This window comes from Syzygium oleosum, unplaced genomic scaffold (genome assembly GCF_021117445.2).
Source record: "Syzygium oleosum isolate NSW1041296 unplaced genomic scaffold, Sole_v2.1 Sole_v2.08, whole genome shotgun sequence".
Lineage (NCBI taxonomy): Eukaryota > Viridiplantae > Streptophyta > Magnoliopsida > Myrtales > Myrtaceae > Syzygium > Syzygium oleosum.
This window is the reverse complement of record NW_026607492.1, coordinates 7,707,932-7,775,248: the sequence shown is the minus strand read 5'-3', so window position 1 is coordinate 7,775,248 and position 67,317 is coordinate 7,707,932. Positions and strand designations below refer to the sequence as shown.

The following is a 67,317-nucleotide window of genomic DNA, read 5'->3' as shown; positions in this document are numbered from 1 at the left end:
TCTTATTCTGACTATTTTTTTGGCCAAAACACTACTCTTGCAATTGATTAGGGTGCATTACGTTACATTATGAGTGAAATAAAAACTTCCCATTTCAGAAACTTTTATCTTAGAAATTTTCCTTTGGAACTATTCACTACTATAGTTACATATGTGATCTTTTCCTCTTTTTTTTCTTGGCAACCTGCGTGAAATATTTAAGGATGTCCTTTTTTAATTGAAAGAAAATTGTAAGAATATATAAGAAGTATATAGACTTTATAGCGAAGCAAATTGAAGTAGAGCAAAGCCTAGAATATTGCAAAACAAAGCCAAATCTTGAAAACAATGAGGATCAACAGGGCTAAGCACGCGTTCATTCCACAAGAACGGACCTCAAGCAAAAAAATTGGCAACCGATCACTGGATCTCTTATCTTTGTCAATGATTAGCATGCGTTGGAAATCCCTTCTCTAGTAACTATAATGTTGTCAATTGGTAGTGCACGCCTAGGTTCGGCTTCCTTCACACCATCGCTATACGGAAACAACCAAAACAGGTTATATGAACACAGATATAACATTTGAGAGAGCAAATCTTCATGATTCAAAGAGACGCCGAGCTTCTGCGATCACCATTGAAGATGGAGGCAGAGAACTTATACACGGACAAAGCACTGGGGCATCGAACACCCGAAAACATATTTATTAAACTTTCAAATCTAGATCGAGAGAGCAAAGCTCCCGGATTTAGGATTATGTCGAGAGAGTTCAAACTTTTAGATCTATAACTCGATCAGGAAAAGAGAGCTCTCGATGTAGATCGAGAGAGAAGAAAAAACAAGAAAAGAATAAATAAAAAACACACATAATCAACAAGAGAGAGGGAGGAGGAAGGTGAGACTAACTCAAACCCTACCCCTATGGCAGAAGGTTGAAGAAGACGATGGAGAGAGAAAGAGAGAGGGAAGCGGGAGAGACTTCAAATTACAAAATTTGATGAAATTTAGCTTCTCGGAATCTCTATTTCCTTTGTTTTAGCTTTAACAAAAGAGGAGCATCATTGTATTACGAGTAATGTGGTTTATCAAAGCATCCACTTTTTTTTGGGGAGTCTGTCCTACGCTAACTGTAACATCCACGATTCTGGCCATGAGAAATAGCTATGGAACTGGTGTGCCGATAGTGGGGGAAATCGGCCATGAACCAATCCAAGGATCGGTCATGGACCGATCAACCTGATCGGAAGGGTAACCAAGGGATCAACCACGGCCTGATCAAAGGATCGGTCCTGGAATGATTGAGGGATCAACAGTGAACCAACCTAATGACCACGCAAGTGACCCAAGCTATTCGGCCATGGTTCGGCTGCTAGACCATAAGGGTTGGTCGTGAGACGATCACATACCACAGAGGATCGATGGACGATCATGGATCAATCCCGCGCGGTCCTATTCCGATCGCGGGGTATTCCGCACGGTCATGTACCAACCGCAGAGGGCTATGGATCGATCCATGCAACCGTGTCAGTCACGAAATGATCGATCCCACACAACTACATGACAACCGAGAGTCGGCCACGGACCGAGTATACTTGGCCATGGACCAATCATGAACTGGCCATGGGTCACGGACCAGTCATGGATCAGTCACGGAATTGGTTTGGCGATCTTGCCGATTAGGCCATGTGCCAAGTTGTGAGCCAGGCCTTGTGTCAGGCCATGAGCCGGCCATATGCCCGGACTTGGACCCTGCCGTAAGGCCATGAGCTAGCACAAGCACCGACCATGTGCCTGACCAGCTCATGGACCCTACTGTTAGGCCGCAAACCAGGACAGGCACGGGCCATGCACCCAGTAAGCCCGGCCCTGCGCTCGGCCAGTGCCGGCCACGAAGCCCACGCAATGGGCCACCAACTTAGCCAATCTAGGCAAGTTTGGCCATGTCCCACCACATCCGATGGTGACTCAGCTACGAACCTCGATTTTATTGGCACGGTTGATCGTGGATGGACATAAGAAACTCATACCCGATCATGTTAGCGTTTCCATTGGCCTAATTCTCGTGTTTGCCACATTCTTGAAAATGGACATAATATAAGACTCTTGAACATTGGCTATTAATGCAAGGGATGAATCATCATCTTAGGTGGCCTTATGAATATTTGGTAATGATAGCCAAAGATTTGGCTTGGAGAGCAAGCTAGGCAAGAAACGTGTGACAAAATCCAAACCCCATCATGACCATATCTTGAGCATTTAATGAAGGTGTGAGTTGTCCACTTAAGTGGCAAGGTAAGATATGTTAATGATGGCAAAAAGATTTGGCTTGAAGAAGAAGCAAGTGATTAATGGCTTAGGTGGCCTTAGGAAGATTTAGTTATGATGGCCCAAGATTTGGCTTAGAGAGAAAGTTAGTGACTCATGACCAAGTGTACCAATTAGAAATGCACACATTGGCTTCATAATTTCCCTAAGAGCTTAGGCATGCCACACTATTCCATTAGGCATGTCACCTCTTCTTGTTAGGCTTGTTACTCATCCAATAGGCTAGCCAACTCATTCTAGTAGGCATGCCACTTCAAGGAAATCAATTGGACCATTTGGACAAGCAATGATGAAGTTGAGGCCTATAAATAGAAAGAGCACCTCTTTCAATTCCACACCTTGGGCTCACTACCTCATCTTCCTCTCCCGTGCGCGCCACCTCCTCCTTTTAGGCCATTTCTTGGCAAGCCCTCTCTAGTTCATTTCTAGGTAAATGAAACTACTAACTCTTAGCAAGGGCGATATGCTGTATTGTTGAATTTGGACGTGTGCTCACCCGTACTAAATCATGTGTATGATGTTCTTTTCTATGGTTTGCTTATGTGGCATGTTTGAATATGTTCACGCCCCGGGACAAGATCGAGGTTCGCTCAGCTTGGAATCATCGCTAAGGCAAGATAAACCAAGCCGCAAGGCCTTAGTCGGCATTGAGGCATGCCGGTTCCAAGTCTTGCTCGGTGTGGGGATCGGCGCTAGGCGTTCGGTTCAAGCCACGAACTAAGGATTGTTCTCGGCATACCATGTAGTGAGGGTCATGACACACACACAGACTCGTTTGAGCACGCCCACGGATATTGTGTATGTATTGGCTAAGAAAAAAAGATAAGAATCCAGCTTACATGAATGTTTGTTGTGTGGTCACATAAAGGAAATAGCCATCGCCAATGGATTTTGGTGACGTTGCCCAATAGATTCCGGATACCCAGCTTAAGGAAACCCCTAAAAGTATGGGAAGTCCCTAAGAGTATGGGTTGCCCGATGAATTCCGGATGCCCAGCCTAAGACTGGAAGCCCCTAAAAGTATGAGAAGAACCATGTGAGACGATTAATGAACCTTTGATGCATGTTGATGTGTGTTATTAAGTTTATTGATAAGCTGAAAGTAAATCGTGCCTTGACGGTAAGCCGAAATTGATCACATGCATATAGTCGAGGTACAGCAATAGTGTTGCTATTGATCTGCCATCGATACCGTGGTGCGAGTGATGTTCGCATGCTAGGTTCGACGATGAGACGTCTTCCTAACTCAGAATTAGTGATTTTACTTACTGAATCTCCGACTCACTCCATTGTCTTTCAGACTTGTAGGTATGGACGTCTCACCTCTTCTTCGTCATGGTATACCGATTTTGGAGTTACAGCCTTGCTAGAGGAGATAGGTATGCCTTGGCCTACGTCTTTGGATAGAATGATAATGTAAGCAAGAAGTGCTTGTAGAAAAAAAAAAGGCTTGTAAATGTACTGAAGCAATATGAAAGTAGTGTGTCCTGTATAGTGTTTTCCTGGCTGCTTGTTAGTTGTGTTGTCTAGGAGTTGGTTTGTACACGTTTCCGAATGTGCATGATTAACGAGATAAAAGAAACAGGACGGCGACGAGTTTGAGACGTCGTAATAATAACCCCCGACGGCCGCGGGGTCGTAACACTAACTCTCAACTCACTCTCAGACTTTTGCTCTACTTCTTTGCAAAACGTGGAAGTTAAAACCCACATTTGAAACTAAACGTCCCCACATCTAAACCTCCGAGAAAGTGAGGAATCGAACTTCTCACCTCTCCTTCCCAGGTGGAAAGGGGGAAGGGTGGCTACTGGGGAGCATCCACTTTATTGACCTTCAATTGTTAAACTTTTATTTATTTGCTTAATATTAATATCTGACTAAACTATGGGAGGTTCCCTCTTTTTTGGGCTTTCTTGATATATAGATAACATACGAGTTGATAAAGTTGACAAGGCGCGAGCACTTGCATTGATCCCTTGGTGCCCGATCTTTGAATTTTTTTTTTTTTCACAAAGTTGAGGTTACTAGAATGATGATATTTATTTGGCACGATTGATAATATTTACAAGAAAGATCAAATAGAGAACAATAAAGTTCAGGGCCACTCCATCTAAATGTTGGTTTGTAATGGTTGCTTAAAATTTCTTGTCGTTAAATCAAGTTCATCAACTAGAATATATATACAGCTTTAACGGTAAAAGAAATTATGCCGTAGCAGCGGCCGATGCAAGCCGCACACTCCCATAATCCGTCTTCTCCATGCGTGTTCAAAAGTACTGCATCGTATGATCAAACAGAAATATCCAAATGCACACGTAATTTTTTTTTCAATCATAATGCGATACCCATCATTGCAACAACTAAGAACATCAATTTTGGAATATGTAAGTGGTCAAATCATATAACCGAAAGAAATTAAGCGAAAAAAAAAATGGACATTCATACCTCGTCGCCAAACATTTCCCGAAAGCATGAGTGCAACCACACCATCTCTTATAATTTTGGTTCAGAGGTCAGATCACGCTTACTCACTTCGTTCACCACTTTGAGAATGAGAAGAATGTCAGCTCTTGATCACGATTTAGGAACTCAGGTCTGTTTCATTCTTTGCTTTGGCTTACATGAGCAAGAACCCGCAGTAACTCCTCAACGCTGTTCATATGGTTGCTCGTGAGAAGTCCGTAGAACTTACGCAAAAGAAAAGGAGAAATGTACTCATTTTTTCACTAAGGAGAAAAGTACTTGAAGCCCTCGAATAAGTGCAGCCAAATTGCTTCTAGGCTCATGCACCACCTGAAAGAAGACCTTCCTATATTGATCTTAAGGATCCTATCCCCAAATCCAACCCAGACTAAACTGGAACCTTCCCAAGGCTGCAATTCGCCAGGAAGCGTGATGACCTATTCCAATATGGCCAGCACGATGTAGTCAGTACTATTATTTAAGTTTTGATCTTGTACAACATCCATATAATTCATGTCAAAGGGCCACATACTTAGATTCGACATGAGTTCGTAACTTATCGTCAAAGATCAACAGAATATAGCCGACTCTTGACGATTTGATGCAGGTGTAATATATTCAGTCCAGTCGAAATGTCTTCATCCAGTGACTTTTATCTCGTGAAATAAGCAAACACAGAATAACACAAATATGTATGAAGAAACTCACTTAACTAAGAGCCAACCTTGAGAAGCTTTTTCCTATAATATGGGAACTACCTGTTGGATCAAAAGGTCATAAGGACTGAGTTAATTGAAATGAGTAGTGTACTCTGTAACTATGAATTCTTCCGGAGATATATACACAAAGTTGCCCCTTATTCTGGCTTAAAATGACTGGAAAATTAGGTGTACAAAGCCTCAGTGAAATCTTTCAAGAGACGGTCATCTTGTCGCCCCCCAAAGGCTGGTCACCCTCCTACCAGTACCCGGCTTTGCTTTGTAAGCAGTGAGTGGCTAAGTCCACTTTAAAATCGACAGCATGTATTCAGCTCTAAAGATCCTTCATATCCATCTAATCCAATGCTTAACCATAATGGGATCTGCTTTCCCATCATAAGTGGATAGGTTAACCTTTCTAAAATCGGGCAAAGATGCATTAGCTGTCAATCTCTGAATGGGCAACTCTACTACTTAATTCTTTACAACGATCCGATAAGCTGGTCGAGCGCATCCCTTGCCTCCTGCGACTCAGGAATTAGATCATGATGATCCTCTCATCTCCTTGTCAAAGCCACACCTCAAAAATCTAGACACATCTCTAGTGTTAGAGGTAATGACCCATTTGCCATTATTAAATTTACAAAGCAAAGCAAGTATCTCTAAGTCAAAAGCCATGATCATTGGATCCAAAATGAAACTTACACCTTGGTATCTAACAAAGAATGACGCCTTCAAAAATAACACACAACCTCACAATGTCCCATAATGTAAATCAAAAAGGGTCATAAACTCTTATACCAAAAAATATCACACTCCATCTCCACAGTAGGTCTATGGAATGACATAGCGGTCTGCCTACCCAATGAACACAGCCTCACACATAATTAACATAAACCTGTTCTCAAAATGTATATACGACAAGCTGATTACAAAAGACGGAAATCTAAAGTCCACTAAAAAGAATATATACATTTTATCAACTAAAAAAGAAAACTCAAATATCAAACTGCACATTTTTGGTGACTAACCACACTAAACTCAACATAAGTAATTGTACAAACATATGTACAACTATCTCAAAAAGTACCAAAATCAACTACCGAAAAGTCTCCCGCTAACATGACTCTCATCCTACTTGTCGGTAATTATAAAAATCTGAATAAGAATTGAAATAATTTGTATGAGCAAACCACCACCTGTTGAGTAGTCTTTTCTGAGCAGATCAAGCACTACAATGCACATTTATAAATAGTGCCAGAAATATATCTATCCAAATCTAGTAATAATATACTTACAAGATCAAACAGGAGTTATATCACTTCAACATAGCTTTATACATATCAGAAATAACTATTCAATCAACAACATCAAAGCAAACATCAATGGTCCAGTTCATTAATCATTCTAGTGCTCAATATCAAACTATGACCTCGCTTAAAGCCTCGTCACAAAGCCTACCAAGATCCCCATTGGCATAGGTCTCCACCTATATTAGCCAGTGGCTCAGCCCAAACAGGACGTCCTGAGAATAGCATGCATACTCACAATTCCTCAATGGGTTTAGATAATAGCACCAATGAGCACAAAACGGTCAACTCATCCTCCAATCATAACCAATTCAAAAACCATTTCATAAATCAGGCGCACAAAATAATACATATTAATCGTTCACTATTCACTCCATAAAGTAGAATGCATTTTATATTCTCAAACCATTCTAGAACATGTATTTGCAGCCTAGACTCTCGAATCTTTTGCTTCATATAAACTATTTCAAGAAATGCTTCACTATGTCATTTCAAATCACCAAAAGGGTTGTAAATGTCCAATCCAGCTTCATGCAACAAACATACGCTGGACATCACTCTTTCTTTCTAATAAACATCATTCTACGATGCCTCTTTCAAAGCTTACAACATATTTATTACCTATAGTTTTTAAAACATGAGTTTCCAAATCATAAAGAGATAAGCACCACTTACATGACAATCCCTAAAGCTACCTCAACCAAAAATCCAATCAAGTGAGAAATAATTATCAAATCAAGTAGAAAACAACCTTAATGACTTGATTAAATTAAGCTTATTTAATAACAACACGATTATGACGCGCCTTCCAAAACTCGCTGAAAACGGAGCAAGTCTGGTGAGTGACAGTTTGCACACCGAGACCAAAATGGCTAGATCAAAATATAACAACATCCGTTTCAAGTGGGTGCGGGGTCATTGGAAAGCTAACTTGGTATAATGAAAAAGAGACCTCACCTCCGACTCAAATACGGACAGAGGGGAGTGAAAACTAGCGCCAAAGTCTGATTCCAATAGAGCAAAACATACTTCAAAATTGCACTCTGATCAAACCGTAATCGCAAATCAACTTCTTTAAAATCTAGAGATCCACGACACCCTAAAGTTTCTTTACAACATGATTTCATAGCTCAGAATCGCAACTAACTTGCAAAATTCCAGCATTAATAGCTCCTCTTGATTGAGTATGACAAAGTTTCAAATTCTTACCAAGTGCTTCAAAATGGCGTAAATTTGACACTTGAAGATCGTCCTAGCACCTCTGAATTCCCTGACTCCTCTCTTTCTCTCTCTGTTTCACGGTTCTTCCCCCTTCATCTTTTTCTGTTTTTTGCCGACCCCTCTCTCTGTGTTCCTTTTTATTTTCTTAGACCAGCTGTGACAACAAATAGATGGGTTAGGGATGCAAGCTTCAAGGGTTTAAGTAGGGCATTGGGCTTGGGTATCTGAGGCCTGTCTTTTCTTTTCTTTTTGTTTAAAACAGGCCCATTTGTTACATCCCTCACAAAAGTACCTTTGAGTGAATAGATACAGCAGAATATTTAGAAAACCTCAGTGTATATTGGAAATGATGAAGTTGTGAGTCCTCTGCAACAAATTGAAACACCCAATGTTACTGACCTGCAAGATCTTCAGAAGCACAGTACTCAACATAAGGGAAAAATTACGAACTTCCTTTTTCAGCCACTTACATAAAAAGTGTTTTGTTGGTGTTATTCCCTTCCATTGCAAGTGCTGGAGTGGGTAAATGTATCAGTAAATGCATCTCATTCTTGCCATCCTCAAAGAGTAACTCACAAAAAAATGATGCCTTCAATCTCTTATGTCAACTTCCCCTCACCCACTCTTCCCATACATCCTTTGTTAAAACATAGTTCCTGGAATTCTGTTAGACTGCCACAGAAATATATGCAGTTCAGATGCCTCTAGCATCTATCTCAGCCGTCATATGTCTTGACATGCTTCATGCAAAATTTCAGACACTACTGACATATGCTTACATGTAGAAATTTCATATATAATTAAGATCGAAATAGTCAGGAAGAAAGCTTACCGTCTCAGAAGAACTTTAGGATTATAAGGAAACAAATTTTTCTGATGGAGATTTTCCACTGAATATTTTAAGGACAGCAAACATAGTTTAGCTTTGTCGAATGGCTTTCCTCTAGTTCCTTGGAGTTTATGCCCATGTCTGAAGTTTCCAGTGCTATACGGCTCCAGACGAAAGTTTACCTTCTGGCGGAAAATTTTTCTTTCCGTAATTGACGACCATTTCTTTGCACTCCACACATATGAAAATTGTAAAAATGCTTCCCATGATTCAGAGATCAGTCGCAGGCACCTTCAAAGAAAAAGAAATACAAAGAGAACAGAGTCAAGCAAGGCTAAAGGAGAAAATGGATACCCATGGTTCAAACATACCTGGATTTCCTATTTTAGCAACACAAGAGAAATGGAAAACTGAAAACTATTTCCAAGAAAGTGCATACCGTAGAAGATATTCTGCACAACTGATTCCCATGTCCTTAGATATGAGGTAATCAAGAAGCACCTGATGATCATATTTTATCTGCAGATGCAAAAGTCAAAAAGTTTAGGGCTTACAATGATACAAAACAAAAAACATGAAAAGGGTTTTGGTCGAGGAGAATCTACGAAACATACCTCTGCAAGAAATGAATGGAATAAGTTTAAAGGGTTAAAAAGGTTTGAAAGGTGAATAAGAATATTTTCCTGTGAGTCTGGGATTCTCCCTTTTACTTCATCAAACCTGCAAGCAGCCCGAGAAGTTATAAAAAGAATCACATAATTCACTGATCTAATAAGAATATAGAAGTAGCAAATTTTAGAATATTTCAGCTCACTTTTCAGATCCAGGTATCGGAATGCTAAGCACTTCTAAGAGCACTTTGAATAACAGGTCATCCTAATGTTAAATAGAGAACAAGTCAGTGCCCTCCTTCAAATCATTTCCACAGAACATTGATAGCTAACAAACTAAGCCTTAATCCAATCTCACTGAATACAAAATTATTACAATGCCATGTAATTAGAGTGTAATATAAGCATAAGGAATAAAAGAACAGCAACATAGAAAGAAATAATTAATGCCTCAACGGATGGTACTTTAATTTAAAGAAATACATAGAGCTTTGTCATGGTTAAATACTTCATTACCCCCACATGAGTTCACCCTCTGTTTGCAAGTATTCAACATTCTAATTTCAAATATGCAACTCTAAACTGCCAACTGGTAACAACCAAATTAGCACCACATTAGGTTATAGAAGATGAAAAACATTTTGAAGCATAATACACTATAAGCTTGTAGAAACTACAGAGCAAATAATCAGATCAGCAAAGACATGGACAATATCTTCTGTACTGACACCTCCTTACCTCACCCTTTTTTCCCACTTCCTTTTTCATTTCTAATTTTGGTAAGAGCGACTCCTCAATCTTAAGCGTGCATTTCTTCTCCATGAAAATTTTCCCTCTCTGTTCTCTCAATTCATTAGTGAAAATTATCATGAAGATTAAAGCCTCTAAAGGCGTGTAATTAAGCAATATACTGCAACAGTTTACTGTGTTTTTTCATTATCATCTCACCAAAGTATCTTTGCTCATATTTGTACAGCTCCGTCACCCAAATAACAGTACACGTATAGTAGACGTAAGCCTCGCTCCAAAGAAGAAGCTTGATCTTATTTTAACATTTAGACCACACTCAGAAACAGCCACTCTATAGTACAGGAAAAAAAATTTCTACCTTTGGTCCTTAAAGCAGAAATGCCAGACCTTAAAGCAGAAATGCCAGAAAACACCCTACCCTTCCCCAAATGCTCCTGTCACCTAAATGGTACATGTATAGTAGACATGAACCTTGCTCTAAAGAGTAAGCTTGCTCAAATTTTAACATTTCAACACTTTTGGAAACAGCAACTCTATAATGCGGGCAAAAGAATTCTACCTTGGTTCCTTAAGAGTGGCAATGCCAAGAAAACACCCTACCCTTCCCCAAACTCACAACTTGCCACCCTTGATTTCTTGCTAATGTATTATCTTGCTCTGTAGGGATCGAAAAGGGAAAAAGGGGAAAAGGGAAAGCATGACAAGTGTAATTGCTAAATCTCCAGAAGAAGCAACCCTCATGAAACTTTTAACATTAAAAAACGCAATCCTCATAGAACTTTCAACTGCAAGAATCAAGAAATGCAAACCTCCTGGGCATATAGCTGAATGAAGGATGAACCAAAATGCATGCACTTCTCCATGTATAATTCACTGTCACCATGGGTATCGTGCTGAAGATTCTGACTGAGCCACTTATAAAGCTCTCCTAAAACTTTCTTATGACTGCAATATTCTGGATGTGAACTTAAACATGGTTTTGCAGATAGGCATTCGCATTGCTGGTCACCCTCCTCTTCATTGAAAATCAAACTCAAAGAACACTTGATGAAAAGGTAGATAGCCTGCCTCTTTAAGTGGTATAGATTAGTACCTTGAATGTTCTCCTCAAACATGCTTCCTGAAAAGGGAGAGCCTTCTAAACTATCTTCTCTGACAGGCTCAAGCATACTTATTTGTTCTGACATAAGATCTTGAAAGTATTTATGCAGAAGCCGCAACCATAGGAAGAGAACAGAGCTCTCCAGGCCCTGGCCACTGAGCCTAGTCATCAGCATCTGCAATTACTAATATCTGAGCACAAAGAATGTTCCCAAATAACAAGTTGAATTGACACAACAGTAAAGGAAACTTAGATGGATCATACCAACAGCTTATGTCTGAAGTATAAAGAGATGCGAGCATCATCATGTTCTTCTTCCTTGCCAAGACAACATAGGAACAAACTGGGAACAAGTTTGGCAATGGAGAAAAGAAGTTGATGCCCATTCACAGAACCACCTTGAACCTTTTTATGATCGACTTGCTCCACCACTGAACTCAGTAACTGAGTAAAATATCCAAGAAATATGAACTTCGGCATTTGCAGACCCAGGTGAGCACACTTTTGACCCACATTAGCATCATCCAATAGATTCCAAGGTATATGTGAAATAAAGGAATTCAGAGAATTTAAGTACGAATCAACTAGCTGATCCTCAAAATCTTGCTTCAAATATTTCCAAATGCAGCGCAAGACCCGAAAAATTCCAGCCACAGTGGACCAGTTGGCCTTTTGCAGCTTCGATTTGATGGCGCGACTACAACTTTCTGAAACACCATATAAGTCTTCATGTACCCTTGTTCTGGTAACGGAAGAACACGGGTGAATGTTTCCTATTGACAATTCAGCATAAACAAACAACAAATGCACAAAGGGGCCCCATCCTTTTCCCTGCAGATAAAGAAGAGCTAATGCTAAGAGCCCTTAGAACAATAAAGCTGGCACACTTAACTGATCTAACTTTGACGGTAACAAACAAGAACCTACATAGGCAGACAGAAGCTCGGAAATTGCCGAAAGGACATTGCTCGTCAAATGCTGAACATGTTGACTGTGAACCATTAGAAAACACATCTGCGATGAGAACGCAGAGGAAACCAGTCAAACAAAGTATAGCAGACCTATAAAAATGTATGCCAGGTATCAGTAGCAAGAGACAGAAATCCAAAGAGGGCAGCATGGCTAAAACAATACATAAGCCTTACGATATCCTGCACCGGCAGTGCTTTAGACCAAACGAGATCACATGTTACATTTTGGTTCCTCAAAAGGACTAGTATTTGTTGATTGCTTAAGAAAACCTTCGTCCGCTAACATCTGGAACCAGATTAAATTTCAATATGTTATATAAATAAAGGCCGTGTTTTTCGCTTTATCATGCCATTTCCATCACATTTATGAGTTACGACAGAAATAGAGATTAAACAGACTACAAGAATAGCGGGAATTAAATGAACATCCATCAGTTTCATTCCAAAGGAAATTTTGCACTCATTACAATAGAACAACTTACCAAATCACCAACAATCTTGGCCAAAAAGATTCGTTCCTCGGAGTTGAGAGCAAATTCACCTGAATCCGCACTCTGCGAAACCGGGTTTTCCTCCGCGTCCTGTAAAGTGACAAGGACAGCAATCGGGTCACCAAACTATCCACAAACGCACACACAACACAGAGACAGAGACAGAGGCAGAGACAGAAACCGACGCTATCAGAGGACCCATCGGTCTCTTCACTGGTCCAGAGCCGAATTTCTCTGAAAACCTAAAACGACAAACCCAATCAGCACTCGCCGTAACCTTGTAACCATGTCCGCGCACGTTGACAAAGTCGAACCGGCCTTTATGCGAACACAAAACGCGAACAGGGAAGCGAAACACGCACCTTGGAGAGAGCGATCAACAGGTTCTTCTCCTCCTCTTTGCTCACGGAGCCAACTTCGATTACCTGCACAGAGGACAACCGCGCGCGCGCGCGCATGCATCGAAATTCTTGACATCGCGAGACCAATCGACGGCGACGAGAGGATGTCGGGCCGACGCGTCGAAGTGGAAGGGAAGTCGGGGTGAATCGAGTGACGAGAGACTCACGGCGCACGGTCGGAGATGGAGGTCGATCAGGCCGGAGATGTGAGAGAGCCGAGAGCCGCCGGACATTTCGCCGGCCGCCGGGGAACGGAGGCCTCTTTGAAGCCGCGACGGCGAGGATAGCTAAGCCTCCAACGTATCTCCCGAAGTTGAACTTGGGGTGAAGACCTCCCCGAACGTTTTGTTCCGTCGGCTCCTCCTCTTCTCTCCTCCCGCTTTCTTCTCTTTCGTTTTTCTCTGTCCCTATTCTTTTTCCTATTTCATGTAAATTATTTATACGAATGATATACTTTTTAATAAATAACGTTAATATCACAAAAAACCTCAAACCGGTACATCTGTAATAAACTTACCTAAAACTAATTTTTTGACCTTAAAAAATCCTCAAACAGGTACACCCGTGATAATCTCACCCTCCGTTAATTTCCCGTTAAATTTTACAGTCAAATTGATAAGTTAGATGACACGTGACAATTGACGGGTGTGTCAGTTTAGAGTTTTACCCTCTGTTTGTCACAAATTTACCAGTTTGTAATTTTTTGTGGTATTAATCCATTGTCACAGATGTACCAGTTTAGGATTTTTTATAGTTAAAAAATTAGTTTTTGGTATTTTTGTCACAGGTGTACTAATTTGAGATTTTTTGTTGTCAAAAAATGAATTTGGGATAAATTTACCACATACGTACCTGTTTGGAGATTTTCGTGGTATAAACCCTAATAAATAATATATGACCAAAAAAATAATATACATTGTTAAATTTTTCACATTAATTATGGATCGTTTTGATTAAAATAATTCATATTTCATAATTGTTAAAAGAATCACAATCTCATGAACTTAATTCTACTTATTTATGTTATTGTATTCGTATTATTCACTTAGTACCACAAATTTTTATTCTACTTTAATTTTAAATTAAGTAGGTAATAAATTATTATATTTTATATGGTATAATAATCTTAATTTTAGCATATTGCTTGTATTAGCAAATATATAATTTTAAATAAATAAACGTGAGGGATCGACAGGATGGGGCAAGATTAATAGCGACCTCGCCAATTGCCACGTGAGGCATTTTCCACGGGGAAAGTTTGCCGTTGATCGAGGTGGTGTACCGCGGGGTGTGGATTCCTTGTGCCCCATGTCAATCTTTAATCAGGAAATACAACTGCATGGATGCCGATTCCACAATCTAAAATAAAATAGCGCTTGTGAATGACTCATGCTAATAGCATTAAATGCCCCTAAAATTTAAAGGGTCCAAAATAATCCTAGCTAAGCCCTCGTTAATGGTAAGATTGATAAAAGATAAAAAAAAAATGTACGTTCAATATAAATTAACGGGAGAAGAATAGCAGAAGTACCAAAAGTTATATACGGCGCTCACTTTAGTGCCAAAAGTTTCTGCCGGCTCACTTAAGTGCTAAATCGGAGGAAAAACGATCACTTAAGTGCCAACGGCAAGATATTCCGACCAAAATTAATACTTGGCTTTTTAATTAAATCTTGTAAATGACCTGCCAATTTTTTTAAAAAATAAAGTCCACGTGGACTTCAAAAATGACGTCGCATTACCTACGTGGTTTGGACGTCCAATGTGACGTCGTTTCCCCCTGGTTAATTAAACGACGTCGCACGATGAAGGATGAAAATAGGGCTCGTCTGGTCGCTCGTCTAGTCATCGTTCAAGCAAAGGAAGTTCTCGTTGTAGTCACTTGATCGGTCGCCGTCGTTGCTGTGCTCCTTCGCGCGTCGTCACTTGCTCCATCGCCGTCGTCGTTGGCCGCCGCTCGCGTGTCGTCTTTTACCCTCAGTCATTTAGGTTTGTCATATTCTCTCCATGGCTCAATTGGATGGAAAAATTAGGGCTCCGAGAGCACAATTAAGGCTCGGGGGGAGGGATAAATTAGGCATGACAGTAGTAGAGAAGGAATTGTGAAATAGTGATTGTGGGGACCTCAAGTTCTCATTGTAGGGACACCGGTGCTAACTATGTTGTTTCGTTTCCACGAAACGACAACAACTGAAGTTATTTTATTTCGACAATGGCAATTTGTTTAATCATTTAGTTGCGGTTATGGGATCCTCCATATGAACTTATTGGCTTCTGTGCGTTGTGGTTTCGAAAGCTAATTATTTTGTTTTCTTTCAGTTCAGCATGGACATGGGGGACAATGTTGTCACCATCATTATTTGCTATGGTGGGGAATTTGTCATTGGCACCGAGGAATAGGAATATGCCGGTAGAAATGAAGGTACCATCTTTTTTTATGTAAGGAGGCCATCATATATTGAATTCAAGAGGGACATAGTGCATTATTTACGATGCAAAGTACATAAATTGCATTATTGTGTTCCTCGGAAAAGATTGAAGGACGGCTTGAGATTCTTCCGTGATGATAATGGTGTTAAGGACATTATTTACCATTATCTTCGTGACGAGGAAGCTAAAGTCTATGTTGAGTATTACAGTGACAGTGAAGATGATGAAGATGATGAGAGCAACAAAATAGGAGAAGTTGGAGAATGTACTCAGGTTAGGGACGAAGGGCAACAGCTGAGGCTGGAGACGAAGGCAAGTTATATAGAGAGAGTTGAGCAAACTGGGAGATGTCCCCAAGCTTCTAGTGAAGACATACATGATGAAGAATTGATCGGATTAAATTGGGAAGTTGCGCAATCTAATAAATCGGATGATGAAGTTTTGGTAAATATAAATTTCCTAAGTGATGAGGATGACGATGAAGAACTTACACAGTCGAGGCAAAAGCAGAGAGACTTTGTGAGAAATAAATTTGCATCATTTAGAGAATCGCATGAACCACAACCAGTAAATAGGAACGAAGAAGCTCTAGTTGATGGTAATCAGACTGAATATGAACAGAGTGGTGGTGAAGATGAGAGTGGTAGCTCCGAGAATAAGCTTGAAGATGATGAAGTACCTGTCCGTAGAAGGAAAAGTAAGTATCCTTCCTATGATTCGACTGCTGTATATTCTGTTTTGTCCGTAGGAATGAAATTTGACAATGCGAAACTGTTTAAAGAAACTATTGTCAAGAACTCCATTACTGAACAAAGAAGTGTCGAATTTATTAGAAATACGAAAGAATTTATGAGAGCTAAGTGTTCGCAATCAAATTGTTCATGGAAGATCTATTGTGTACTGAATAGGAAAAGCGGGTCATTCTAGATTAGGTTATTGTAAGAGGAACATAATTGTTCCATTATATTTGACAATAAAATAGTAACAAGTGTATGATTGTCGAAGTACTTCTTCAATACTATCAAGGCGATGCCACAGATTAAGAGTCCTCAGTTGAAGCAATTGGTGAAGGAGCAAGGAAGGGTTAATGTATCAAGGAATCAGTGCAAAAGAGCCAAACAGAAAGTGATGAGTACACTGATGGGTCGGTACAAGGAAGAATATGGCCAAGTTTGGGATTATGCTTGCGAATGTATGCTTCAAAACCCACCCAGCAGAGTATATGTAGTGGTTATTGAGAGGCCATTGCCTAACTGTGGGACTAAGTTCGATAGGTTTTATATTTGCTTTGATGCATGCAAATGGAAAATTTTGGCTGGTTGTAGAAAAGTTGTAGGATTGGATGGATGTTTCTTGAAGGGTTTATGCAAGGGAGAGTTGTTTGCTGCCGTTGGGAGAGATGCCAATAATCAAATATTTTCAATAGCTTGGGTTGTTGTCAAGGTAGAGAGCAAGGACACTTGGTCCTAGTTTCTAAAAAATATAATGGCTGACATCGAGATAACCAATGGGAAAGGTTGGACATTCATGAGCGACCAACAAAAGGTAATGTCATTTTAAATTGTTGCCTTTTTAATATTAATCGCATATTTTTTCTTGCAAGTATTTTTTTTGTTTGAATTATTGTAGGGACTTGTTCCTGCATTAACTGAGTTTATGCCATATGCTGAACATAGAATGTGTGCGAGGCACATATATACAAACTGGGCGAAGAATTATAAAGGGGATAAGCTGCAGAAGCAATTTTGGCATGTAGCAAAGAGCACAAACATGGCTGACTTTAGAAAAGCCAAATAGGGGTTGTTTTAGTTGTCAAATGAAAGTTTTTAAGAACTGTTCCAAACAGAACCTAAGCATTGGTATGAGGCCTTCTTCAGCAAAAATTTAAGTGCGATATCATTGATAACAACCTCAACGAAGCTTTCAGTGGCAAAGTACTAGAGGTTAGGTACAAACCCATCATTAGCATGCTTGAAGACATACGAGTTATGGTCATGACTAGGCTACAAAAACAAAGAGATAAGGCTACACAATGAACTAAACAATGTAGTCCTAGGATTGTAAAGAGATTGGATGAGAACATAGTTGCTAATAGATTCTGTCATCCAATTTGGATTGGAGATAATGGATATGAGATCATGAACAATGCTGATAAGTATGTCGTCTATCTAGAGAGGCGAAAGTGTTCATGTCGAGCTTGATAACTAACTGGAATTCCTTGTGCACATGCCATTTGTGCCATCCAGTTGAAGCAACACAACCCAGAGGATTACCTAGATGATTGGTGCAAGAAAAGCACATATCTTGCTTCGTACCAATTCATGATGTAGCCTATCAGAAGTAGCAAATTCTAGGAGCCAACAAATCATGAAATCCTTAAACCTTTGCTACTAAAGAAGCAAATTGGAAGACCCGAAAAGAGACGAAGAATGTAGGAGGGAGAGATCTCAACTCAGAGGATGAGCAGGACTGATGCAAAGATGAGGTGCTCCTATTGCCAAAAGGAAGGGTACAATAAAAAGGGTTGTACATTGAAGAAACAGCACCAACAATAACAACAACAACAACCATATGTAGAGGCTGATGCAGGACCAACCCAAGGGCTAATTGAAGGGCCTGCTGTAGAGCCAGATGTGGGGGCTGATGTAGGGCCAGCTCAAGAGGCTGATGCAGGGCCAGCTAGAGGGCAAACTAAAGGGTCAGTGCAAAAGCCAACCACTGAGTCGACTGTTGAACAGACGAGGAGAAAATATCTTGTAAGCTGTACAATTTGGTGTTTATGTTATTTTTTGGGCTAAAGTTTAACTTTGATATGTCTTTATTAGGTGAGAAGAAGACCAACTACAAAAGTTGCTGAAAGTGAGGCGCCACTATGAACAAGAGGGGCTCTTAGAAAAAGGCTAAGATAATATGATTATTGTCTTTTTACATACGAGTGTACTGAAATGACTATTTTGAATGTAAGTTTTGTAGGATTCCTACATTTTTTTATTTATAATATTTTTTTATATTGACAATATGGTTATATTGTTGAAGCTTGGGAGAAGTTCGGAAGTGCTTATCTCTCAAGGTGGCCCAACTCAAGAGTCAACTGTTGCACCCAAAATAAGAACCCAAGTGGCAGGAAGAAAGACAAGGGGGACGGCGCCAAAGACCATTGCTTCAAAGAAGAAGACATTGGGTACAGCTCCAAAATAGCCACCAACATGGAACCCAACACCAGTTGCATCTCAACCAACTGATCCTGGCACCAATAATGACCTTACTGAGAGCTCTCATCAAATGACACGACCTACAAAGAAAATGGCAGCTGCTAAGAAAAAGGTAAATGAGACAGGAAAGCTAGTTGAAGAACCTACACGTCTAGTTAGAAATAGTGCAAGGATCATGAATCAAGCCAAACGTCCATTTAAAGGAAAAGGAACTGGGGTTTGTGCATATTGACTGATGGGAGGGTGCTTAATATGACAGTTTTTTTTTTGTTGAGAGGTTGTGCATATTGACTCATGGTATTGACATTGTACAGCGTTGAGTAAGTTGAATGTTTTTGTTTGGTGGAAAGCCATTCCATGGATGTGAATGTTTTAGTTGGTTATTCATATTGACCAAATGTAAAAACTAAGTTTAATGTCAATGGACCAATGTTTATTATGTCTATACTTTTAAAATTTCCATATTTTGTTATTGGTTGTGCTAGTTGTGCTGCTGGTGTGCTAATTCTACTTGATGTTCTAGTTGTGCTAATTGTGCTTGGCTGGTGGAGGTGATGGTGGTGGTGCACTGGTGGTGGTGATACTTGGCTGCTACAGGTCTTGGTGAATGTGTTTAGAGTGCTTGGCTAATGCAGGGCTTAGTGGAGGTATTACTGGTGCTTGGCTAATGCAAAGCTTGGTGCTAGTGGTATTTGGTGGCTAGTGTAAAGCTTGCACCAACAATTATATGTGCTGGTGCGAGGTGCAAGCTGCTGGTGCGCTAGTCCATCAGCTATGTGTAAGTGCAGCACATAGGCATCTTATGCTTGCACTAGCTATGTGTTGGTGCAAGCACAAGATGTACATAGGCGTCTTGTGCTTGCACCAATACATAGTTGGTGGAGCAAGCACACCAGCTATGTGCTTGTTGCTGGTGCCGTACCAAAGAAACGAACATATCAACAACCAGCACTTAAGTGATCACTTTTTAACAATAACTGACACTTAAGTGATCACTTTTCACCACGATTGGCACTTAAGTTATCACTTTTCACAACAATTGGCACTTAAGTGATCAGTTTCAGCAAAACTTGACACTCAAATGATCGCTATTTACAACATATGACACTGAAATAATGACTTGTGAACTTGGTACCACTTCTTCATTTGAAAAGTGTTTGCAGTAACAATTGCAGCAAACCAGCATCCAATTACCAGCAAACAATATAGCAAACAATTACCAGCAATACTAGCAAACCATTGCAGCAATCCAAACATCTCAAGCAAAACTAAGCAAATAAGAATTGAGAATATACAACTAAGCAAGAGAACTTGTAAATGCTCGCAACCAATGAATTTTGACCTTCCATTTCCACCATAGATTGCAACAAACTTTTGTTCTATACAAAAATAAGCTAATACAATTATACTTATAAATTATCCAATACAAGTACATATCCCACTCATCTTCAACTATAGTACACTGAAAAACTTCTTCTCTTCACTCGCTTTACATTTTGACCATAAAAATAGGCTACACAACATAATAATAACACAATCAATACTCGATAACACTTCCTTTCAATTTTCATCCTTAAAACTTTTTTTTTCAAATGATTGGTCAGAGATATTAAAGCCTTCATTTCAACTTGCATTGAGTCCACATCCTCCAATTCATCCATTAATGTAGGTAGAGGTTGATATCGTCCTTCAAGTAGCTCCAAAATCACCTTTGTCGCTCGACCGGAGAATTTCGCATCAATTCATTTGAAATTTTGCACTGCGAGCCTTCTCTATACCTAGCGCAACCATTAAATCTTCTTACGGGATTCAACCGAGTCCAATATCTTATTGGACTCGGTAACCCGCAAAAATAGTAACATTCATCCTCTTGTTCGCTTCGTTGAAACAAATTTGAGTCGTTGCCGAAGCTACTACTCTCCATTTGCAAGATTGAGCTCGTAACTTTTGGGGTGAATCTAAATAGGGTTTCAATTGGGTGTTCAATAGCCTATTAGGGTTGCAAATTGGGGGATTCTCTTTCAATTTGGGGATTTATGGTTCTTATTTGGGGAAAAGAGTACTAAACGGCGTCGTTTTAGGGATTAGATACTGACTAGACTTTCCGACGAGCCACGTCGGCTTAAGAAACTACTAAAAAAAGGCCACGTCAGATTTCCGGCCAAACATATCGGAGTTGAAACTGAAATTATCGTTTTTCAAAAAATTTGGCATTGAAGTGATCCAAAAGAAATTTTTTGCACTAAAGTGAGCACCGTACACAACTTTTGGCACTTCCGACGTTCTTCTCCCATAAATTAACCAATCTAATTGTTTTTATAAACCTTTCCCGAACTATTGTTTTTTTTTATTTTTATTAACAAATCAGAGAAGTTTACATGCTTGTTGCTTTTTATGAGAATCATCTAAGTTTCGAGTTTTTTAGTAAATTTAACGAGCAAGATTCTAAAACAAAATAATATTAATCAACTAATTTATTTACAATATCTCTCGAGAGTTCAATCAGAAATAATTCCTTGTAGTATACAATTTTTTAATTCAAAATTTTCTGAAGGGAATTCTTTGGTTAAAGCTGTGAACTGTTTATGATTTTAATTATACTCGAAATATGTAAATTGACAAAGATCATTAAGAAGGTTCAAACCCATTACACAAAATTCTACATAATATCCGACTTGAGCACTTTAGTAAGTAGAGGAGAGGAAAATAAAGTTTGTGTAAAAATGAACTCGAAATAAAATATGGTTGTTTTGATTAATATGGACGGTCTTATATTTTGATGACAATACGTGATTTTCGCATTTTTAATAAACAGCAACTTTCGCACTTTTTACACTTGTAATTTCGATTAATTAGCTCCCTTAAAGATTATCAACTCAACAAATCAGCGAGTGTCATCCGTTATTGCTCAAAGTCGCGACTTGCCTTCTGGTAGTTGGTAGTTATCTTCGCCGGCCGGAGCCGGCCGTGAGGCTATTGGTCCCGGTCGCTTATGCCGCCGTTATGCGAGCCACTCCTCCAAAAATGCGCTTCCGCGGCCACCCTCGAGGTTGCGCGTCGGCTCCACGCTCTCGTCCTCACGACCCACGCCGTCTCTCCGTACGTGAACAACAATCTTCTCTCCATGTACGCTCGTTGCGGGTCATTGGACAGGGCACGGGAAGTGTTCGACAGAATGCCTCAGAGAAACGTAGTTTCGTACAATGCGCTTATCTCGGTTTATTCTCGGGTGCCCGATCGGGCGTTATCGGCAGTGGGGTTGTTCGCCCGACTGGGTGATGAGGGGTTAAGGCCTAATGGGCTGACTTTCACCAGCTTGTTTCAGGCTTACTCTTTGCTCGAAGATCGGTTCACGAGTTCTTTGCTTCACAGTCATGTCGTGAAATGTGGATTTGCGGATAATATCTGTGTTCAGACGGCTATTCTTGGCGTGTACTCTAGTTGCGGGGATCTGGAATCTGCAGGGAATGTCTTCCGGTGTATAGCCGATAAAGATGCTGTTGCGTGGAACTCGATGATTTTCGGGAGTTTGAAGAACGATAGAATCAGGGATGGACTCCGCATATTCAGTGAGATGCTTGCATCTGGTGTTTCTCCGACTCAGTTCACGTATTCAATTGTCCTGAATGCTTGCGCAAAGTTGGAACATCATACCTTTGGACGGATCATCCATGGCCGAGCAGTCGTCTCTGGCATCACCTTTGATCTGCCTATGGAGAATGCCCTGCTTGACATGTATCTCAACTGTGGTGACATCAGTAGTGCACAGACTATTTTTGATAGAGTGCAGAATCCAGACATTGTTTCTTGGAACTCATTGATTTCTGGGTATACAGAAAATGGTCATGGAGAAGTTGCCATAGAGATCTTTATACAGTTACGGAGACATTCGTTTCCTAAACCGGATGAATACACTCTCGCAGCTGCAGTTTCTGCAACAGGAACATTCTTAGTCAATGACTGTGGGAAGGCTCTTCATGGTCAAGTCATCAAAGTGGGATTTGAAAGTAGCTTCTATGTTGGAACTACGCTAATCTCCATGTACTTTACAAATGGAGAAAATGGGTATGCTCATAATGTTTTCCACTCATTACCGGAAAAGGATGTGGTTATCTGGACAGAGATGATCACAGCTCATTCTAAAATGGCAGATTCAGAGACTGCAATAAAATATTTCTATGAAATGTACGAGGAAGGACATAAGACTGATAGTTTTGCTTTAAGTGGAGCTTTGAGCGCATGTGCTGATCTTACAGTTCTCAAACAAGGAGAGATGATACATTGCTTGGCTGTAAAATCGGGATCTGATGTCGACATGGCTGTCTGTGGTGGTCTAGTTGACATGTATGCTAAAAATGGAAACCTTCAAGCTGCTGAGTTAATATATTCTGATGTTTCCAACCCTGATTTGAAATGCTATAACTCGATGCTCGGAGGATATGGCTACCACGGGTTGGCAGAGAAGGCGTTGGAACTTTTTGATGAAATTCTTATGTCCGGTCTACTTCCAGATCAAGTGACCTTCTTATCAGCACTCTCTGCTTGCAACCATAGTTGCTTGGTCAATGAAGGAAAGATCTTATGGAATTGTATGAGAAACTTTAATCTTAGTCCAGGCTCTAAGCATTACTCATGCATGGTCAGTTTGCTGAGCCGAGCAGGATTCCTGGAAGAGGCAGAGGAAATGATTAACAAATCACCATTCTATGATGACCATTTAGAATTGTGGAGAACCTTGCTTAGTTCATCTGTAAATTATCAGAATTTGCGCATGGGAATTCGTGCCGCTGAGCATGTTCTGAGTTTGGACATGGAAGACATTGCAACTCACATCTTGCTCTCCAATCTTTACGCGGCCGCAGGGAAGTGGGATGTTGTTGCGGAAACAAGACGTAAGATGAGAGGGCTCATGATGGATAAAGATCCAGGACTAAGTTGGATTGAATCCCAGGATACAATGAATGTGTTCTCTTCTGGTGACCAGTTACATCCTACTATAAGCAAAATCGGGTCTGAACTTAACAGCCTAATTGGAAACATGAAAAGATCAGAAGCTGATGAGTTTAATTCAATCATATGTGGTATCTAGAATGAGGAGTCCAGATTTAATAGTTCTTTTCCAGTTGAACTCGGTCATCAGCGTCAAAACAGCACATGGTGATCTCATCACATATCTGTGCAGGCATTGGCAACCTCCGGTGGACACTGAGACACCAGAAGGAGAGCAGACAGTTGCTCTAGAAGGAGAGCACATAGCTGCTTCCCTGGCAGAGCCGGTAGATTCTTCATCTGTTCTAGTTAACTCTCCATCCTCAGATTCTTCTACGTCTGAGCTTGACTTACCTATTGCTCACACAAAAGGTAGACATTCCACTGCTAATACTCAGCCAATCTGTACTTCTCTGAGTTATAGTCATATATCTTCTCCCTACATGGTATTCATCTCTTCCTTGGATTCTGTTTTAATCCCTAAATCTGTCAGAGAAGCATTGTCTCATCTTGGCTGGGAAGCAGCAATGAAGGAGGAATACCATGTCGCAAGAAGATACATTCTGCACATGATCACGGTGTAACATTCGGCCCTTCTGCCTTCTCCAATGCCCAGTAGAAAGAGTCAACTATGGCATCAAATAGGTCACTGTAGCCAAGATTTTTATTTCAGATCACGACTCCGGAGGCACTGTACAGAGCATAATCTGGCCTGACTGCTCTTGGATCAGCACCATACCCAATATAAGGGTACACACTACAGAGAGAGGGTAACTGTTGGCTAGTAAGAATTGGAATACAGGTCCTTAAAAAGGATCAGAATTAGCTGCAAATTGAGCAACTGGGCTGAATGTTGTCTGGACAGACAGCGGAACGGTAGTAACGGGTAGTGAATAATTGTTAGCTTCTAGCGCTGCTTCAAGACCCTAAATGGCAGGCAGCACAAACTGAGGTATATCACCAATAATTGGCTTGTTGCCAAAGCACAGATAAGCAATGTTGACGCAATGTGCATAAAATGTGATTACTCCCTTAGCAAAGACATCAGGGTAAGTCTTGTCTCAAACTAGGCAGATACCTCCAAGTTCCCGATTCCCAGCACCACTGGGATTCTGGTGTTTTATTTTACAGTAAGAGCACGAAGTTTTTTAATGTTCTTCGACTCATACCATGGACTGGTTTTGGGTTGGGGAGGTTGTCTCTGTGAAAATTAATGACAACCGATGACACCTTGACTCTCTGCATAAAGTAGAATTAGTGAAACAGATGTGAGATGTCTTGATCAGAAGATAAGGAAAAATTCTTTCAATAGGGAAAGACGACAGCTTACCTATGACCATAGAAACAGAATCAAAACTGAGATGAAGTATGAGACAGAGACAATTCTTATGCAGAATCTATGGCTGTTTCAAATGATAAGACAAGGAACCAACTGAAGACTCTGATGAGTATTGACAGTCCGAAGCTCTGAGATTGAAGCTATCATCTTCCTAGTGTCTCCTACAGTGCAACTCTATTTTTTTGGTTGGACAAGTTTGTACAGACTGGCATTTTATTTGTAAACTGTACCGACAGAAATTTTTCTAGCTCCCCTTGTTTTGTCACAATTTTTTTTTTTTAACCGAGGTGTCCGGACCAGCTTGCGCGCATCTCGACTATTCCTCAGGGGAGACTAGCACAGCAACCCACCGCCATGGCCCCCCACTTAAATCACAAGTGCTTAGCTGGGGAATCGAACCTGGGACCAGTGCGCCTAACCACACAATCCCAAGTACGCCCTAACCAACTAAGCTACCCATGGGTGGGTCTTTCTTCACAATTTCATATCCCGCTAATCTAAGAAAACATTCTTAGGATTTCATTGTCCCAAATCATTGATTTCCTATAAACAACTTAAACAGCTGGTTTATTAATAATCGAATGGAGTCATTACCCACCATGTGAATTTGATTGATGATTGCAATTCGAAAAGAAAAAAAGGAATTCAACCGAGGAAGACTCGAAAATTCGTTTGGCTTTTGTCAGCTTTACCCATTTCTTTTAGAGTGGATAATGTATGTATATATATCACAAAGAAGGTTGCATATATATTTACTTATCAACAAGAAACAGAATGCAAAATTCCCAAGGCTTGTACAGAAATAGTAGATCTACAGCTCCATGATACAAGAAACGGTAATTGCTCACATGGCCACACAAATTACGTTGCAGACTTTATAAAGAAGTCAATCAAAGATCTCGAAGCTGTCTGAGATTCATAGGAGAGATGTATGTAGTGTCTCCATCGACCAATTGTTTTGCCAGTATGAGATTGGACGCCTCGCTCGGGTGATAAGGATCCCTGAAGACATGTTTGGATCGATCGCTACATAGGCTTGATACTGGACCACACGGTATGATCCCAGCAAATTGGCCACCATTCCCGCAGCAAGCTGTACTGGCTGTTGTAAAACCTGCATTACCAAACATGTACTCAGGAACAGTCAGAAATTAGGAAATCAATGAGAAGATTCCAATATATTTTAGCGTTTAACAGTATGATATCCGCCTCAGCTTGGGCTCGAAAGAGACACATGCGGCTCTAACTTCAAATCAAAATGACACGGTATTAAAATGATGGTTCACGATTATACCAGATTTCCGGATGCACTGAAAATGTGATATTTCAAAGTAAGTCTCGTGTATCAATAGTACCATAGGATATCATTGATTAGCATTAATTTAGGTAGCCAAGCAGTATATTTTTTTCCTGAGCTTTTCATTGATCCACGGGTTGTAGATATAATTAGTACACAAGTCATCTTGCCCGAATCGTAAGTCCATATTTAAGCACGAGTAATAAGTTTATCCTGCTATGACTTGAGTGGCGAGCGCTCCGTGAGACTCGATTGAATAGAAATGAAACTCCGAAAGCTAAAAACCCACGACAAACATAGCCAAAGAAAAAAGATGACAGGATATTTTGTTCTTGATCAAAAATTAACTCCTTTTGATAAACAAGGTTGCAGTTGTACCGAACCTCGCAAGTAAAAGAAGATGGACTTATAATGAACTTTACCGTATTTGTCATAGTCTGTGATGAGTTCCATCACAAGATCATAGACATTCGCGTTGACGAAAGTGGCTTCTCGAAGATTTTCGTTGAGTTCAGTGAGCAGATCCTGCAACCTGCTATTGTACTGATGTGCCAGTTGATTGGCCAAGTCGACGCATTGATCCGAGCTTAATTGGTTTATGGTTTTTTGATAAGGTATACATCCAATTGGACCCACGTTTCCTAATACAAACTTCCGAGCATCCAATTGATAGAGTCTCTGCATCAAATCATGACAACTATAACTGCATGAAAAAATTGTACTGCAATAGATTCGATCGAATTAGAGTTAGACCCAACGATTTTGCCAGCTGGGTTGAGTGAATCTCACATGAGTAAACATAACCTAGGAATGAAGATTATTAATCTAATCCATGGTTTTAATAGACTAATTCGAACTTTCATCCCCTTTTAGAATTTCAAACATTGGTCAAAATCATTTGGGTACCGTAAGTTGATTCCTCAAGTGATTGATCATGTTGTTGATGAAAGCGTCGGGGGTTTGAGAAGCCCGGGCACCGATAGAGAGGACCGGAAGCAGGTAATTGTTCAGGAAATCATTAGCCCCAATTGTGATTGAGAAGATTGATTTCTTCATCAAGTAGTCTCTTGCTTGTGATGGTCCCAAGAGCTTATCCAACTGCTTCCTTGTGATGTTGAAGTAGTCAACTTGGATATCCAAGCTCAGCCTATTTATCTGCAAAACATATAGTAATCTCCCTAGCTTTTGATGGCCCATGCATGTGCATGCAAAATAATTAAAACGAAACGTGTATGTGACAGCATATTGTCAATTATGTTTGGGTGCTTACAAAGATACTTCCAGTTGCATTCAGAATCCCTCCTCCCCCAGATGCATAATTGACTCCATTCAATATAGCTTTGCCAGTTGAGTTTGGAGCCAAAAATGGGACAGCATAGTTAGGTTGCCCCAGTTCTTCCCCTGAAAATAGATAATAAATAAATATCATGAATATTGTGAAGTAAAAAATAATAGCCTAAAAAACCCATCAATGCACACCCCAAGAAAAAAAAATCACAAAAAGCTAGAGAAATTAACTAAGCAGACAAGAAATTCACATACCCACAATGTCACCAATGGTTCTTCCATTAGTGTATCTGCCAGTGGGATTCCCTCCAGATGCTCTGAAATCAATCCCATTTGGGGGAATGTTAGCCTTGGACAATGTCTGTAAATAACTGTTGTTTCCAGCATCAACCAAGGAATCACCAAAGATGAAAGAAGCACTAAGGCCAGTATCATTTTGAGCCCTCACGTGAATCAACAAAAGCACCAAAGCCACCAACACAATGGGTTGTTTGACCATGTCTCCTATTCAATCTAGCAAAAGATCCATAAGAATCAAGAGCTCTAAAAGCACACAACCTTTGCTATTAGCGCAAAGCACTCTTGAGAGTATATATATAAGGGTCCTCCTTCCACAATGGGGTTTAAAAAAATAATAATGATTAGGTGATTTACTTGGGAGTTTGGTGTTGTTTGTTTAATCTTCAATTTGGTTGGTTATAAGGGGGAGTAATGAGGTAGTTGATCGGCTTTAGTGACATTTTCCAAACGTGTCATGAGGGTAGAGATTTTGCCTTTGCAATAGGCAAGCAAGCGACCTCATGGGTCAAAGCCAAAGGATCATTGCCATGATATGAAAACCTTAAATTAGAGATTTGGAACATTCTGGGAGCTGCTTATGGATGGTGTTTGGTTCTGGAGAAGAAGTTGGAAGCAGTTGTGCACAAATTAGCATTGCAATGCACACTGGTCACCTCCCCTAGTAGAGAGCAATTAGAGCCATACAAGTAAAGTATGCATGTGAGGCAATATTAAATTTGTGCAACGATAACACGATATTGTCGGCTGAAAAAGTATATATTAAGAAAAGAAGTTATTCAAATGTGTGGAGTGGAGTGATTTCCACATCCACCGAGATGCCGAAAACATACCAAATTTGAGGCATACATTTAACTGGTGGTATCGTATAGATGCATCAATTGGTCATGTAGAAGAAACCAAGTCGTGAGGATAAGAAGTTAAGAGGCTGGACGATCCTTGTTTTTCTAATTTTCTGGCAAATTATCTAGATTGTAACAATGGTGCCACCTACATACCACATTTGTAGCAAACTAAAGCCAGATCAACAACGGCTTATGAAACGATCGAGACCACCATGAAAACAATTAACCCTTCGTTTAGCTGACTCCAAAATGGATTAGGAAACCCATGTTTTCTTGCTTGTTTGAATTTACATAAGGCAGTGACACAACCCCATTTGGACTTTCTTTATGCAGGCCAGAGTTCCACGCACTACAATTCAGATCGGATTTCGTTCATAGGCTCAAACTCGGGACATATTCTCCATAAGTTGATTAAAAGTTTCTAAAACATTTGAATCGGCATGATTTGAGCGCCTATGATAGAAATTGGCATTTGTGAGAGTGTATTCCTACCACATCAATGTCTACTTTGGATATTGAACCATTTGGGGCATTTTTGGATCTCTAAATCCACTATTTCCATACCTAAGTAGGCCACTTTTTTCTCGTGTCCGGTCCATTTTTCTTAGTATGTTGGCACCAATCTGCAATTTCCAATCCAATTTTGATTTATTTCATCATTTTAGACCTGGTTTGATTAATTTTAAAGTTTCAAGCACACAGATATAGCCTTTTGCTCTCTTCTCATGCAACTTCGCCTCAGGAAGCAAGTTCTATGAGAGTATTCCGTCGTGTCTTTTGCAACTCCCGTTGCATGAGTTTCCATACTCGAATCTCTTTGCTTTCGCTGCATATCACGTAATGACATCAATCCGGCTTGGACTTGGGACGGCTCTACCACAGAGTACAAATGACCCCTAACCACGATTTTGCCTTGGTTTGAGCCCAATTTGGCCCGATGGGTCTAAGTTGTGACCTAACGATAGTTCAGCTGGTGAGAGAGTACTTCTGATATCACTCCCATGATGAGCCACGATCAATGATTAAAGAGAGATGATGTGATGAGTCGCTCTCTCTCTAATGGATGCAAGCAAGAGGAATGTTTGATATCATATGAGAGAGAGAGAGAGAGAGAGAGAGAGAGAGAGAGAGAGAGAGAGAGAGAGAGAGAGAGATTTCGGCCAATTTTAGAGGTTTGTAATTTGTATAGCTAGGAGTCTAGCAGAATCAAATGGGTGCCAATTTGAGGGCTCTTGGACTAGTATCAAAAGAGCCTTGTCTACTTCACCTATTGACATGACAAATGTGTTCTTCTTAGTACTGGAGAGATTCATCCTTGGATCTAGATTCATGGACTCTATGCCCTCCTAGTCAGAGAGATCACGTGAGACTTACGTATCGGACCTACATGATCAACAGTCATTTTGAACCTGATCCATCTGGAGTCGAGTCTAAACCAGAATTTGTCCTCGTACGAAATGGTTCCAATGAATGCCATGCATCTTTCTATCTTTTTTCTAAGCAACATCAACTATGCACACATCGCGTGCTTCAAAATCAACCTGTATAAAGGCAATTTCACATAAACCGCATGTCTAATCAAAATCCATAATTAATTATCATCATAACAATAATAATTAGGTCATTTATAACAAGATTATACTACAATTATTATTAGAAATTAAAGGTATCATATTTATTTTTATTATTTATATATGAAGTGTAATCAAATTAAGTGTAGTTATTAATATAGTATTACGATCATACATGTTCTGATTAAGATAATAGAAAAAAAAAACTATAATGTAACTACACCGATGATAATTAATATTATGATATAATTGTTCAATAAGAACAATCATTAGACATTATATTGTCAATTTTATTATTATTCAATGGAAAATTAGTGATTATACTATATTTACTATTAGAAATTATAGAACGAAAATTATTATATAAATTATGATATCTATGATAACAAAAGAACTTAGACTTTGACCGTCTATCATCAAATGGTATTATGGAAATTCTTTACTATTCCTAGCTTATTCTCAAAAGCATTAAGTGAATCAAACAAGAGTATAGTCTTGAAATAACCATTCCATTCCACAAACGGGAAAATTGCCCAAAAAGTCATAAATCTATTGTACTTTTATCAATTCAGTCCTAAACATTTTAATTGTATTAATTGAGTTCTAAACATTTTTCACGTTTTGCCAATTGAGTCCATTTGGCCAATTTCGACTAGAAATCACTAACATGGATGTTGGTTGTTCTACATTACACGGCCGGCGCTAACGGGACAATTTTTAATAATATTTTAATATTTTTATTACTTTTTTATTTTTCCTTTTTTTTCTTTTCTTCTGTTTTCCATCTTTACTTTTTCCTATTTTTCCTTTTATCTTCTTTTCTTTTCTTTCTTTTTTCTTTTTTGCCTTTCCCAGGCCTCGTCGGGCAAGGGTAGCCCTTTGCTTGAGTTTGATGACCTCCGCCGGCTATCAACGAGGCTTGGCGATGGCCGGCAGAGGCAAAAAATAAAAAGAAAAAAAGAAAAGAAAAGAAGAGAAAAAGGAGAAAAAGAAAAAAAAGTAAAGAAGGAAAAGAGAATAAAAGAAAAAAAGCGAAAGATTAAAAATTTTAAAATATTATTAAAAATTATCTACATCAGCGCCAAGAAAAAAAAAGAAAAGATTAAAAATTTTAAAATATTATTAAAAATTATCCACATCAGCGCCGGTCATGTCATGTAGGATGACCGGCGTCCATGTCAACAATTTAAGGCCAAAATTGGCCAGATGAACTCAATTGACACAATTAAAATGTTTATAACTTAATCAATAGGTTTAAAATTTTTTGAACAATTTTCCCTTCTACAAACCAAACTGAAAAAAGTAGTTATTATATTCTTATTCCTTCTCTATAGGAGAAGCTCGATACTTTTTGCCTTAGGAGATCACTAAGAGAGAGCCTAAGTTCAGGTATCTTTCTGCATCAAGATATAAAGTTATGCCACCGGGCCTGCCCGGAAATTACGTCCAACTTCATCCACCAAATATCGGAACAAACCATTAGCTCTAATACCAATTTGTTAGAAGCATGCAGAGACCATTAGCTCTAATATCAATTTCTTAGGAGCATGCAGGAGACTGATACCAATTTGTTAGGAGCGTGCAAGAGAAGCCCAATACCTTTTAGCCGAGGAGATCACCATGAGGGAGCTTAAGTCTAAGCATGTTGTTAACATATCCAGTTGGGCCTATCTTCACTCAAAAGCTTAAACCAATGAATTATAGGTCAACTAAAAAATATTAATTGCTTTATACCTCACCAATTGTTCGATATGAGATTTTTTTTAACACAACTCACACATACACCCTAACACCATGGAATGCTTATTTTCCTTTCCGCAAAGCAAACGTACCATTAAGACTTTACACAAGCACCAAACTCCCGAAAAGATTTCAATAAACGAGCTTTATCAAAAAAAAAGTTCTAGTCCAATAAGCACTAACTTTTCACGAATTAATGGTTTTCGGAGAGATTATAGAACTACGACATGATAAATATAGACGCAGGAGACGAGGCCCTGAATGATCGCTTGATAAAAGAAAGGGACAGCAAAGTGAATGCATGATTACAAAGGGATAAATGCTTTCACTTTGCACCTTTATAGGAAAGGTCGCATTCCCTCTTTTAACGAACTTACTGCTATTTGTCTCCTAAGTAGAAAAGCTTATTATTGTTATTATTATTATTATTATTATTATTATTTTCTGATATGAAGTTTCTTCGGGTTTTAGATGCAAAGAGTGCGCGTGTTCTGAACGTATTATTGTTAATGATTTAGTCCACCTACATATAAATTAGGGTTAATACCATGAAAAATCCCAAACTGGTACAGCTGTGATAAATTTATCCCAAACTAATTTTTTAACCACGAAAAATCGCAAATTGTTACACCTGTGACAAATTTACCCTTCGTTAGATTTTACCGTTAATTTGCTGAGTTTGATGACACGTAAGAGTTAATGGGCATACCAGTTTGGAGTTTTACCTATCCGTTTATCACAAGTTTACCAATTTGCGATTTTTCGTTGTATTAATCCAATTTTACAGAAGGAAAATTTGTCATAAGTGTATAAGTTTATGGTTTTTTGTTGTCAAAAAATTAGTTTTGGGTAAATCTGTCACAGGTGTACTAATTTGGGGTTTTTTGTGGTAAAAAAATTAATTTAGAGTAAATAAGTCACAATTATACCAATTTGGGATTTTTCGTTGTATTAACCTTATAAATTATCCACATAATTATGTTCCCTATCAAACTAGACGAGGAACAAGTCGATATGACTTCATTATCATGCACGAGAACAAGAACCGGACATGTTAATTCCTCAAGGAATATTCGGAAAAACATAAAAATAAATAGACATTAATGTGGACTCATCATCCACCTATATATTCGTTGGACATGATAAGGGCAAGAAGAATTTCATATATAGACGACTTGGCCGCTGACTTTTCCCATCAATAATTTCAGAATTTTTTCCAAAGCTTGGATTGGAGGAGGCTCATCCAAAAACCCTCCCAAAAAAAGTATTAATAAATTTTAACTTATTTTTTAAAAAAATATCAAGCACAAGACATTATCATAACGTCACCACAACATCGATATATGCAACATGTTAGTGCAGCAGCATCTTTAGTGCCTTTTCACCACCTTTCAACAAGGCTTTTTTGGAGCTTTGTATATATGTTTGGTTCAACAAATTTTATCAAAAGTCTCGTTCGTCTTTCCACCCACCTTCTCGGGGTTTGCAACACGAACTCTCGCTAATTTGCAAATTGAAAGGAAAGGGAGGGAGGGAGGGAGGGGGTAAAGGAATCCAAAGGGTCGTGTCTTTTGACCTAGCTAGTGAAAAATTGGCAAACTACATATATAAAAATATATATATTTAAAATCTCGATTTTCGAGATTCAAAGCTCCTTGAAAATATATCGACTTGATTGATATCAAGAGTTTTGCCGGAATATAAATGTCAACGAGAGTTACCATCGTCATTTGCGAGTTTCACACACTTTGATATGACTAATAAAGGGAATTAATGAAGTCTCAAATTCAAATCTTAAACTATTAATGAACATTGTCAAATACGACTTTTAAAGATATGGGTCGACCTTCAATTTTTCTGGGTTGGAAGCAAGACTAAAAAATTAGGGCAAGTTGTCTTTTGTTGATTAGCCAGGTGGAGGACTAAGATAATATTTTTAATTAATTTTTGTAGGGAGTGGACAAATTGGGTGATGGGGAAAGCTTTGCCAATTGAATTAAGGCAACCGAGTTTGGCTCTTTGGCCTTTTTTTTAGTGCTCAAGAACAAGGTAGAACTAATTAATGATGGAGAAAGCTTTCCTAATTATTATTAATTAGTAAATCATGTTGGGGTCTTGGCTACTTCTAAGGTTTAAACACCTCAAAACAGTTGCTTTCGGTCGATGATTTGTGGCCTCCTATATAATTAAATCTTTCGATGGTGACATTATGGCTATCATTATGTTGTGTGTTCATCTACTTGGGCCACTAATCATTTTCAACTTCCGTATATGAAATGAACACGATCGAAGCTTAATCAGCTTTTGACACCACACGCTCGTACCGAAAGGAATCAAAGTTATTAACTCGAGTTCCAACTCTCAACGAAAGGAAGACTTCGTAATCAACATGAGAGTCGGCCCGAGTTAACATCCTGCCAATGCCTTATTTGACTAGTTGCTCTATTCTATTTGTTTTTAAGTTTAAACGGTCAACCAACAGGTTTTTAAACTTATCTTTGGTGTCTTAAGTCTGTGTCTAAAGTTTTCACAGTCGACCAAATATGATCTTTCCTTTGAAAATCTAGCGGCCTTATCTAATGTGAACGACGATGTCGTTAATTCGGACAACCAGCATCCACTTAGAATCCATAGAATCCATCTCTCTCTCTCTCTCTCTCTCTCTCTCTCTCTCTCTCTCTCTCTCTCTCTCTCTCTCCAAACAAGATAGAAGTCTCATACTATTATCGCCCCTATAGGTGATGAACGGGCAAGCACCCCACTTGATCCGCTCAGAGGCTAAGAGATGTGCACAAAGAGGTGGGTTCATACGGTGTTCTTGTAAGAGAAAGTCCAGCCCGCTCAACTTTGGTTCTGGCTGAGACTCTAACTCGTACGTTTCGAAGTAAATTTCATGTCATAGGCAGGTTTGGAGGTTACATTAAGCCTACCTTTTGCACTGGCCTAGTGATCCTCTCTAACCGCTACCAATGGCCACCAGACTTGAACGCCACCCATTGCCTTGGCCATGGTATCCGTTGAGTTCGAACACCATTAACCCCCCCCCCCCCCCCTTCTCCTCTCTCGATCTCTCGATTTGAGGCGCAAATTCAAATTTGAGGTCGTCGCTACCTCATATCGATAGTGACAACTGCCAATATAAGATTGGGACGACCTCAATTTTGAGGTTGAGCATGAGAGAGGTAGGGACGGCCTCAATTCTAAGGTTGAGAGAGAGAGAGAGAGAGGGGGGGGGGGGGGCGGCGGGGGGGCGGGGCGCGTTGTGTGAGGGTGGCGCGGGGTGGGTTTATGTGGAGAGGTATGGAGGTCATGGTGCTACGGTTGCTAGAATCTGGTGTCGATGGTGATAAAGGCAATGATGGACAATGACGATAATGGTAGAGATAGTCGGCGGCAGCTGAGAAAGAACGAACAAGAAGAAGAACAAAGGAAAAAATTGTAAAAAAGGAAAAATGGATAACATTTGCGGAATTGGTTAAAAGGACTTGAGATGGCGGTCCTTGTCATATTTTGATACAGTCACCGCTTACGTGGCAATCCACGTAAATCAAGTGATCTACCATGCAGTTAATGAAAGGATCACAATATCATTTTTTGGTACGATCACCGCTTACACGATAATCCACGTTAATCACTATTGGGGCTAACAATACAACCTAGAAGAGGGTGAATAGGTTATTTGAGAACTATGAAAAATATTTGCGGAATATAACAAATTCAATTCCAAACATTAGCAAAAACAGTTTGTATAAATCAGATGCGTACTGTTGTTTGACAAATCGTGATAATAAAGATCAGGTAATGTTGATATTGAAGATATAAAGATTTGCAAGCAGATATATAGTGATTCGGCTTTATTCCCAAGCCTACATCACTCTTCAGACTAACAGCCGCAATACGGGCTAGATTGCACTAATAATCTGCTCAACAAGTTATAATTGACGAGTGCTGATCCTTTACAAATGATATATCACACTATCATGACTCAGCTACTGCACTTACTTTTGTACACTTGATCTTTCACGCGATTATTATATGGCAAAATTATCACAGTGAAGATCTTTCGGGAGAACGAAAAAATATCAACAAGAAAAGTAGCTCAGAGCAAATATTCGGATTCTACATTGTGCTCTTCAACATTTTGCCATAGAAGGTCTTCACTTAAATAGACATCTTCAATCTTCCTGTTGGAGATGCTTGAAAAGATCAACTAGCCGTTAGAGATCCGTTGGTGCGGTTGTCCAAAGATGGTGTTACCCATACAGCCCTTTATTCTGAACATTTGCAGGCTACCTGGAAATAGGTCTTGTAGCTACTGTCCCAACTCTGACTGCTCTGACATTTCTGACAAATGCATGTTCCTATTCCCCGATAGACTTCCTAATCTTTCCGTTGCACATTTCCACCCTTCAACGGCTATAATATCGAACATCCTCACATGCTCATTATTCAAACATCACCAATGACATGATGTCTCAATATTGATACAAACATCATCAATCAGCTAATCTTTAGGTCCGTTGGTGCTGTTTACATAAAATGTACAAGGACATCTTGCGATCCTCTCCTAATGGATCAAACCATGGATATCATGCAATCCTTAAATATCATCACGGTCTTCCACCTCATCTGTATAAGGCAGCTGCTCTCACCCGATATTGATACTGATCTTTATGATCCTTCCAAACATATTAGCAATTTTTTACTCTACCAAGTTGTTCATCTTCATAGTCCTTCTAAGCTTTAGCAAACATCCTCGTTCTAAGCTTGTTCACCATCATCAGGTCCATCCAACTGTTCACCTGATTTTTGTACCTCCAAGCCATCACGAACATCCCCGTTCTTCTCGGCTTATTCACTATCGATTAAGGTCCTTCCAGATGTTCATCATATCTAAAGATCCTTCCAGCTTATAGACATCTTCAATTACCCAATATCTTGTTCACATTTGATATTGGCAGAGCATCTTGACAGTGGCAAAGCACTCATCATATCAGAATATTTTGGTTCTATTAATAACAAACATCTGCATCTCGACTTGTGCATATATCACTTGGTACTATTCAACCAATACACATATTAGTAGCCTTTGATTGTCTTTGTCATCTTTAAAATAACATAGGGGATTTTTCTAATAATCACCACATTTATGATTTTCCCAATAATCACGTGATCCACTACTACTATTAATGAAAAGATAATGATGGACCCGTTCTTTTTAAAGTTTAAGATTGAATAAAAAGGTCAGGGGACAAAATTGAACGATCAAGAAAGTTTCGAGTCTCATGACCCCATGTATTATTGACTCTTGATGGGATCCACATGCCATTGAAATTCAATTCATTTATTGAATCGAACATAACAAATCAAGTAGGTTATTAAAGTGAAGGTGAATGCACTCAAAGTGAGCATTAACATGAAAAAGTTTATCACATTTGATAATAACCAAAGACACAGTAGGGTTTGTTTGTTTAATTCAAATAGATCTTCACACTTCATAACGGCAGATCACGATTGAAACAAAATTCCAAATTTTTCGTATTGTGCTCTCTTTTCATGTTGTCATGTGAGTAATTAAGCATCCCTATCGACGGTAAATGCAAAATTAGAGTGGTGTTAATACGGTTGACACGGAAACGGAGTCTCTCGCAAGAATTAAGATTATGGCTAAATTGACACACTTGACATGAGTTTAGTTGGCACATATGAAGTGGTTTGGGTTCGGATTGAGTACGGATCATGCATTTTGTTCTCATAAAACTAGATAATTATAGACTAAATATTTTCATGGATGATGAAAATATTTTTCGTTCGTTCATTTTTTTAAACGATACAAGCGATCAATTTTAGGAAAATATTCATCTATTTTTCGCGAAAAAATAGAGCTTGAATGGGTTATTAGAGTCTCTAACCCATGTAAGACACATCCATTATCCGACTTTGGCCAACAGGCATCAACTGTCTAATGTTTTTTTTATTTATTTATATATTGCCTCTTCAATTTGATACAACATTGAAAATATACACACCTTAGTTTTTCTTTCTTATTTTAGCTGGGACCATTAGCAGTTGAGAGTATAATAAGGGAAAAATACAACCGACCCCTTTGCATTACGTAATGCTAGACACTTCCCTATCCTCTGCCAAGTAGACATCAACTCTGTGACAATTCAATAAAAATGCAACATTGAAGATATTCATATCTTAGTTGTGTTTCTGTTTCCAATCCAGCTGGGACCATCGATGTAATATAGTACAATAAGGGTAAACCCTAGGAGCTCATTTGGATTACATATGTAAAGGTTGGACCCTCCCTATGTGGTGTCGAAATATAAGTAGAAAACTCGGCACCACATAGTACATCATCATATTAGAACACTCAATTAATCTCATTCAATCATAGCAATCCCCTGATTTCACCACAACCACAAAGATTTGGTGCTATGGGGGTTACCCTTAAAAACTTGCTTTAGCCGAGACTCAAATTTTGATTTTCAGTCTGACTCGCTAGCATCGTGAATTTTAAATATTTTGAGTCTATGAGGTCATCCGAGGATGACTTGTGATAATTTTTAATAAGCTAATAGTTCTGGCGAGTTGAGTTCAAAACATAGAGCCTATCCTTTGTAAGTGTTTTGTGATCTATTAAGAGGTATGATGTTTGCAAATGCTTAATTCACGAAATCAAAATACGTAAAGAAAAGAAGCTAAGAAATTGATTATGAATTCCGAAAATATTGGGTCATCGTCTTGATCACACAATTGCTTTTATTGTTGAGGATACAAGTTTTCATCATGTTGAACATCTCCAATTCTAAGAAAGAAGGATTATAAGCACATCGATATTTAATACCCGCTTGAAATTATACAAAATTTCGCATAACTTTTTTAAAGTGCCTCATTTTGTCTTTCATTCCTATCTAAATGTCAATAAAGTACTTTTTCTCCGACTTTTTCGAAATTGCCTGAATTTATCCGATCCCACCCGGCCCGATCCGACCTGACCCGACGGATGCAAAAAAGGGAACAATTGATGGGTATTGGTGCAAAGTGAAGATCTTTCTTTGCCTATTTGCTATTTGCACATCATCACTTCCTTTTTCTTTTTGGAGTTGGGGGGGTTAGACCAGCTTGATTGATTGACTTTTGGCTATGAGTAGAGAGAGGAGAGGAGAGGAGAGAGAAGGTGTGTGAGGGGGGCCCATCACAGCAAAGCACAAACAAAAACAAAAGGAAAAGGAAAAAAAAGAAAAAAAAAAGAAAAAAGAGAACAGTCCACACTAATAAAAGCAGATTAGTAAAAGCCCCTCGGCATCAATTACGATTCAGTTTGCGAAAGTCAATGGCCTTTCTTGCTCTGATTGTTCGTGTGTGTGTGTGAGGGATAGGTGGGCGGGGGAAGATCATGGAGAGATAGAGAGAGAGAGAGAGAGAGAGAGAGGGAGGGACGGAGAGATCACCATCGTCAAAGAGAAGAGAGGAAGGAGGTCGCCACCATCACCAAGGAGAGGAGGAGGAGGAGAGAGCGATTCTTGGGTGGTGCTTTTCTTGGACTTCTCTTTCCCAAGGGTCCTTTGCTTGCTTGCTTGCTTCCATCTCTCCTTGCGTTGACGCTTCGGAAGAGAGCGAGAGGCTTGCGTGTCTGACTTCCCCTTCTCTTGAATCCTGATTCTGGGTTGGCGTTTCGCTTCGTTCCTTCTCTTGCTTTCAGGGTTTGATCAGGCTCGTTGCTCTTCCTCAGTTCACTCGCCTGCAATTTGCTGATTCGCTGGATCTGAATTTGGGATTTCAGGGGTCGACCCTTTGATTCCCTCTCCGTGTACTCTCTCTCTTTTGGGTGAATTCCGTCGATTTCTAGAGTTCAGAGTCAACTTCTTGTGTTTTTTTCCTTCTGGGTCTTACTTCGGGTAGTTACTAAATTTGTACAGTCAAACCAAGTTCTGGGCTTGGAGTTTCTCCTTTCATTCATGGGGTGATATAATGTTGCCAACTCCACTTCTGGGTTCTTTGTATCTGAGTCGACTGGTCTGACTCTTCTTGTCGAGGATCTTTCAGTTTCTGCGATTCTATTAGGGTTTTGCTTTAGGTGGGTATGAAAGAACACGGGCTAAATCAGTAGTTTGGAGCCTAACTTGGCAGGATTGAGTTCTGGGATTGTCTCTGTAAATCACTTTCTTTTTTTCAAGTAAGCTTTGATGCATTGGTCAACATGGAAGCCCCTAGCGCACTGTGCTGCTCTGTTCTTTGACAAAAAGAGCAAGAGCAGAGATGGGTCTGGTAGGCCTCCCCTCGAAAGCAAGAAACACGCGTCGGCTCTGCGAGAGAAGAAGCTTAGGGAGGCTATTCAGGAGGCATCTGAAGATGGGTCACTCCTTAAATCTCTTGAAATTGAGTTCGGCTCCCTTTCCCTGGATGAGACCGGTGTGGAGAGATCGAGGACCCTCGCGCGTCTCGAATGCCAGGGCTTGTTCCTCCGTGCCACAGCTCAAGCCGCGGAGACTACATATGAATCCGATGATGCCGTCCTCAATATCGATGAAGCTCTCTCCAAGTTCCACGGCATGTTTCCTTCATATCAATCTTCTCAGAAGATTGATCAGTTGAGGATGAATGAGTACTCGCACTTACAACCAAAGGTATGCCTTGACTTTTGCGGATTCGGGCTGTTTTCATATCTTCAGAGTGTTCATTATTGGGATTCCTCGACGTTTAGCTTGTCCGAGATAACTGCAAATTTGAGTAACCATGCTCTGTATGGTGGCGCTGAGAAAGGTACCGTCGAGCATGATATAAAGATCAGGATTATGGATTATTTGAACATCCCTGAGAATGAGTATGGCCTAGTTTTCACTGTCAGTAGAGGGTCGGCTTTCAAATTGTTGGCTGACTCGTACCCTTTCCAGACGAATAGGAGGTTGTTGACTATGTTTGATCACGAGAGCCAGTCTGTCAATTGGATGGCTCAGAGTGCAAGGGAGAAGGGTGCGAAAGTCTATAGTGCGTGGTTTAAATGGCCAACCCTTCAACCTTGTTCAGCTGATTTGAGAAAGCAAATATCGAGCAAAAGGAAGAGGAAGAAGGGTTCTGCAGCGGGTTTATTTGTGTTTCCTGTTCAGTCCAGAGTCTCTGGCGCGAAATATTCATACCAATGGATGGCACTCGCACATCAGAACAGTTGGCACGTATTGCTTGATGCTGGGTCACTCGGTCCCAAGGACATGGACTCACTTGGGCTGTCCCTATTCCGGCCAGATTTTATTATCACTTCGTTTTACAGGGTCTTTGGGTATGATCCAAGTGGCTTCGGATGCCTTCTGATAAAAAAATCTGTTATAGGATGCCTTCAAAGTCATTCTGGCTCTACAGGGTCTGGAATGGTGAAATTAACCCCAGAATTCCCATTGTATCTTGGTGAATCAATGGACGGCCTGGATGGACTAGCTGGGGCCGATGATGAAGTCGCTGAGAATGGTGATAGTTCCTCTGAGGCTCGCCCACCGCAGCAGTTGCCTGCCTTTTCCGGACTCTACACATCTGCACAGATGGAGGATGTTTTTGAGACTGAGATGAATCATGACAATAGTTCGTACATAGATGGAGCGAGCACTTATATTGAAGAAAGTGGTAGTATATCGATTGGGGATATGATGAAGAGTCCTGTGTTCAGTGAAAATGGATCATCGGACTACTCTTATTGGATTGATTTGGGTCAGAGTCCCTTGGGGTATGATAATCCAGGCCAGCTGAATAAAGAGAGAATGGCATCTCCCTTACCGCCATCTTGGTTCGCTGCAAGGAAGAATCAGAAACAATTCTTTCCAAAACAGTCATCAAAAATATATGGCAGCCCTATATATGACCACAAGGACGTGAGCCCTACGCCTCATGAGGAATATAGTGCACTATCATTCGATGCTGCTGTTAAATCAGCTTCTCAGGATGCACATCATCTGGAAGACATCCCCAATGGAGGACTTGCTAGAAGAAAGAACATTTCCGACGGTAAGGTGGTTTCAGATGATCGATATGTTGGTGAGATTGAGGAAGAGCCTCATATTAGTAAGCAATCAAAATATCCTGTGCCTGGATCATATTTGAGCAGTAATTGTAAGATGGAGAATGGTTCGGCCTCTGCAAACTGTGCACAAGTAAAGGAGAGTGCTATAAGAAGAGAAACCGAAGGGGACTTTAGGTTGTTGAGGAGCAGAAAAGGGAACAGATATGCTGGCAGTAGGTTTTTCAGTGTTGAGGAGAGCGATCACCCAAGTGGCGGAGGAAGGGTGTCCTTCTCAATGGAAGAAAATCATGCGGAGCAGACAAGCCGTAGCCTAGAACCCAGTGCAGTGTCTGCTATGACCCTAGATGACGAAGATTATGGCACCGATGGTGAATACGGTGATGTGCAGGATGAATTCAGGGGCGAGCCCGAGATAGTGTGCCGCCATCTCGATCATATAAATGAGTTGGGTCTCAACAAAACCTCCAGTAGACTGCGGTTCTTGATTAATTGGCTGGTAACCTCTTTACTGCAACTAAGGTTGCCGAGTTCAGATGGGAATGTGTCCCTTGTTCATATATATGGCCCGAAAGTTAAGTATGAAAGAGGTGGTGCTGTTGCATTCAATGTGAGAAATAGTTCCAAGGGGATTGTTGAGCCAGAAGTCGTACAAAAACTTGCTGAGAAAGAAGGTATCTCTCTTGGCATTGGCATCTTAAGTCACATACGTGTCGTTGATGGCTCAAGACAGCTAAACATAGAGGACAGCAGCTTGTCCAGGCAAACGGAAGTTGGTAAAAGCAGTGGAAAGAATGGTTTCATGCGCATTGAGGTTGTCACAGCCTCTCTGGGCTTCCTGACGAACTTTGAAGATGTTTACAAGTTGTGGGCTTTTGTGGCAAGGTTCCTTAACCCTGCATTTGCCCGGCAGGGTGAGCTCCCCACCGTTGTTGAAGGTTCAGAGACATGAGTGCTCAAATGAGGACTAACTCTTCTAGTCTTATACAAACGGGAACGCACAGTTCTTCTAGGGTGGAAAAACACTTGGGGAGTGAAAACTGAGGCTCGCGAGTCGAAGACCTTAAAAAGCCAGAGAAGAGGGAACTTTCTCATACCCCGTGAGGTGGATTCTTTTGCCTTTTGCCAAGACCCTAACACAGTGATGGATTTGTTTGATTCATGTGTTCGCTGCTTTTTGAGATTTTTTTTTGTTCTCACTTTTTTGGGTTCTTGTAGAGTTAGCCTTGGAAAATTCTATCCTTTGGCAAAACCTCCACCTTACTATCTTCTGCTTTTTACAATGATTAGCTCGCGCTATGTAATGATGAATTAGCATAGTTTTCCCTGGGCTGATATTGTTATTCTATGCTTCAACCATAGCATAGAAACTCAGTTCATGCCAATGATTTTCAGGTCCTACTCTGGTCACGCCTTTGTTGTCAGAAGAAGACATTACATTGCAATTGAATCCCTCCAATTATTATAGTTTCTGAAAGACCCGAAAAATTTTCTCCCAATCTATGAGATCCAATGTTGCTTTAGAATAGTAACGGAACTGCAACCGACAATAAGTACAATTTTTTTCATGATTTCACAGCAAATAGTGGATATTCATAGGATGCTGATTCTGAAGAGATTTTTACCATTTTCTTCCTTTGTACCTGGTGGAATCTGCAGCTGAGGACATTCTTACATTTCCTGGCTTACTCATATCCTTTCAACTGTTTTTTTGGACGAAACAGCAAGTTGGGTGTGTCGCCTGGTCACTTCCTTATATTTTTATTGACATATCGACCATATCTTGTTGTCATGCCTATTCCTAATCTCCCATCTTGTTTGCAATTACAGATCCAACCTTCAACGATAGGTATTTCATATTGGTAGCTGTCCCTTTATTGACAATGAAAGTAGCAATAACAATGCTTTAAAATTTGTCATTATCTCGAGCTCATCCTCATCAGGTAGAAGAAAATATTGGCATGATTCAACGCATGCTAAAGACAGATAGCAGACAGAGATTAGGCCAAGAAGCAGGTTTTCTTGGATGACCCAAGTCTTTGTGAGCCAGAAAAACTGTCCAAATTGCTCGGTCACACATGCAAAAGAACCATGCAGAATCGCCGCATTCGACGTCTGTGATTCAATTGAGAACAACAGTTTTCTTTTTCTTGTTTGCAAATTTTAAAGGGCATGGTTTTTTTCTCTGCGCCATCATGACCGGGCCATACCCACTAACTCTTGTTCCCAATGGAACTCTCTGTGGATGCCTTTCCCATTGTGTTCTTGAAGAGATAGTGCCAGCATCTTTTTTCTCAAGAAATGGTAGCTGATGCATCGTGTAGTGATCTGATAATGATGATCAAGACCTACTTTTTTTTTTTCTCAATATTCCCTCTTTTTTCTGTCAAATAAAAGGAGGGTATTCTTTCTTAAAACATTTGATGATTTGATATTTTCAAAACTTGGAAAGGAAAAGTAAAGAGGAAACTAGTGTCACGTTGACAGCTGAGAGCATGCGTGCCAAAGCCGCTTTCCGAAGAGTAAAATGGTGGTTGGTGACAGCAACCCTTTGACAAACTTGGGCACTAAATAAGATTGGAGTTGGCAACTAAACTATTAGATTCGGTGGATTTTGCACGACAGAAACGTTATCCTTTATAAAGAGATAGAAGCATTATTGTGATTAATGATGAATCATGGAGCTTCTCGAATTCAAGATTAGGTTTCTCAATCTCATGGGGATGATAGCAACTTTCCAAATAATAACCGGTAATTATTTCGCAGATGGACAAAACATGTTTGCGATCTCAAGAATTGCCAAGGACAATGAAAAGCACCGGTCCACAACTATTAAAGTAGTAACTTCAGGCATGCAAAATTGACCCTCATCTACCACATGAATCCACAAGCAAAATGCACCAGATGGTCAACCCTATTTCTAGAAATTCGACAGATTGTCAGGTTTGACAGCCCTAGGAATCTGATGGCCTTTACAAATATCTGGCAAACACCACCTAAGTGGATTTGTTCCACAATGTGTCACTAATCCTTCCAAATTCTCTCAAAACATGTTCCTGCTTGAGTCTTGAAAATGCAAGAAAGAAATCGGTTGTCGATAGGTAAAAAACACTAAGAGGAAAATAGTACAAACACATGGAGAATGTTATAAAGTGCCCTTTAAAGGCACTGGTTAAGACTCATTGAATGTGTTAGAGAAATGTATTCTCCTTTTTTTTCATGAACACATTACATGTGATTGTACAGCCAAACCTAGGAATCTACTACTTTAATAAGAAAAGCAGTCTCCAGTGCTGATTCTTTGCAATGCAGATACCGGTTTTCTTCTACTATATCAGTAGATAGATTGAGAAGTATGGGCCGTTCAGGATCATATATAGTGTTTTCGCGGACTCGTGCAACCCACTTCGCAGCTTCCCAAACCCCAAATCTGAAAAACAAAAATCATGGGACTGTAAGCAATTTAAGATTTCTATGACATCGCAAGTTTGAGGGAAAAATCAAACAAAATCCATCAACAAATGAACTGACTAGCAGACAAAACAGAAGTACACAAGAAATGCAGAAAGAATTGCTTCGTCAATAGGATCCTATATCGATTAGATGAATAGATAAGTTCTTTGCTCATCAGTCTATTCACCTTTAGAAATGCAGCAGTCCTAAAAGCTTGATTCCATCATCCATGAAATGATCACCTTCCATGCAAATTACTTTCTAATCCACAGAACATCAAAAAGCTAAAAACCACATTGCTGTAGATATTCACTTATCAAAAGCAAAAATTGCTGGTATGTTAGGAGACATGAGAAGCAGCTTTGTCCTGATGATTTATTGGCTCGGAGATTATTCATTGTTTGCATGACAACTTAGAGTATATGTTCTATGACTTTAAATGGAACAAGTCAGCCAACCCTCAGGCTACTTAATGTAGCCTAGTCATTGTCCTTAAATTGGAAAACTCTCAAATACGTGGTCATGTAAGATTCACCTAAATCAAATTTAGTATCCGGTCATGTTAATGCTGATCAGTATCCACCGTTATAAATTTTGTTTTATATATGGAGAAAAAAAAATCGACAATCCCCGTGCATATTTTTGAATCTGACTGCCCTCGAGAATAACTCAAATTTCTGCTTTGGCTGCATTTTCTGTCGCATATAAACATCTGTGACCTTGACCCCAGAAAACTTTAATTGATTGAGGTGTCTACAATTCTCGAATCCCTAGCCCACCATACCAGTTCCAAAATGAAATAAAGGATCAGATTTAAAAGGTGAAGAAGCAAAAGAAGAGACCTACCGTGTACTAAAGGAAGAGGTCACCAGAATTCCAGGAAAAGATGCATCTTTTGGGATATTGTCATATGGAGAATACTCCCTTATGGCCCGAAAGTCATCAATATCCCCTGGGTAACCAAACTCTTCATAGTCACTAGCTGTAAGTGGTAAAATGGGATAGAGAAGTGTGTTTGTCGCATCTAAAAAGGGTACCTGAAAATACAACGAGCAAGTAAGCAGCATTAAGTTCACATGTAATCATCTCAAATCCAGCTCAAAAATAATTGCAAACATAAAAGTAAATGGTGCAAAGGGGTACTGCAAGACTCCTTTCTCTGACGTAAGAATGCTAAATTCTACTTACTCATGGAACATTGCGGTGATGACACACGGAAAACAAACATCAGTTTCTCAACCGTAATAATGCAACCCATAGCAAGCATAAACGCAGCACAGGCACAAGAAGGAGAGATGCAGCGAAAATTATCAAAAAACACCTGAAAGCAGGGACAGAGTCCATCAGACCTTCAGAACTGCAGCACGAAATAAGTCTGGACACTTATTAATGGCTGAAGCAACTAAAAGTCCCCCAGCACTATATCCCCAACCAGCAAGTTTGTTTTCATGTACCATCTCTTTGTCAATCAGGAACCTGGCACAGGAAATATAATCTTCGATTGAATTACGCTTTTTCCTATTTCTTCCGTCATGATGCCAAGACCTACCTCTGCCGCCACCACCTCTGCAAGCCAACCATGCAATCAATAAGAATTGAACGCAAGCCTCGGAAATCCTCTGGTATGTAAAAAATGACAATTACATCTTTAAGAGAAAGGACAGTGAAATTCCTATTTAGAAATACTAGAGGCTATAGAAAAGGGAACCGTGCCAAGGCAAACATACCTAACATCAGCATAAGCAACAACCCAACCACGATCAAGAAGACTCTTAAGTTCACTACGCCAACGTTTGTCAAGCAGCTCACCATAAGCTCCGTGTCCATGCAGCAAACCAGGCTTTGAATTTTCTTTCTTATTTGTGCGTGAATACACAATAGTTAGAGGAACAACAATCCCATTACATGAAGGGACTCCATGACGTTCACAAGCATAAAACTCAGAAAGCTCATTCCATAAATTATCCTCCGATTTAACCTCAGTCATAGAAGAGGATTTTCCATGAATGCTAGCAGAAGAAGCCGTCCCATACAAAATTCGGGTCCTCTCATGAAGCAGATTTTGCTGCTGTATGATATTCCACATACCATTTGACAAATCATAGTCAACCACAGCATCTGGCATCTGAGACATAAAGTAGCCCATCAGATACACAATCTATATGTTTTTAAAGATAAAATATTGCAGGTTTATAGATGACTGAAGAGGCAAAAACAAAGAGAACATTCTCCAAATCATGGCACTCGAAAGAAACAAATGTTGCCAATGTGAAGGTGTTCATCAGAGAGGAAATGCAACAGTTGCAGAAGGCTGAATCACTCATTAAATTCTTGTCGATGAAGGAAGTTACAATAAGATGCCCCAACTTCAACAAATTGCAAGATGACTTATATATGGGCATGAGAGCCATTTTAGATAAAGTAGCTCATAAGATGTGACCACTATATATTATAAAAGAGAAGTATTGCACGTTGACAGAAGAACAATATCACGATCACATACTCCACATCATTACACTCAGAAAAATGTTGCCTGTGTGAAGATGACTCATGAGAGAGGACATAGAACAGTTGCAGAAAGTTGAAACAATCATAAAATAATTTATAATGACACAATTACATACTGAGCTGATGCCCCTAGCCTCCAACTCTAAACAAATGACAATTGCAACATAACTTGCGTACACGGACAATGATGAAAAAGCAACTATAGAACCTAAGCACCTCACTTTTACTTGGAAGATGACTTCCGTTGTAATTGCCTATATAGAACCAAAAAAATAATCAAAAGTGTCCCTGCCCATAAAACTAGGAGCTCCAAGCAAAAAGATAAAGCTGCCCCGCTTAAGTTTCAGATCATGCTTTTGGCTTCTATTACTCAAATTGGTAAAACCTATGAGCAGAAGTCCCAAAGTCATACCTTCCAAGGAACCAAACATCAAGTTAAGGTTACAGCAAAGCGACCATAGAGCTATTTTAAACAGCCACAGGCATGATTAAAAACATTAGATGCCTCAAACAGGCTGCGTACTTTGCCAGAGTATACGGATTGAATAATTCAACATGAAGGCTGGAGGAAGGCAACTTACTAACAAAATAAAATCAACTTCATGTGAGTCAGCTACTCATTTAGCAAATGAAAATTCCACAAAATTATCAAATTAAAAAAGGGAATTAAATGATCAATGAAATAGCTTTTACAGCTATAGTAAATTCGCTAAAAACAATTACCGATAAATTCCCACTATTAGGCATTTGTTACTTTCAAAGAATGGTAAGAACTCCTTTTTAAAACAAAGAATTCGCAAGGGACTTCACAAAGATCAGAAACTGTTTTAGTCAATCTAGATAATACCTATGTGAGACCACAGGACATTTTTAAGTGCTGGTTATAAGCAAAGTCCATATGCTGCTTTTAAATTAAGCTAAGGTATGGTATGTAAGATGCAAACCATGGGGTGTTGAAACACGTACCACAGGTGATGATATTGTAAAGCGCATCGTAGTGGAATAGTAGTCATAATTTGGTCCAGGTGAGATTTGGGAGACAAATTTTGGAAGAGGTAAGAAACAAGGGTTAGCCTCCTTAAGATGAATCTGACCCTGCCATACCCAAAGGGATATTAATGAGAGAACAAGTTATTTAATGTTATTGGCTGAGTGCCAGAATGACTTAAGAAGACACGGAGGATTCTTCTGTGTATACCTTCCCAAGAGGTAGGGCAACTGAACAAATTCTGTAATTTCCGTCTTTTCTTAGTATAAGAACCAAGTACTTATCACTGAAGTCAACATCCTCAATGATCGAGTCTTCATCATCAACAAATACATTCTGCAGTAATAAAAAGAGCAAAGAAAACTGGTCAAAGAAACTGGTCGAAAAGAGCAAAGAAAAGAACAATATATTCAAGTGAGAAAATTCTAAAGGAACTCTGCTGTTGATCATTTGTAGAGCTATGAAATAAGACTTGATCCAAAAAAGTTAAGCGATCAAACTCCAGAAGATGCAAGCAAGATATAGCTAGCAAACATGATTCGTACAATTTTCATATAAATGTTTCTCAAAAATGTCACAATTGCATGTAACATGGAAAACTAGAAGGACGAGAAAGTAAGCCACTGGAAACATTGGTTAGAAAGCATAGCTTACCACTAACCTCCCAAGTTGCTGGACCATAAAAAGGATTTACAGGACATCGAAGAAGATAATGATTCTCTACAGGTTTACCATCTTTGGTAGCATCTGTGAATAGAAAAAGGTAGGCCTGATGGTGTTCAACTATGCAATGGCATAGACCTTCACTCTCCCAAACAAGCGTCATGCCTGAAAGTGGATCTGCTGCATTTATCAGAAACACCTGAAATATCATTCTATTGATTCAACTACATGGACTTGCTAGATTAGCTTTAACCTTTTGCATATCACAAGACATTAGCATTAGAAGGGATACCTTTGAAGATGCAACCGAGAAGGTATTAACAGTCACAAACTGGAAATCCTTTGTATGCCTTATGTTAATTTGAACATTATCATCCAGTTCTTGCAGGAGCAGAACATCTTCTTCAGTTGATCCAATCATGCTACAGTATAGCCTTGTGATAAAAAAACGCTGATTTAATTCATCAATCTTAAGGTTATAAAAAAGAAATGCTAAGCAATAAAGCAAGCAATGACATGCAATACATACCTACAAGGCCGCTTGTTTTGATCTGTGACAACATAGAGCAATGCCTTCCCATCCTTTGCCCATGCCAGACCCGACACTCTTTCAGCTTGAGGCTTACTACATAACGAGCCCGAATTTAAATTCCTCACAGATAACTTAAAGAAGTCATTGTCCTTGTCATACATGGTGTATGCCAAAAATTGATGGCTCGGCGATACCTCCGATAATTCTTCATAAGCATAACCTGAAAAAATAGGGACGCAAAAATGTACAACCACATGAGGAAGGGAGATGTTGGGAAATACTTCCTCTTCTTTGGCTGGGAAAGCGAGAAGTAAGTTCAAGAAGTAAGTTAAAGGAACAAAAGTTAGAAACTTGAAATACCGTTTCATCACCTACTTTACCCAGAAAAAGCTAAAGTAGAACAACAGCAAACGAAGTAGGAACGAAAGAGACATTCTTTTCATCCTCCATTTGCATGTTAATAAGGTCCAGAGACATGTTAGAGCACCATGTACCCAGTCTTTCACAAGAAAAGTGCGTGGATTCAGCCAAAAGTGAGGAACATTACCTCCAAATCTCTCAGCTTCTTGATTGTAGTCAACAAGCTTCTGCTCAATTCTCTTCCCTGAGGTGAAATCAAACCCAGCTGAAGGAGATTTATGAGAGATGAACTCTTCATTTAAGCTCACTAATCGTCTACAGAGCACCGGATACTGCTTCCCTTCTTCAACTCGCCTATAGTATAGCCTAGGTCAAAACAGTTGGAACTTATTAGAGAACCATCGGAATCTCTCAGAGTGACATGAAATTCTGAAAATGATTTGCTCCAATACAATCAGAAAGACAACGGAATCGCCAATTAGACGGTATTCTTGCATCACATTCCACCATAGATTCAGATCATACTCTTCCTTCACTCTCCACTACTTGTGAAGTCTAAACGCCGCCAATTGGGGTCTCGAGTTTAGACACGACACGATACGACAACCTCACAAGATCAAATGAGTAGAAAAATCACTGAGAAAACCACGATTGAAACAACAACATATGTAACTCGAAAGCACCCAACTTCACATGTACCAGACCAAAAGCGCGAGAGAGAAACCAACCAAGGGCCCCAGCGGAGAGGAGGCGTGGAGAGTTCGAAGGAGAGGCGGGAGGCCATCTCGGACTGGAGCTTGCTCTGGAGCTTGTCGGTGTCGGACATGAAGGCCTCGGCGTACTTCTCCTCCTGCTCCATGTGCACGTCCATGTGCCGCATCGCCACCTTGTCGTTCAGCTTCGACATCCAGCTGTACGGGTCCTCCCACGCCGCGCCGTGGAGGGCGAAGGCCTCCGGCTTCCGCGGCGGCCTCGGCGGCTTCGGGGGGTCCGGCGGGGGCTGCGGCGGCGGCGCCGGCCTCGGGGCCCTGTAGCGGGAGGTGTGGAGGGAGGCCACGGCGGCCTTGGAGGGGCGGCGGAGGTGTCGCATGGTGGGGGGACGGGGGGGGGGCCTATGGGGAGGGGTTTTGGGCGGTGCGAATCAACTCCTATCGCTATGAAACTCAAAAAGGGTTCGATCCTAGACCATCAAGGAGGTTGGCCAAACTGAGCTGAAAGCATGTTTCCAGGGTAAAATCGAAATCTCGAACCGGTCTGTTTCAAGTGTGGGTAAGTTCACAGTTTCGAGGTGAAACCTAAAACCGATCCTAGAACGGGATACAAAGTGTGCACGATAGGTCTCAGGTTTTAACAATTTGTGAACCGATGTTCTGAGTTTCAGATGAAACTTGAATCGACCTTAGAACCGCCCATCTTTTATCTTCTTACCTTATTCCACTGGTGGGATTCAATGGAGCTGTGCCGACGAGCTTGCCCATGACGAGATATACCCTCTTAAACCCAAACGATCTAGACTTTGATAGGTAATGACCGTGATTGAAATCGAACCTTGCATTGCGAGCGTGAACAGTTTGACAGAATGTCAAGCTTTGATCGCCTATCCCCCTGCTCTTTCGCTTACCAAAAACGGCTTAGTGATAGTTTCCTCTCGCATCGGCCCACCAAAGGAAACAAGTCAGCTCATGGTTCTTACGCATCGCCGATAGGAACCGTGACATCTTGACGATCTGCTCAAATTTTTCTCTGAGCAGTTCTTTACGGTATACATACATGCAATGCGTGCATTGCAGTTCAACTAGCTGAAGCGCGGGCGCTTGCGACGGTGTGTAGTTGCTTGTCTATGATCGTGATCGGGGGCAGCGCGAGCACATAACTTTTCGAGAAAAATCTATGGTCCGGTGTGTTACAGGACAGGTCCCGTGTAGAATCTGGGCCATCGGATCTGAAGCCAGGAAATGTCATCTGCTGAATCAGTTTTAAAAGCCGAAACCGAGATTACCTGCTAAAACAATAAACCGATATACTAGAAAGCCGAACTACAAAACTCAAGGTGTGTAATACATTTCCAAACTATATCGCATTCAATTAATTCATGTCGCGAAATAAATCTGGCGATTCTACTCAAATAGAGAGAAAAAAAGGGATTGAACATTCCCGCCACAACTCAAACATCACCATACCTTCCTTGCAAATATAACTAAAAAGCCTAACTTTGTGGTGCATTCCAAACTCTCGTCGAAATGGCCTCCATCCGTCAATCACAATAGGTCGAAGAAAAAATCTCCCATCTTAAATATACAGCACGTTATATGTACATTACCTACAGTAATGCCCGCTCGGAGGTTCAATTTACAAGCTTTCCCCCGGTATGAAAATCTGCACTAGGAGCTCCCCTCCGTGCTGTACATCGAGTATTCACTCAAGCTGAAGTTCACTCTCTCCTCATCCCACTTCAAAATCTCCCTCGCATACTTGAGAGCCGCGTCGACGCTATCAGGCTCCAACCCCTTCACCAAAGCAACGTATAAGTTCCGACCCGTGAGTGAAGCATAAAGCCGTTTGAACTTCACCGCAACATAGTGGAAGCCCAGCTGACCGAGCGTCGGGCTGTAATTAATGCTATTGCTCCTGCTGTTACTGCGATGGCTGCTGACGAGAGGGTGGAAGTCATCGAACCACTCGCACTCCGTTAGTGGGACCTGTTCTACCTCCTCCTCGAAGAGATCAAACTTTGTTAGCATTAGAAGGAAATCCATCTGGTCAAAAGTCGGGTGAGCGACAATGCTCTCGAAGAATCTCCGGCTCAGTATCATGTTGTTCGTCAAGGACCCATTTGCATCAGGAGTATACTTATCGTAGTCGCTTAAGGAGACACAGAAGGTGACGAGACCAACGTCTTCAAACATGTCTAGCCACTTGCAGTTTTCTCCAAGGCCTCTCGCGTTCACTCTGATTAGTTGGTACCTGCAAAAACATTAAGAAAAAAAAAATGTTTTTTGAGTACTTGAGATCCAACTTGCTAGGCATATCAAGAAGGTCGAGAACAGGATGAATCACCACACTTTTACTTGGCATAGATACTTGAGTTCTAAGTCAAGACTGATTATAAAAGGATTCACCCTGGCGAAACTGCTAAAGTCAAACATTCAATTCACTAGTGGAGCAGTGATCTTCAGGTTCTTCTTAAGATAAAGTTCAAGGGCAAAGTGATCGTTGAGTTTGTTCTGCTCTAAATATCTTTGGTAATGCCTGGAAGAGGACTAAACAATCTACAGGCGCTGCAACTACAATGCAGATTAACAAGATGGCACCGACCTAAGCAGAGAGTCGTGCTGATCCATCGAATCGGTATAATCATCAGGTGCAGACTGGGGAAATGAGAAGTCCACACAAGCAAGTCCATTTGATGAAATCACACCTTCAGAATACAGAATATCTAAATCCGAGGGATCATAATCCAACCTCAGAATGTCAACAGCCTGAACAGAAAGGAAAAGGCATCAGAAATGAAAAGGCTAACTGGTAGCCATGCGGTAATAAGATGCCGGAGTATGCAGTGTGTAATAGCTAACTCCAAAAGCTTAACGTCACCTTATTCAGTGTAAATCACAAGCTAGGTCACCGTCAAATAATACAAAAAGCAATGACCCTAGTGACTGACATTGCTTTAGAGCTTCACATATAACAAAAAATTCACATATAACAAAAAAATCGAGACTCAAAGAATGCATCGTCTTGGACTTAACTTGATCATTTTTCACACTATTTATTATCTCTTTTCTTCGTACCAAGAGCCTAATTATTCCCTTGAAGTATGTTTGATCCAAAGTGAAATTCACATTCCTTTCCTCTATTGGTACTGCTTTTCTGGGGTGTGGAAGCCCATGTCGTTGTCTGGTAATAAACTACTATTCCCTTCTCAGCTTATGCACGTTTCCCAAATTCTTTTACTCCTCTTTTATATGATTTTTATTCTTACAAGGATGCAGTAAATATCTTGGAATCCCTTCCTTGCCACTTTTAACTTGGACCCAATTTTTTTCAAATGACAAGGAATAGCCAATGAAATACTCATTCAACTATTTCTCCATTCTGCCACTCACTCCACTCCATCTCCATCTATCACTTACACCAAACATAAGCAAATAGCATCTCAGCATGATAAACTTCCTCTGCTCCTACTTTCTACCATCATCATCTTGCAGACATTGCTATTAATATGAAGCAAGCAACGAAAAGCCAGCCAATTACGTCAAAAGAAGCAAGAGATGATGGAGAATTACACATTCGACAGGAGAATTCTTTTCTGCCATGAATCCCCATAGAAATTGAGCATTATCACAATTAGTAGCACACAAATCTCTACTCGAAAATAAATGAAAGAGCACAATCTACTTTTGCTGTTAATAGAAATATAAAGAGCGCAATCAGTGTTCTTACAAATCCGTGCTTTACACGAAGTCTTTCAGACTAGGAAAGAAAACATGATCTTACCCGCTCTAAAAAGTAGTTGGCAATAGTAGGTAGCATCTCCAGCTCATTTTTTCGGCTGTAAGTAGCCTGAATGGCGGGATCCTTCCATAACTCCTCCACAAGTGGGGCATATTCACGTGTGGCAGCTGGAAAAATGGCTTCCAGATTGCCCGACACCATGGTTTTTAGCAGCCAGTCTGAAAAGGCTTTCAGGCGTGGTCCAATGGAATATATTGACTTTTTCTCTTGATTTTCTGTCATAATGAGATTAAATGATTTAATAACTGCCATATTTGAGCCACATTCAATGACGAGGACAATTTGCATTTGAAGACATAGAATTTCTTATGCCGATACTATTGCAACCATTTATTAATGTTAGTTCGCAGAGATAGTAGGAATACGTGATATGACTTTTCTTATAGATAATCCAAGTGAGCTATCTATATTTCCTAAATTTCTGGCTCTCAGTCCACAATAGTATTGCGAGTCCCAACAACAGTAGCCCTGAATCTTTTTTTTCAGTCAAACAACTGAGCTTCTGTACATCTATTTGGTCCAATACGTCCCTCTATTTCTTAGTCTCTTTTAATATGGTCATTAGACACTTACAAGTGACCTTTATACTAGAGAGAGACCCCGAAAACATCAAGTTCTTTCAGAAATATCCAATCCACTAGATATACGAGTGAGGATTTAACGTATTAGTAAAACCATGTCATTATGACAATCTCTAATCCTGCTTTTAGAATCCTTGTGTATTAAAACAGACGCCATTCTCCATACATTGATTACATGTTCATAGAGAATCTCTTTCTTGACCTGGCCACGAACTACAGACCAAGTCTCAAAAGGATACTTGGGAGTTGCTATTTAACATGGCTAGTATCTTGTCTATTAAATGACGAACCCATTCTCAAACTATAGGGAACTTCTCGTAAGCCCATCAAGTTATTCCCGCAGTCCTAGGCTCACTATCACGATCTTTTCACATTTATGACTCAGTGATCCAAGGCTTTCAAGGACATAAGCCCATCATATTGTTTTTAGGACACGTTTCACGTGTTCAGGCCAATCTCCTCTAATATTACATAAAACGGCTAAAGGCAAGGAAAAGAGAAGTATATCAAACAATCACCTATATGGTCGTTGCCACCAGAAGAACGGTTTTTCCTCATGTGAGACAAACTTTCGTCTTCAAAACGCTCACGGCCTTCAAGAAGTATCCCAAGATAGGTATACACATTTCCCTGAATAGTGAGCTTCAAATTTTCACGCTCTTCGGCTGAGAAAGGGACAGCATCATAGAGAAGTTTGACCTGGAGTGGATATAAGCCCATTTTTATTATCCAAAGGCAGAATAGCTTCAGTGATTCTTAAAACTAGTTGCAATAAGAAAAAAAGACAAAGAGCGAATCACTCCAATTCCATAACTATTAGCTTTACAACATTTTCGGGTAAAAAAAAAAAAAGGAAGGAAGCAGAGGGAAAATGTTGCTGAGGACCTAAACACCTCGTGAGACGCCGTAAAAGCAAGGTTTACCAATTAAATTCCATGTTTTGTTATTAATAGCAAATGAATTCCATCTTAATAGTACAAAATTATCTAAAGAAGAGAAGACTTCGATCTGGTCTCTTAAGGCCAAAGTACCAAATGATATTCTCCAATCTTATCCAAAAGTACACTCACCCTCGCACTCTGCTTCCTGCACGATCAAAATAATAAAAGCAATTTTTCCTTGGTTTGAAACTTCCAGGTTTTGCGCACAGACAATGCTACTAATAGAAGATGTAGAATTGCCTACAACACTCTCAAAAGAAATGGAAGGAAGTCTGAAGATTCGACGTATTTAAAGAAAGTCAACCTCTTCATAAATGTCAAAATGTACCATGGTGGGAGGACTAGGGTATGTCTTAAGGGAATTGAGATTCTGCTTTCAATAGACTAGCAACTTATGGAGTCCTAAACTTGATCTATTTCATAAACGATCTTCTAAATAATGCATTATTTTTCCATTTCTCATTTCGACCTAATAAATTTAACACCATTGTTGAGTCGAGTATATATTGAGCAACTTACCTCTTTCTAGTTAAATGGAAACCGTAAGCACGATCATGTGATGTAACACATGATATAGACTAAAAGCTGGGACTCTGGCCCAAGAATTTCATTCTGATATGCTGGCATATTTCAATATTTCACAAGCATGGACTCTGGAACAGCTTTTGATTCCATATGTATACAATTACAGAGCTCTCTATTAGAGTCTTCAAGAGCAAGAGCTATGTCATCCACTACAACTTTACGCGTGCCAAAATCATACACTTTGCGTGCTTGGATGGGAAAACTTACCTGCTTAAATATTGTACTTGTTCCAGATCCACTATATCCAACTAAAAGAATCTTCTGAAGCATTCTCTGCCCAACATAGTCAGGAACACTTCTGCTAAGCAGGCTGTTCGATTGTTCCACATGAGAGCCAGAAGATTTAGAAGGCACTGGAAGTGACAAGAAAGCACATAATAGCTTTGTCCCAGCCTGTGGAAAGATGCACATCCCGGTAAGACATGTCGTTTAGCAATCTCTTAAAGAAGGAAACACAAAAGGACGCCTCAAAGAAGGTTACCTTGCCCCAGATATAACCTTTCGTGTTCTTTTGTCCCTCTTCCTGGTATGATCCATCCTCGTTCACCCAAAAGTGAGGGTTACCAGCACACTGAACTCCCGCCAACTGCATAATTCAAAATTTCATTTCCTAAAATCATACTCTCAAATTAATGCCTTCAAAATGATTTCGAGAGGTGAGATGATGTAACCTGCAACATTCTAAGTTCCACTTTTGTTATCTGTCTACCGTTCATGAACACTTGGGTATTTCCGTTGCTAGCATTCTCCATAATTGGACCCCCAACATGGAGATGGGGACTGATTATCTGGGAAGGCTTCTCTCCCTCCTGTTAAAGTCACCAGGAAGCATTATCCGTTACGGACCATTGACTTGACAAAATAAGAGGGAAAAAATGGAAAGATTTTGCTCGGAAGCCATGTTCACCTTTCCCCATAATCCGGATACTTTATCATACCAATAATTCCCAGGTTTTAACTTCTTCGGGGGGCTCGGACAAGTCTGTAGCATTAGCAGCTCCTCCGGGCAAAGAGGATTCCCATTTACGCACACGTACTCGGAAGGTAACTGATTCGCTTCACACAACTTCTCAGCCTTCATGATTTGCTTGACCTCTAAATCGTTAAGCAACCGTTTAAGCATTCGAGAGCACTTGCCCAAATTCGTTCGCTTAGACTCGTCAATAGGAAAGCCAATGCAAGAAACACATTTCCTCCCTTCCGGCATTGACCCCATTGCTCTAAGCACACAATGACTGCAATACTTTGCATCACAAACAAGGCAAACCTCCTTTTCTGTAAACCGGTTCCCTTTGAAGCATCGATAGCAAGATCCTTTCTTTCCTTTACTTTGAGGTTGTCTCTTGACCCGAACGACTTCCTGTTCTTCCCTGCTAAACTCCTCTTCGAGACCACCATCCGATTCAATGTCGTGAAAAGTCACAACGGGGTTTCTTCTAACATCATGATTAGACTCGGTACAGTCCCCAGTCTTCCGAGAAGATGGGCACTCTAAGCTCAAAACAGATCCACTGGAAGCCCAATCCAGCCTACTGTTAGAATCATCCAAATCTATGCTCTCCTTCCCAACATTGGAAACTCTAAATGCCCGAGAGCTCCCCGCCGATTTGTCGAAACTATCACAAAACTCTATGGTGCTACAACTCTGCGCTCCATTAAACAACTCGCGCGAATGCTCGTGGCTTATCGAAGACGACTCCAATCCGCGCGAACTACTCACGACATCAGACAGTTCCCCAGACAGACAGTTGGCGTTAGAGAACTCCAGCGCACCCGAGCTGCTCAAATTGCCCGACGACGACGACTTGCCCCCGCCCCCCCTGGGCACCGGCGCCGCGACCCCGGAAGCCGCCGGCGACGCGGCGATCTCCGAGGCCGAGTCGAGCTCCTTCGAGGCGCTCTCGCGGCTGTTCTGGATGACCGAAGTGGGTGAGACCGTGGAATCCGCGGCGCCCAGCTCCCTGGAGACCTTCTTGGCCAAAGGGTCGGCGGCTCCGATGGGCTGCACCACGGGGAGCGCGAGCTTCTCGGCGACGGAGACCTGCGCGACCACGGCGGCGACGGGGATGTGCTTGAGGTTGATCGGGAGGGCCCGGGGAAGGTCCCGGCTCACGGGGGGACCCTCGTACTCCAATGCGAACGAGTACTGGGGCGAGCCGTCTTCCCCGGGAGGGAAACCAGACGCGCCCACCTTGGCCATTTCGGACAAGAACCCCTAGATTTCAAGAGCACCCGACACGAGCGGCATCAGAACAACAAGAAGAAACCCCCCGGCCCCGTGCACGCAAAGACACCGCCCCCGCCTTTCCCTCTTTCTGGGTCTTGCGGGTCACGTCCGGCGGGAACGGGGAGGGAGAGAGAGAGAAAGCGATGCTCCCCCGTTCGCTCCCGCGGAGGGAGGACGCGGCCGGAAAAACCCGGGGGCGAACTGGGGGTGGGGGCAAAGGCAAGCGACGAGAAGAAATCGGAGCGGAAAGGGGTGATCTGCGAGATGGGTTCTCTTCCTTTGTCGTGTCTGGAGGAACGAGACAAGTGTCCGGCGGCGGCGGCGGCGGCGGCGGGGGTGGGTGGCGGCGATGGAGGAGGGGGAGAAGTGGTGTGGTGGGTGGGGGGGGATGGATGTGGGAAAAGCGCTTTGGGAAGAAGTAGAAGAAGGTGAGGGAAAGAGACGGGGCGAAGGAGGAGGAGGACAGGAAAAAAACCGGCTGCTGGTTGGAACCGCGCATCATCCGTCGCTGTTGCTTCAATTTTTTTTCTCCTTCTTTTTCTTTTCACCTCGCCTTGTGATGTTCTTTTCTTTCTTCGTTTTTTCGGTTATTTTTTCGTTTTTTCCACTGCGAACTGCGAACCTGTCGCCTTGTTTTTTTTTTTCTCTCCTCGAATAATTTGTATCCTGATATATCGACCTCCTCCTCCTCCTCCTCCTCCTCCGATGCGCCAACTTCTTCACGGTGGGCCCCACAGGTGCTGTTGTTTTTTTTCTCCTTTTTTGTCTTTTCGCTCGCGTTTTTTCCTTTTTCGCTCTTTTTTTCGGGGGGGCGGATCGGGAATTTTTTTTGGTTGAAATTAAAGGGGTTTCCTCTTTTCCGGTGGAAAAAAAAGTGAAGGGGCTCGATTTGCTTACCTTTTTTTTTCTTCCATGTCTAGAAATGTAACACGTTTGGTAATTTAGACTTTCGTTTACGGAAACCATTTTCTCAAAATTAATCGTTTGTATTGCTCGATATAATCCGCCCGTGAAAAATATCCTCATTATCGATAATAATTTTATGTATGGATGTTTTTGTGGACGATAAAAATATTGTTCGTTCGTTTCACTTTTGTGAGCGATGCGGACGATCATTTTTAAGAAAAATATTTCCCAAGTCCTTCATTTTTCGCGAAATAAAAGAGGTCTTCAGTCAAATAAAAAAAATGGTACTGGCTAATTGACCCAAATAATTTAATTTCTTGAGTGATTTTTTTTTATTTTTTGTCTTTTGAAATGGACATCAAGCTTGCTAGGAGAGAGATTCCAATAACATAATTTGCGTGTTATTTAAGCCTTTAAACCGTGAATTCGTATTGCTTTTCCTCAGGACAAGCAGTTAACTTGAACAAGTCAGGGATATACTTCAACAAGGACTGCCCTAGTGAATTAAGAAGGAATATGGCTAGAGAACTAAGAGTCCCAGAGATTGAAAAGACAGGGAAGTACTTGGGTATTCCTTCTGATTGGGGAGCATCTAAAAAGCAAATGTTTGCTTGGGTCTTGGCAAGGGTAAATATGAAGCTTGACGGGTGGAAAGAGAACACAATGTCTAAAGCGGGGAAAGAAATTCTGATCAAAACTGTTGTCCAAGCATTACCACAATATGCCATGTCAATTTTCAAGATTCCACTTTCAGTATGTCGAGCTATTGAGAAAAAAATCACAGCCTTCTGGTGGAAGAACCAACCAGCAACAAAAGGAGTGCACTGGAGGAAGGCCGAAGTTCTCAAACAGAGAAAAGACAGGGGAGGCCTTGGGTTTAGGGATTTAATATCTTTTAACAAGGCCATGCTTGGCAAACAAGCTTGGCAATTAGCACAAAATCATACAACTCTGTGTAGTCAAGTTTTAAAGGGCATTTACTACCCAACCAAGAGCTTCTGGAAGGCAGAGAAGGGATCCAGACCATCTTGGGGATGGCAGAGCATACTCATGGGGCGCACATCAATTGAAGACTCGGTCATGTGGTCAGTAGGGAATGGGCACAATATTAACATCAGGGAGGATAAGTGGCTCAAAAGGGGAATTATAGGGGGACCGGCTAATGCAGGGGACCCAAAAAAGGTTGATGAATTGATAGATCAAGGGGAAAGCACATGGAAGGAACCGCTTTTGCGACGACTATTCGATGAACAGGTAGTACGCGAGATCCTCACAGTACATATCAGACCACAAATGAATGAAGACAAACTGATCTGGACTGGCACGAAGGAAGGCGACTACACTGTTAAGAGCGGCTACAACACCCTTCGCAAAAATGTAAACACAGAAGCACAGCCTGCCTCCTCCTCTCATCAAACTCCTACTAAACTCTGGAACAGGATATGGAGAATGAAAACTCCCCACAAAATCAGAAACTTTGTATGGAGCGTATGCCAAAACGCACTACCAACGAAGGAAAATTTGTACAGAAGGAAACTGGTACCTGATCTGAATTGCCCATTCTGCCGAGTTCATGCAGAAACCACAGAACATCTATTCCTACTATGCAAGTGGACGAGGGAAGTCTGGGATGTTCCTGCACTCAACATCCAGATCTCAAAATACCAAACTTCCCGCATTGATGAATGGCTGATAAAATACATACCCAGCAGCAACAACTCCCCCGAATTTGAGTTAGTCTCTGTTGTCCTCTGGGAAATCTAGAAAGCAAGGAATAGCCTCGTCTTTAGAAGGCTCCTCCCGGACCCACAGTTGCTGGTTGAAAGAGGACGACAATTGCTCAAAAATTTCAACAGATGGAACAACTTTGACAGACCAATTGAAGCTGTAAACCACACAGAGGAGGATGTCTGGAGTCCCCCAGAGAGGGGCGAAACAAAGGTAAATATGGATGCAGCTCACCAACCTGGTTCCTTTGAAGGTTCAATAGCTTGTGTATGCCGCAACTCAACTGGGATCTTGATCGACGGCTTTGCCAAGGACGTCCTCGCCTCTTCCGCCGAGCAAGCCTAGAGCCTAGCCATGGTGGAAACCCTCAAATTCCTCTCTCCTCGTGCGGGTGAAAACCTAATTCTGGAGTCAGACTGCCTAAATCTGGTCAACAGCTTGAAGTCTCCAGAAGGTATGCTGTGGGAACATCGTGCTCTCCTCAGTGAAGCACGTGAGTTGCTGTCTTCGTTTTCAAACATAAAACTGCAGTTTTGTAATAGGTCTAGGAATAGTGTGGCGGACTGGGTAGTTACGACACACAGAAAAAAAGCACTCACTGAACAATGGTTGACCCGTCCTCCGCAGGCCCTTAGAGATCTGCTATGTTTTGAGACCCCGAAAGTGGGTTCTGTCTTTTCTAGATATCAATGACCAGTCTTTTGTTCTGTCCAAAAAAAAATCGTGAATTCATATAAATTAAAATTGCAATGTACAATTGAACACATTTTGAGGGATCATTCCGCAATCCCCCTGAAAACTGATATAAACCCTAGGGATAAGTACATTGAAAGTCTTAAAAATTATTATAAAAGTGCAATTGAGTTCTAAAACTTTCAAAAAGTGTAATTAAGTCCTAAAACTTTCAAAAAGTGAAATCAAGTCTTAGAAGTTATCACGAAAAGGTAATCAAGTCCTAAAACATTCCGAAAGTGCAATCAACAGAAAGAATTAATTAGACCAATTGGACAAGTTTCAGGACGTTATTGTACATTTTAAAAGTTTTAGAACTTAATTGCATTTTTGTGTCAAATTTTAAGATAATTGCACTTTTGTAACAAGTTGTGGGACTTAATGGCACTTTTCGAAAACTTTAGGACACAATTGTACTTTTGTGATAAGTTTTAGATTTTCAATACACTTATCCCTAAACCGTAATAGTACATGATTATACTATAGATGTTGTCTTCAGAGATGCCGGTGCATAATTGGGTATACGACACGACAAAGGAACCTAGCTGTCAGGTTTTGCTCGACTCCAGCTCTAGCTTGATCAAGTACCAAAATTTTTATTCGAACTCGATTCGAATAGAAAATCGAAATTCTCGAGTTCAACCCGACTATAACAGAGTAATATGTGAACTCAAGGTGGACCTCCAGTTTATTAGGCTTGAATATCTTTCATATATGGTTGTATACTAGGGTTAATTATGTAATTAGAACGGATTATGTATCTTTTTGTAAACATGAAATATTTTGGAAAAAATAACAGAAATTTGATTGGGCTCGCAAGCTTGGCGAGCTCGAACTCGACTTGCCTAGATACTCGATTACTCCTGGAGCCGAGTCCAAGTAGCTTGACTCACTTTCACTCTTAGGTAAGGCTCCTTTTTGTTGTGCTCTATATATTATAGATTTTACTAATGAGTACCCTTAAATAACATTGTTAAGCATGCTTAATTAGGGATGTTACGATTTTCAACACGGTGATTGCACATAACACGAGAAAACAATGAATCGAAAACCATAAACTTTCCTTGGCTGCTTGAATGAACATTGCAATGTATCAGCAATCAATTCTTTGGGGTTTTTGCTCTCGAAAATATGCCGTCTCATGACGCGGGTGGGATTTGCACCTCGAACATTATGATGCCATTAGTTCAATTTTTGTTCAACCACACCTTTTGAGGACGGAAATTATAAGAAAAAAGTGCCGCTTCTCACAAAATTCTCTTAATTTCAACATGAGTGACCTTTCTTCGATGATATTAAGATAAATCCGATTTGGCAAGATATATAGCTCAAGATATTAGTCGATCGCAAAATGGGGTGGGGATAATCGTGCATATATACTTGGTGAGGCAATGTTTCAAAAGCATAAAATAAGGCTCCTTCTCTTCGTCGGAAAATGAATTATTTGAAAATATTTTCTTAGAAATGATCACTTGTATTATTTAAAATGATTAGTCAATGAAAGATATCTTCATTGTCGATAACAATTTATATCTAAACGTTTTCGTAGACGATGAAAATATTTTTCTTTCATTCATTTCTGTAAGCGATATAACTGATCTTTTTCGAGAAAATATTTCTCAAATCATTCATTTTTCGCTAAACAAATGAACCATGAATGAGAATGCTCTTAATAAATTATTTTCTGTTCCTCTTATGGAAACATTTATGTATAGAAATTTTTTTTTTGGTCGGATTTATGCAAAGAAATTGGACCGCCAGTTTTTTTCTGATTTTTTCTCTCGTCCTCAGAACACCTTTTGGGCCTTTTTTGCCTTGTTCTTGTCAAGAGTCCTTTGGTACATCACTGTGCAATGTGGTGTCCTCCAAAGCACGGGCAGCCCGTGACTGATGTTTCTTTTGATTCACTGTGAGGTCAGACTTTGCATGGAAGGGAAAACATTCAAAAGCTTTTATTTCAAAAAGTCTCCGAGCAAAAATACTCGTATTTTTATACAATACACACGTAGGAATACGTGATTTTTTTTTTTCACTTAACTTTCGTCCCTCGCGCGTTTGTTGAAGTAACGGAAAAACACGCCTTCTTTTGGAGTGAGCCGAATTATACACGTATAAAACACATGCCGCATTATACTCGGATTAAATTACTTCAATTTTAAAGTTGATGTATGCCTTTTCTTCGGTAAATTAATGATGTACTACGTTGCCAATCAATTATATGCTTAAAATATGATCATTTCATTTCACCTTTGCAGAATAATATTTCGCGTGATTTCTCGTTAGATAAAACGGATTAGTAATAATGGTTCAATTATATGATAAGATATTTCTATAACATTTTATATTTTAAATAGTCCTATCATAAAATGTAAGCATTTCTTGCTTATAATAGAATTGATGTAAAATCACGATAAGATCACTTTACGATTCTTTTATGATAACGCCAAGCATTTTTTAATATTAATATCACGAAAAACTTTAAACTGATACGTCAGTAACAAAATTACTTCAAACTATTTTTTTGATCACAAAAAACCCCAAACTGGTACACTTGTGACAATTTTACCACAAACAAATTTTTTGACCACCAGAAACCCCAAACTGGTACACTTGTTACAATTTTACCCCGAACTAATTTAAACTCTAAACTGGTACACATGTGACAAATTTACACTTCGTTAGTTTTCGTTAAATTTTACTATCAAATTGCTAAGTTTGATGACACGTGGTAGTTGACGGTTTTACCAATTTGGGGTTTTACCCCTCTGTTTGTCACAAGTTTACCAATTTGTGATTTTTCGTAATATCAATCCAATTTAATGGACACTAACAGAGAGTAAATTTTGTCACAAATGTACCAGTGTTGAGTTTTTAGTGGTCAAAAAAATTAGTTCGGGGTAAAATTGTCACAAGTGTACCAGTTTGGGGTTTTTGGTGGTCAAAAAAATTAAAAATTGGTGCATTTGTCACAAGTGTATAGTGAGGTCAAAATATGAATATGAAAATATTAGCCAAAGCAAAGTTGGACGAAAAAATTCATTAACCCCTGAATGGCATTTCGAAAAATGATGAAATGCAAATGTTGGATGGGAGTTGCATCGGATTAAATGACTTAAAAAATGCTAAATTTGACTCGAGGGTCCATGGGATCATGTTACTAAATACCTCAACTTTGACTCAACCTCACTATTCATATTTTGACCTCACAAGTGTACCAGTTCATCATCTCTATTTTTGAACCAAATGCACCCACTGTTGTTCCAGATTCTGGTCGACATGAGCCCAAAGTCGATGGTTGTTGAGGAATGATTGTCGAGGGTCAAGTGTCAACAAGGATCGAGGGTCGAAAATTGACAGTTGACGGCCGCAAGTCTGTCAGTTGAAATTTTGAGGGTCGTGAGTCGCACAAGGCTTGCTGACATTTGCTAAGGGTCGCCAAGATCTAGGTTTGCATGACCTTGGGCGAGGGTCACGCGACCCTCGACTTAACCTTGGGCGTAACCTCGTCGCCTTGCCTAAGGTCACGCAATCTCGGCATCGGCTAGCCTAATCTATTCAATGGTTCGATCCTCACCTGTTTCAATTGCTCCCATAACGTTTGTTTCCACCATCTTGTGATCCAGAGGGTTCGATCCTCTCCATTCTCCTTTTTTTTTTTCTTTGTTCTTTTGAAAATTGCTTTAAAGAAAACCCTTTGGTTTAAAACACCAAATACTATTTGTATTTGACGAAAACCCTTAGTCTAAAATCATTATACTTATGTAAAGGCATTGGACTAAGCCTCTCCCGAACGCACTTTGAATCCATTAACATACTAAGTAGAACTCAAATTCACTAAATAACTTAAGCAAATGATTTGTGAGCCGAACGCACCCTGAATCCATGTGTGGACCCACCCAATCGAACCACGAGGACCGAACCAATTTTTTTTTTTTAATTCTTCATTCCAAATTTCCAAAACTTTAATTTCCATTTTTTTCTTGCTCAAACTCTGTCATGCACGTTCGTCACTCACGCCTCTCACTTCTCTCGATCTTGGTCACGAAGCGGTCACACCTCCCTCGCGGCTTGACACCTCTTAAACTCGGTTCTTGATAATTATTATAGCATTGTTCGTGGAGATGATAATCATTTTTAGCTTATCACAATCTTGTTCTGTTAACATTACTCTAGTAGCTCAGATTATGCAACAACACTTGTAGTCTTGCGGGGAATAAGTTAAAAAATAAAAGGGATATGATCGGTTCCAGAGTGGGTCCAGGACCAGGTGGCCTAGTTTCCAGTTCCACAAACTGGGACCGGTTCCACGGTGGGAACTGACACGTGAACAATAAGGAGTGGTGGGTAGCAACAAGCCAACAACTAACAAGAAGCGACTCTTGCACATAAAGTTAGGCGATTTATGATGCCATTTGCAAACTTTGTTG

General features: G+C 40.3%; 7 protein-coding genes and 1 long non-coding RNA gene across 17 annotated transcripts; 3 read left to right on the top strand and 5 right to left on the bottom strand.

The window, feature by feature from the left end:
- Positions 1-4,413: 4,413 nt before the first annotated feature.
- On the bottom strand, positions 4,414-13,537 carry LOC115686581 (uncharacterized). 6 transcript variants are annotated; one of them, XM_056313788.1, is made up of 16 exons: positions 13,320-13,537; positions 13,114-13,176; positions 12,937-12,993; positions 12,743-12,841; positions 12,217-12,303; positions 11,554-12,120; positions 10,997-11,464; positions 9,641-9,702; positions 9,441-9,546; positions 9,266-9,345; positions 8,830-9,117; positions 8,468-8,669; positions 8,290-8,363; positions 7,986-8,151; positions 5,048-5,205; positions 4,414-4,957 (listed from the first exon to the last, which is right to left on the bottom strand). In XM_056313788.1, the coding sequence occupies exons 1-12, from the start codon at positions 13,383-13,385 to the stop codon at positions 8,597-8,599; spliced, it is 2,016 nt and encodes a 671-aa protein (XP_056169763.1). In that variant the 5' UTR covers positions 13,386-13,537; the 3' UTR covers positions 4,414-4,957; positions 5,048-5,205; positions 7,986-8,151; positions 8,290-8,363; positions 8,468-8,596. The 6 variants fall into 6 exon arrangements, with proteins under 6 accessions (XP_056169763.1, XP_056169764.1, XP_056169762.1 ...); XM_056313789.1 differs by lacking the exon at positions 5,048-5,205; XM_056313787.1 differs by lacking the exons at positions 4,414-4,957; positions 5,048-5,205 and adding an exon at positions 6,711-6,991.
- An 8,127-nt stretch (positions 13,538-21,664) lies between these two features.
- On the top strand, positions 21,665-24,005 carry LOC115683690 (pentatricopeptide repeat-containing protein At3g50420). Its single transcript, XM_030608271.2, has one exon. The coding sequence runs from the start codon at positions 21,787-21,789 to the stop codon at positions 23,881-23,883; it is 2,097 nt and encodes a 698-aa protein (XP_030464131.1). The 5' UTR covers positions 21,665-21,786; the 3' UTR covers positions 23,884-24,005.
- Positions 23,885-25,340, top strand: LOC130138729 (uncharacterized). Its single transcript, XM_056313632.1, has 2 exons — positions 23,885-24,155; positions 24,277-25,340. The coding sequence occupies exons 1-2, from the start codon at positions 23,885-23,887 to the stop codon at positions 24,312-24,314; spliced, it is 309 nt and encodes a 102-aa protein (XP_056169607.1). The 3' UTR covers positions 24,315-25,340.
- A 664-nt stretch (positions 25,341-26,004) lies between these two features.
- Positions 26,005-28,205, bottom strand: LOC115687757 (GDSL esterase/lipase At2g23540-like). Its single transcript, XM_030613419.2, has 5 exons — positions 27,962-28,205; positions 27,690-27,820; positions 27,326-27,574; positions 26,842-27,097; positions 26,005-26,236 (listed from the first exon to the last, which is right to left on the bottom strand). Exons 1-5 carry the CDS (start codon positions 28,203-28,205, stop codon positions 26,013-26,015), a joined length of 1,104 nt encoding a protein of 367 aa, XP_030469279.1. The 3' UTR covers positions 26,005-26,012.
- An 11,290-nt stretch (positions 28,206-39,495) lies between these two features.
- On the top strand, positions 39,496-44,534 carry LOC115685084 (uncharacterized). Of its 4 annotated transcripts, none has more exons than XM_056313677.1 (2): positions 39,496-43,279; positions 44,118-44,534. In XM_056313677.1, exon 1 carries the CDS (start codon positions 40,355-40,357, stop codon positions 43,124-43,126), a length of 2,772 nt encoding a protein of 923 aa, XP_056169652.1. In that variant the 5' UTR covers positions 39,496-40,354; the 3' UTR covers positions 43,127-43,279; positions 44,118-44,534. The 4 variants fall into 4 exon arrangements, with proteins under 4 accessions (XP_056169652.1, XP_056169653.1, XP_056169650.1 ...); XM_056313678.1 differs by having other exon boundaries at positions 44,024-44,534; XM_056313675.1 differs by lacking the exon at positions 44,118-44,534 and adding an exon at positions 43,754-43,972.
- A 731-nt stretch (positions 44,535-45,265) lies between these two features.
- LOC115686140 (uncharacterized) lies at positions 45,266-51,947 on the bottom strand. 2 transcript variants are annotated; one of them, XM_056314048.1, is made up of 11 exons: positions 51,407-51,947; positions 50,866-51,044; positions 50,316-50,613; positions 50,079-50,220; positions 49,785-49,985; positions 49,334-49,459; positions 49,102-49,230; positions 47,355-47,752; positions 46,977-47,193; positions 46,474-46,664; positions 45,266-45,604 (listed from the first exon to the last, which is right to left on the bottom strand). In XM_056314048.1, the coding sequence occupies exons 1-11, from the start codon at positions 51,766-51,768 to the stop codon at positions 45,427-45,429; spliced, it is 2,421 nt and encodes an 806-aa protein (XP_056170023.1). In that variant the 5' UTR covers positions 51,769-51,947; the 3' UTR covers positions 45,266-45,426. The 2 variants fall into 2 exon arrangements, with proteins under 2 accessions (XP_056170023.1, XP_030467204.2); XM_030611344.2 differs by having other exon boundaries at positions 50,316-50,538; positions 51,407-51,945.
- Positions 51,948-52,836: 889 nt separating this feature from the next.
- Positions 52,837-59,585, bottom strand: LOC115666069 (extra-large guanine nucleotide-binding protein 1). Its single transcript, XM_030587860.2, has 8 exons — positions 58,205-59,585; positions 57,969-58,106; positions 57,779-57,883; positions 57,505-57,690; positions 56,290-56,470; positions 55,173-55,405; positions 53,994-54,157; positions 52,837-53,642 (listed from the first exon to the last, which is right to left on the bottom strand). Exons 1-8 carry the CDS (start codon positions 59,495-59,497, stop codon positions 53,060-53,062), a joined length of 2,883 nt encoding a protein of 960 aa, XP_030443720.1. The 5' UTR covers positions 59,498-59,585; the 3' UTR covers positions 52,837-53,059.
- A 2,143-nt stretch (positions 59,586-61,728) lies between these two features.
- Positions 61,729-62,819, bottom strand: LOC130138807 (uncharacterized). The gene is made up of 2 exons (XR_008817081.1): positions 62,397-62,819; positions 61,729-62,190 (listed from the first exon to the last, which is right to left on the bottom strand). It is a non-coding gene; the product is annotated as an uncharacterized LOC130138807 (long non-coding RNA).
- Between the last annotated feature and the right edge of the window lie 4,498 nt (positions 62,820-67,317).

What these genes read in the sequence shown, in the direction of transcription:
- LOC115686581 (XM_056313788.1), bottom strand. Translation starts at nt 13,385, where the DNA reads ATGTCCGGCGGCTCTCGGCTCTCTCACATCTCCGGCCTGATCGACCTC. An exon ending in TGTTGATCGCTCTCTCCAAG is followed by an intron (nt 12,994 to 13,113) that starts GTGCGTGTTTCG and finishes TTGTCGTTTTAG; the next exon opens with GTTTTCAGAGAAATTCGGCT. An exon ending in TTCAGCTATATGCCCAGGAG is followed by an intron (nt 9,703 to 10,996) that starts GTTTGCATTTCT and finishes ATTTAACATTAG; the next exon opens with GATGACCTGTTATTCAAAGT.
- LOC115683690 (XM_030608271.2), top strand. Translation starts at nt 21,787, where the DNA reads ATGCCGCCGTTATGCGAGCCACTCCTCCAAAAATGCGCTTCCGCGGCC.
- LOC130138729 (XM_056313632.1), top strand. Translation starts at nt 23,885, where the DNA reads ATGAGGAGTCCAGATTTAATAGTTCTTTTCCAGTTGAACTCGGTCATC. An exon ending in ACCTATTGCTCACACAAAAG is followed by an intron (nt 24,156 to 24,276) that starts GTAGACATTCCA and finishes TAAATCTGTCAG; the next exon opens with AGAAGCATTGTCTCATCTTG.
- LOC115687757 (XM_030613419.2), bottom strand. Translation starts at nt 28,205, where the DNA reads ATGGTCAAACAACCCATTGTGTTGGTGGCTTTGGTGCTTTTGTTGATT. An exon ending in AACCATTGGTGACATTGTGG is followed by an intron (nt 27,821 to 27,961) that starts GTATGTGAATTT and finishes ATCTATTTTCAG; the next exon opens with GGGAAGAACTGGGGCAACCT. An exon ending in CACAGACTATGACAAATACG is followed by an intron (nt 26,237 to 26,841) that starts GTAAAGTTCATT and finishes TTGGTAATGCAG; the next exon opens with GTTTTACAACAGCCAGTACA.
- LOC115685084 (XM_056313677.1), top strand. Translation starts at nt 40,355, where the DNA reads ATGCATTGGTCAACATGGAAGCCCCTAGCGCACTGTGCTGCTCTGTTC.
- LOC115686140 (XM_056314048.1), bottom strand. Translation starts at nt 51,768, where the DNA reads ATGCGACACCTCCGCCGCCCCTCCAAGGCCGCCGTGGCCTCCCTCCAC. An exon ending in ATGGTCCAGCAACTTGGGAG is followed by an intron (nt 49,460 to 49,784) that starts GTTAGTGGTAAG and finishes TTATTACTGCAG; the next exon opens with AATGTATTTGTTGATGATGA. An exon ending in TTACAATATCATCACCTGTG is followed by an intron (nt 47,753 to 49,101) that starts GTACGTGTTTCA and finishes TTTATGTCTCAG; the next exon opens with ATGCCAGATGCTGTGGTTGA.
- LOC115666069 (XM_030587860.2), bottom strand. Translation starts at nt 59,497, where the DNA reads ATGGCCAAGGTGGGCGCGTCTGGTTTCCCTCCCGGGGAAGACGGCTCG. An exon ending in CAAGTACAATATTTAAGCAG is followed by an intron (nt 56,471 to 57,504) that starts GTAAGTTTTCCC and finishes TATCCACTCCAG; the next exon opens with GTCAAACTTCTCTATGATGC. An exon ending in CAGCACGACTCTCTGCTTAG is followed by an intron (nt 53,643 to 53,993) that starts GTCGGTGCCATC and finishes ATGTTTTTGCAG; the next exon opens with GTACCAACTAATCAGAGTGA.